Consider the following 70,900-nt stretch of genomic DNA (forward strand, 5'->3'; position numbering starts at 1 on the left):
TAAGGCTCGGGGAACATTGCAGAAGGGGGACTGTAAGAGCGAGAGGAACTGGGAGCTTGCTGTAAGGTTGAGTTTCCTAGAAACTATACCCCTGAAACCTCACTAATGTGCCTGCCTCGACATGACCTGAGCAAGGATGACAGCCGTAGACACATTCACATGAATGGTGGGAAGTCCACAGGCCTCAACCCTACACCAAAAACTACCGTTAACTCTGGATGTTGAGACCAGGAGAAAAGACTTCTCCAGGAAAGAGCACACCAATCAGTTATACAATACCAAATGGTCGGCCTTAAATACATTCATAGAAGTAACGTTGCCTGGCAGTGGTGGTGCACACCTTTAATCCCAGTACTTGGAAGGCAGAGGCAGGTGGACCTCTATGAGTTCTTGGTAGCCTGGTCTTCAGAGGGATTTCCAGGATAGCCAGGGCTACACAGAAAAACCTTGTCTTGGGGGCGGTGGGGTGGTGAGTAACATTATAGAGAATGAGCATACACACACACACACACACACACACACACACACACGCACACAAATACATACCTTTAATCTCAGCACTTGGGAGGCAGAGACAGGTGAATCTCTGTGCCCAAGACCAGCCTGTTCTACGTAGTGAGTTCTAGGACATCCAGAACTGTGTAGAGACCCTGTCTCAAACAAACAAACAAACAAATAAACAAATATATGTACATGTCTTAGTTAGGGTTTTATTGCTGCGAAGAGACACTATGACCAAGGAAACTTTTATCTAAACAAACAAACAAAAAAAAATGGTCAGGCCTATCACAGTAATACCCCAGTCCCTGGGGTTGAGGATTTAGCTCAGTGGTAGAGCGCTTGCCTAGCAAGCGCAAGGCCCTGGGTTCCTTCCCCAGATCCGGAAAAAAAAAAAAAAAGAAGAAAAGAAAAAAAAATACCCCAGTCCCTGGTACCAACTTCTGTCTTAGGGTTTCCATTGCTATGAAGTGACACCATGACCAAGGAAACACTTATAAAGGACACTTAATTGGGGCTGGCTTACAAGTTCAGAGGTCCAGTCCATTATCATCAAGGCAGGAGCATGGCAGCATCCCAGCAGGCATGGCGCTGGAGAAGATATAAGGAGACTGCCTTCAGGAAGCTAGGAGGAGGGTCTCTCAGCCCAGCCTCAGAATAGCACACTTCCTCCAACAAGTCCACACCTCCTAGTAGTGCCACTTCCTAGGCCAAGTATATTCAAATACCATAATACATATGAACTGGAGAGAGTAAGAGCTCTTCCAAAGGTCCTCAGTTCAATTCCCAGCATTCACATGTTAGCTCATAGACATATATAATGAGATCTGGTGCCCTCTTCTGGTCTGCAGGCATACATGCAAGCAGAATACTGTTTACATAATAAATAAATCTTTAAATATGTATATGTTTTTTAAATAAAAAATAATAATAATTCAAGTGCCAGTGCATAATATACACTCCTCTAACCCCAACAATTTGGAGGCAGAAGCAGGAGAGTTGCAACTGTGCGTTTGGTAATTATTCTAGAGAATAAAAACATGTATGCAAGCATAAACTATGTAGTAATGTTAATTCAAAAAGCCTTATTTGGACTTAGAAATGAGCCTTCCTCCCTGAGGAGGCAAGTTGTTAGAGGAGCATCGGTGCGTCCCTGTCAGAGAATACTACTCTGCAGTGAGAAGGAAGGGATTGTTGACAGCCTGGAAGACTCTCCAGAGAATTACACTAAGTGGAAAAATAATCAGGAGTTAGAGAGATAACTCGGTGGTTAAGAGCTCATGGTGATTTATCACAACAATAGAAACGCTACCTAAGACAGAAATCGGTACCAGGAGTGGGGCATTGCTGTGACGGACTTGACCATATTGTTTGGGGGAGTATTGTGGAAGAACTTTGGGCTAGAAAAGTCATCGAATACTCAAAGCTTGGTGAGTTATTCTGTGGAAGCTTGGAAGAGAAGGATATTGAGAGCAATTCAGACGATGGAGGCCTGGCTTGGGAAGTTTCTAAGGAAATTTAAGAGTCCCTTTAAGACTCTACTAAGGGAAGCCAGGTTTCCAACTGCCCAGCAACATTTTCTTTCTCTCTATCTTTCTCTCTTTCTATCTCTCTTTCTTTCTTTCTTTCTTTTTTAAAGATTTATTCATTTATTATAAGTACACTGTAGCTGTCTTCAGACACCAGAAGAGGGCATCGGAGCTCTTTTCAGATGGTTGTGAGCCACCATGTGATTGCTAAGAATTGAACTCGGGACCTCTGGAACACCATCCAGTCCTCTTAACTACTGAGCCATCTCTCCAGCTCAACATTTTCTTTTTTTTTTTTTTTTTTGGTTCTTTTTTTCGGAGCTGGGGATCGAACCCAGGGCCTTGCGCTTCCTAGGTAAGCGCTCTACCACTGAGCTAAATCCCCAGCCCCAACATTTTCTTTAAAAAGGAAAAGAAAGTGCTACCACCACAAGGAGGAATACATAGGACCATTGTGTGTTGTTTCTCAGAACTATATGTAAGTCCAGTTTATTTATGTCAAAATAAAAATGTCAATTGAAAAACATAAAATGGAAGCATATGAAGCTAAAACAATATTTAAAAAAAAAAAGGAGAACTTCATGGGACTGGAGAGCTGGCTCAGTGAAGAAGCAATGTGCTGCTCTTGCAGAGGTCCTGGGTTTGTTTCTTAGCACCCACTTGGGGCAGCTCACAGCTGCCTGTAACTCCAGGCTGCACGAGGATCTGATGTCTCTGGCCTCCATCCATACAACACTTAACGTGCACACATAACTAAAAATAAAATAAGTCTGTTTTTTTAAGTTACTAGTAAAATTAATATTTTAAAGTAAAACTTCAGCCAAAACTGTCTTTAAACTGATCGGAAAGAAGATATAAGCAAGATCCAGCATTAACCTGGGTGTTCTGGCCTCCTAAGAGTTCTTTTTACATGTCAGTCTCACTGAGCTGTGAGCTGCCCAGACAGCTGCTGGCAAAACTTAACTCCTTGGTGTTTCTGTAAGTGATTAGCATTTACAAGTGGACTGGGCAAAGAGATCCTCTTCATCAATTCAGATAGAGGGAGAAGGGATAAAGTCACTGTCTATGTGTATCCATTGTCTGACCTTGGACACAAGACAGGGACACATGCCAGAAGAAATGAAGAGGGCAGTGGAGAATACTTGAGAATGTGGCAGAAACACAGTCATCTAACCCGATTGTCACCCAAATCTACAGATTTGAGGACAGCTCTGTCCTATTTCGAGACCCCAGGAAAAGTCCTTTAGCTTCTTTCTTTTTTTTTTTTTTTTTTTTTCCGGAGCTAGGGACCGAACCCAGGGCCTTGTGCTTGCTAGGCAAGTGCTCTACCACTGAGCTAAATCCCCAAGCCCGTCTTTTAGCTTCTTGACACCTCAGTTTCTCAGTTTGTAAAATGGGAGTCTGTGTCAGATGCCGTCAGTGCCTCCCCAGGATGCTGCAGACCCCTCCCAGCCCATGCACAACTTTGCCTTCATGCTCACGGTCAGGAGAGATCCAGCATGCTCCAGGGCGACACCAAGTAGGGACCAAGAGGAGCTTGGTTCCTACTCCTAGACTCCTAGACTCTCAAGGTCAGGCAGGGGTCAGGAAAGCGGTCTACATGGGCTCCCCCCGTTCGCCAGTGAGCCTGAGCTCCCATTGCTCATAGCGATGACGTATCTGATCACAGCTGTACCTCTGTTGTTTTAATTCCCCACGAGCCCCTCCGTACCCCTTCCACATAAGAGGGGAGAGCATAGAGTAAGCACAAAGTGTTTGCACCTGAATTCTTGTCACAGGGTTAACTTCTGGGACAAGGGACTTCCCTATGTTCTTGCAGTGTGGTTGAAATCTTGGCACTAGTCCGTGTGTGGGCAGAAGGAGCCACAGGTCTATTTGAGAGGTTATTCAGGGGCTTCCCATCAATGATGCTTCTGTACAGACCTTAAAGTAAGAAGGACTTATGCAATAAAACATGGAGATTAGGCATATAACTCAGAGGTGGAGCCCTGGCTCCTGCCGAACTTAAATGGCTCCCAACAGAGCCATAACTTCCGGCCTCTGACTTTCAAAGATGCCAGCCCCATACACCAAAGGGCTAACCGATGTGCTGAGCAGCTTTGAGGCTGGGTGACACATTCTCTGTCAAGTGAGTGAATATGACCCGTAACCTGGAGAGGATTAACTAAAAATGAACTCAGTCACATTTGTAGCAAATCCTGGGGCTTCAGGTGGAATCAGGAAAGGATGGAGTTTGTTTAAAGAAGGCAAAGGCCCAGGGGAGGCTCCCAGGAGTTGGGGCTAGAGAGATATGAGCTAGAAAATGAATGAACATCACACCATAACCCACAGACTAAAATACATAGCCATGAATTCATACGGAGATCCATTAATACTTGGTTAGCTAAATTGCTAGAGATGTGACAGCTCATCTTTGGGGTGGAATTTCAATCAGCCAATGTGGAAGGCTGGAAGGGAGGGGAAAATTGGCATTAGGCAAAGCACAGTGGCTGGAGGCAAGAAGATTTGAGGAGAAAAGTGATTTACAAAGCCCCAGGTTATCTCTCCCTGGTGATTGCTGACAGCAGTGGCCAGGGCAAAGGGCAGGTAGAAACAGAAGCCTCGAGGAGACCACCTGACCAGGAAGCGAGTGATCCTATCACCACAGAAGTGCAACACCAATGCCTCCCGACACACTGCACATCTGCAATGCATGGCAGGATGCAGGTACATAATGAAGGGGACCCAAGCAGAGGATGTGCAGAACAAATTTCTTCTGCTTAGAGATATCTGGGTCCTAAAGTTACCAAAATGACAAAGGAAAGACTGCAAGTGCAGGAGCCCAGACACAAAATTAACTATGTTGCAAAGGTAGACTCCTGCATGGACCCTGGTGTAAGAAAAGGATGGTAGTGGGAAAACTGGGCCAAGGTTTGACTAAGGGGACCACACCAAGAGTCCTTACCTGGACCTCACCATATTCCTGTTCTGTGTGACTAAGAGGCATAGGGTAAAATGCTATATTGTTCTTCCTCTTCCTCTTTCTCCCCCGCTCCTTCCCTTCTTCCTCCCCCTTCTCCTCCTCCTCCCCCTCCTCTCCCTCCTTCTCCCCTGTTCCCCATCCTCTTCCTCCTCCTCTTCCTCCTCCTCTCTTTTTTTTGTTATTGTTTGTTTTTAGTTTTTAGAGACAGGATTTCTCTATATAGCTCTGACTATCCTGGAACTTACTGTGCAGACCAGGCTAGCCTCGAACTCAGAGATCTATTTGCCTCTGCCTCCCAACAATGGGATTAAATGTGTGTACCACCACCCAGTTATTTTTATTTACTTTCTTTAAAATATTTATTTATTTATTTATTTATTTATTATTTGTGTGTGTGTGTATGTGTGTGTGTGTACAATCTGTGTGCAAGTGCCTGTGAAGGCCAAAAGAGGGCACCCAAAGCCCTGGGCCTTTGTGACCCCAGCACATGGGTGCTCAGAACAGACCCAGGTTCCTGCAGAACAGCAAGCTCTCTTAACCCCTGAGCCATCTCTCCAGCCCCAGGGATGAAATCCAGGCAAAGGTTATACAACTGACCACATCTCCAACCTTCACCTGACTTCTTATACTACTATGTCTTCAATAGAAATGAAAAGAGGGAGAAAAGCCAACAGCCTTGCCGCAGTTTTCCAGCAGTGCCTCTCTGTTTGTGTTGAGTGTGACACCAGGGCAACAGCGCTCAAAATATTTTGAATGTGGGAGAGAAGAGGTCAGAGCTGAAGCGTTTTCTCTTTAAGATCTCTCCCTGAGCTTTGGGAGAGGCAAACTCATAAAGTCCCAGCTGAATGGATAGAGCAGCAAAGATGCTGAGGACTGGCCCGGGGCCTGTCATTCACTTAATCAACACCACGGGTGACTCCACAGTCCTGGGTCAGGCCACGTCCCAGCGTCAGCCAACATCCCGAAGTCAAACAACGCCAGGCTCTGGTCTGCAGACGGTGATGTGCATATCTGTTGTAACTGCACGTCCATAGCCGCAGCCTCTTTGCAGCTTGTTCAAATTTGGATCCAGAGCCTGTCCTGCAGCCAGCAGTGTCTCTGGGGCTCTTAGGCGTATTCTGAGAACCTCTATTCTAGGCCACATGGCTGGAGCTGAGCTTCTCAGGCTTTTTCCACTTACAATTCCTTTAGCTTGGGAAAAAGCTTTTTTTTTTTTGTCCTGAGAATTTTTTTATATGACCCTTGGTATATAAAGTATATAAAACAGGTATAAGTGGTGGATAGAGAGATGGCTCAAGATTAAGAGGGAATTCTGCTTTTCCAGAAGACCCAGGTTTAGTTCCCAGAACTCACATCAAGGCTCACAATTACCTGAATTCCAGCTCCAGAGGATCTGACCTCCTCTTCTGGCTACACCCACACTGTATTCATGTACACAAATCCACATACCAACACATGCATATATATATATATATATATATACATATATATACATACATATATAATTATGTATATAATTATATATATAATTTTATATATTTATATATATATAATTTTAAAAATATAATCTTTAAAATAGGTATACAAATCAACCATTATTAAGTCACAAACAAATTTAATTTAGGTCTGGCATGGTGATATATACCTTTCATCTTAGCTCTGAAAGGACAGAGGCAAGTGGTTCTGGGAGTTCAAGGCCAGCATGATTTATATAGTAAAACACAAAAGTCAGGGGTTGGGTATGGGGTATGGGGCTGGATAGCTGCCTCAACAGTCAAGATGCTTTTCATGACCTCCAGGACTCCTGCATGCACATAGTATAGAGACATACACTCAGACACGCACACATGAAAGAAAATTAATATTCTTAAAATAACTTTACATCATTTAATAATTTTATTTTAAAAAATAGTCCAAGCCAGGCTTGGAGGCACTCAACTTGAATCTCAGCACTTGGGAGGCAGAAGCAAGTAGATATCTATGAGTTTAAGGCTAGCCTGGATCCAGCCAAGGCTAAAAGGTGAGACCTTGAATCAAGATAAATAAAAAAAGGGGCTGGAGAGATGGCTCAGCGGTTAGGAGCACTGACTGCTCTTCCAGAGGTCCTGAGTTCAAATCCCAGCAACCACATGGTGGCTCACAACCATCTGTAATGAGATCTGATGCCCTCTCCTGGTGTGTCTGAAGACAGCTACAGTGTACTTATAAATAAATAAATCTTAAAAAAAAAAAACTTAAAAAAAAAAGATAAATAAAAAAAGATAGACAGACAGATCAAAGCTCTCTCTCTCAAGGCATCCAGTCTAGAAAGATAGGCCCGATTTGAAGCCCCCATGCAGAGAGCAAAGAGCTCCCCAAAATACCCAGCAGGAAGCTGTTCCAAGACAAGAAGGGCGGCCATGTCTGACCTGCCCTTTACACAATCATTAAGCTGTTTGAGGCCAGAAGAGAAATAAATATTGACAAAAGGAGAAAGAGCCTGCTGGAAGGGACTGGGTCCTTTTAAAGGATGTCCCAGGAGAGCCCAGAAGAAACTTGATGTCTGACCAGCACGCCCCAGGGACCTCTCTCTTACTGATGTTTTCAGTGCCTTTGGACACTGAGCTGCTACTCTGGGCAAAGGTGTGTGGCACCCAGAATCTCTAGGGGTTGCTGTGGTGAGAAGGCCCTGGGATAAACCTGTCCTGCTAGAGAGCAACGAGTGTACCCCCCACCCACAGACCCTGCCTCAGGAGGACTCAGGGTTCTCATCAGAGGCCCCAGGCTGCTGAGTCAGAAGATATATTTCTGAACGTCCCCACCCAACTCAACATGCTTCAGGATGCACCCCAGAAGAAGCAGTTTCCCAAATGCCTTCTTGACTAGGAGGCTTCTAGGCCCATTAACAGAGGGCCTAGAAGAAGGGGCCAGAGTGCAGAGAGGCCAGAACTTTCTGTAGTTCCCCAAGCTGTGAGAGGCAGTGGACTGGCTCAGAGCTGGTGCCCCAGCTGCTCTCTGGCCTCATACACCTAAAAGCAATCAGAATTGCTTCACCCTGGGGAATGAACTCTCTCTGCTTGGGCACCCCATTCACTTCTGTGAGGCCTCTTTCCAGAGCTGGGACTGGGGTCTGCTCCCCTAAGTGTTACTCTTCCCCAAGTCTGTCCCATACCAGCACAGTGGCCAGCACAGGACACAGAAGACTGAGGGAGGCCCTCACGAATCTCTTCAGGATGTCAACCCTGCCTTTGCCACTCTGTCCTCTGCAGCACCACACCAAACCCAACCTTCTCTGCAGCTGTGACACAGCAGGAACACATCCTATGTCCACAGGCCCGGCACAGGCGCCTCTTCATGGCTTGATGGGTGACACACCTGGCACAGGGCCAGGCCGTGTTCTGACCTCACCTGTGTGCAGAGGGTGAAATCTGTACCACCAGGACAGGAACTAGGAATAAGGGAGAGGCACCCCGGGGGGTCCAGGGGGTTATCCTCTCAAGCAGGACAACTCCTGAGTCAGCTAGCCCAGCCTTGGCCCACTGCAGGCCTCACAGCTCTGCCCAAAACTCAAGTTAGCCACTCTCATAACCAGAAGGCTCTCAGAAACCGAGTCAAAACTCCCCCTCTATCCTGTCTACCACATCGTAATTCTGCCTCATTCTCCAGATAGCTCTGAAGGTTTGCTGGCTGCTCTCATGACTCCCATCAGCTAAGTTAAACCCCAACCACTTCCAGCTGTGCACAGCTGGCCCTGCACTCTCATTTCTTCATATATATTATATTTATATTATGGATTCCACAAAAATTCATCCCCCCATGCCAGCCACCTGAACTTCCCCGCACACCGAATGACCTCTACTCAATCCCTGAAATGCATCCCCATTATTCCATTCAAAACGATGGGCTGGGCATGTGGTGCACGCCTTTAATCCCTGCACTCAGGAGGCAGAGGTGGACCTTTGTGAGTCTGAAGCCAGCCTGGTCTACATAGCAAGATCCAAGACCAGGGCTACGAAAAGAGATTCTGTTAGCAAACAAAGCAAAACGATATAGAGCTGGGCTGTTAGCATTGCAGCAGTGTTATAATGCAGAGAAATGGGTTTCCTTCGGCTCACAAGTTGGGCTGCTCCAATGCATGGTTGACGCCAGTGCTCTTGGCCTATGGCAGGGTGACGGCGCCATTATGGTGAAGACCATAGCAGAGGAATTTTGATCACCTCATAGCAGGAAAGCAGAAAAGGAGAGTTGTACTCAGGGACCAAGTACTCCTCACCTGAAGCCTCTAATTTTAGTGTTATTTCTATTTATTTTATGCGTGTGAGTGTTTTGCCTACATGTACGTCTGGTACACATGTGCCTGGTGCCTGATGAAGTCAAAAGAGGTCATCTAATCCCCAGGACTGGCGTTTAGACTACCTCAAACCCTTCCCACCTCAGCTGTAGCAGTGAACCACGGTAGTGCTGGGAATCCACCCTGGCCCCTCTGGAAGAACAGTCAGTGCTCTTAACTGCTGAGCCATCTCTGAGCCCCTCCTTTTTATTGTATGTATGTTTGTATGTATGTATATATGTATGTATGTATGTATGTATGCATGCATGTATGTGTGTATGTATGCATGCATGCATGTATTTTCAAATAAGTCTCTCTCTATAGCCTTCCCTGTCCTGAAACTCCCTATGCAGACCAGGCTGGCCTCAAAGTCAAAGAGACCACCTGCCTCTGCCTTGAATGCTGGGATTGAAGGTGTGGCCACCAGATCAGCCCCAGCCTCTTTTTTTTATTATAATTTTACTTAATTCATATGAGTATTTTGCCTGCTTGTATATTTGCATATCACATGCTTGCCTGGTGCTTGTGGAGGCTACAAGGAGGGTTTGGAGGCTCTGTAACTGAAGTTAAAGTTGTGAGTTGCCATGTGGGTGCTGGGAATCAAACTCAGGTCTTCTGTAAGAGCAGCAAATGCTCTTAACCACTGAGTAACTTTCCAGCCCCTCAACTCTTTCATTTTTTTTTTTTAGATTTATTTATTTATTTTATGTACAGCATTCTGCCTGCATATGTGACTGCAGGCCAGAAGAGGGCATCAGATTCCCATTACAGATGGTTGTGAGCCACCATGTGGTTGCTGGGAATTGAACTCATGACCTCTGGAAGAGCAGTCAGTGCTCTTAACCACTGAGCCATCTCTCCAGCCCAACTCTTTTATTTTATTGCTGCATAGAATAAAGAATATAACACTTGAAAGAGTAGTGTGCATGCGTGCGTGCGTGCACATGTGCGTGCACACCTATTTGGGCTGGGAAGTGCAGATCCATGTGCCATGTATATAGGATAAGAGGCTAGAAGATATTTGTCATTTTTGCCACACAGTCCTGATAGAGTGGTAACCTTATGGCTTTCCATATTTTCTACCTTAAATTATAAATTTAGAGAAACCAGAACAATTTAAGAAAACTAAGCTGGGAGCTAAAGAGATGATTCACTGGTTAAGAACATGTGGGCTGACAGAAGACCAGAAGACACAGGTTCAATTCCCAGCACCCACGCAGCATCTCACAATTGTCTCTAAGTCCAGGTTCAAGAGATTCAATGCCCACTTCTGGCCTCAGTGGGCCCTCCATGTATATTTGTACACAGACTTACAGGCCAGCAAAATGTTTTAAAATTTTTTAAAGTGAATTAAGCCGGACTCAGTGGCACAATCCTCAAATCTTACTTTCTTGGGAGTTTAGGCAGGAGAATTACTTGAGCCAATCAAAGCAACACAGTTCAAAAAAAAAAGAAAGAAAGAAAGGAAGAAAGAAAGAAAGAAAGGAAGAAAGAAAGAAAGAAAGAAAGAAAGAAAGGAAGGAAGAAAGAAAGAAAAAGAAAAAGAGAAGAAAAGAAAAGAAAGGCAAACAGTTCATGATGGTGCGCTCCTTTAACACCAGCACTCAGGAAGCAGAGGCAGGGATCTCTTTAAGTTTGAAAGCAGCCTTGTCTACAGGTGAGTTCCAGGACAGGAGTGAGACTGTCTCAAAAGGTCAAACCAAACGACAATACCTGGACAGCAGGCAGACCATATTGGAAGAGGCGCACACAGTCAAACAGGAAAGGTTTGAAGCAAAGTGGTCATGGGTTGGCTTCCACCTTTAATGCTATCTATCCAGACTGTGGGAGATGACATCACTTGCAGTGGCAGTTTAATCTTTTCCTTGCTGTTACTCCCATTAAAATATGGAGTTTGTTTTTCTTCTCCTTGACCAACTTTCAAAGCTGTTTTGTTAGCAGAATGCAGTAAAAGGATTATGTGCCTGCTTAGAACCCACTAGAAGGCTCCTGCCGCTTGCCTTCCTTGCTCTCAAAATCTGACCCATCTTCTTTGAGTAGAAGCACCACCCTATTATAGCCTGCTCGAATTTGAGTGTTCACATGGAACGGCTGTTGCCAGCTCAGAGACGTCACTCTCCACAAGCAAAGCTCAGCAGACCTCAAGTTGTAATGGCATGAGTTTAGCTACCAGGACTTTCCAGTACAACACAACAGATGAAAGAAACTGTAATGTGCCTCCCAGAATATAAAAGACCTGAAGGCGAGATGCAGGCGAGGTCTCTGCCTTTCTTATTACTTACAAAGGAGGAAAGGTTTATTTCAGCTCATGCTCTTGGAGGGTTCAACCCTACCTCCTATTACCTTCCCTCCCCAATCTATAGACAAGTATTTTATAGAGCATCTTACAGTGCCCTTCCACCTCCCCAGGGAGGAGAGTGCAGTCTGAGACTTTTCAACTCAAGATCTGCATGGAGGTCTGACATGTCCCTAATATAGGAGACACAGAGCCCTCCCCCAGAATCGGGAACCTCAGACACCCCCAAACTCTGAGCACACTAACTTTGATGCTGTTTTATGTAGAGAAGCTAGAAGGAAAAGGGCAGGGGCCTGGGGCCTTAGCCTCTGTGCCTCCACTCAGACACAATGAGACCAAGGATAAGGGTCTGGATGTGAGGAAAGGCAGAATTAAGCTAACCTCACTCCCTTCTGGAGCTTCTCTCTTCTCCATGTCAGAGGCTTTACAGTATATGCCATCAGTTAATACGGATGATACCTCAGATGTAGTCACCCTGGAAACCACTGCTTACATGTCATTGAGAATTTGGAGGACTTGTAACAGCCATTTATCCTTGGGCATGTGTAGGATCCAGCAAGTGGGCATTTGTCCTCAGAGGTCCCAAACTCCACCCTGAAAGACCCCTTTAAGCCCTCATTTTCTGAACTCACACCCTGTGGAGACTGTCTTTGCAGACACCAACAGCCTCTATTTCCTTTCTCATCTTTGCCTGCTTTAGACCAAACTCTCCCTCTATCGACTTTCCTTGAGAGAAAGCACAGTATTTTCTGAGTCTGGTTTATTTTGCTTAATGCAATGATCTCCTTAATGCAATGAAGTCCTTACATTGACATGCTCATAAATGGCCCAATCTTACATGGCTACATTCAGGCTCCCTGAATGGAGCTTTCTTGTTTTGTTTTTCATTGGTCTAGCTCTCCTCACTGGCTGCAGGTGGATCTCTCTCCCCAGCTTCCCCATCTTGGCTGTTTGTGCTCTGCCTTCGTACTCAGCAGATGCAGTCCAGTGTATGCAGTGCCAGTGTAATGGCAACACTTCCCTCCCTAAGCATTGCTGGGGTGGCAGTCATAGCTGCAGCTTCTTCATGTATTAGTGTTTTATCTGCACATATGTCTGAGCTCCATGTGTGTGCTTTGGTCCACAGAGGCCAAAGCAGGGTGTCAGGTCCCCTGGATCTGTAGTTAGTTGTGAACTGTCCTGTAGGAGCTAGGAATCCAAGCCAGGTCCCCCGGAAGAACAGGCCCGTTAACCACTGAAGCTTCTCTGCAGCCACGGCTGGGGTTTTCTGTGGATTACCTCCTTCTAAGCTCACAGCTCCTTCAGTGAGACAGACATACCTATACTCTAGCCTGAAATAGGACAGTGTCAAGTAGGGATCACACCCCTCACACCCTGACACTCTTTCTGTACTTAGAATACAGAAAGGGACAAACTCCACATGGCTCACTGGCGTCAGGGAGAGAAGCAGTGATAGGAAGTCTAGATGATAGGAACACTGCACACTTCACTGAATCCTATTCTTCAGGAGCCACCTCGAAGGCACAGGAAACACCTTGCAGAAAATAAGTAAATGTTAAACCACAATGGGAAGGCAGCAGGACAAGAAAGGGCAAAATCCAGAGGCAGGATCCACACACAGCTCTGGACAACTCACCTTCTGCCCTCTAAGAAACCCCTTGACGACTCAGTGTAGCTCCTCAAGAAGTGTCTACAGACATACTCAGAGGGGCTGAGGACACGGCTCAGGGCTCAGGGACGCTTGCCTCACGTGTGAAGAAGGTACTTAGAACAGCATTTCTCGGTTAGCGACTCTGTAGTCTCCTGCTTTTACCATACTGTTCTTGTGGGCTCTGCAAGCAAGCCTCTCCCTTTGGGCAACTAGCAGCAGGAGAGCTGACCCCTCAAGCCAGAGAGCAGCTTCCTGGTAGGAAGAGACACTAAGGACGCAATGAAAGTAGAGACCAGCGCTGTGAATGAATTACAGAAGTGAAGTCACAGGCCTGAGAGCCTTTCATTAACTCAACCTGCTAGAAAGAGGCCCAGCTATGGGGAGGAAAGCCAAGGAAATGGTTGTTATATACCTGGGAAAGAGGGGAGGTGATTGGGAGTCCCTCTAAAGCCTAAGGGTCCATATTGTTCAGGTCCTGTCCCTCACTGATGGGACTCCAAGGGATAGTCCGAGATGCAACTGGGATCTTGAACCCCCGGCCTAGTCTCTCCACCTTGTCTTCTTCAGTTGCAAAATGAAGCTGACCAATCCCAACTCATAGATGAGCTCACAAGAACATACGTATTCAGAACAAAACTCTGGCTCAAAACCCATCAAATTATAAACAAAATATCAGCACCCAGGCTGTCTCTACTCCCACGGAAATTTAATCTTTAAGGCTGGGAAGTATTGGAGGCCCAGATGCATGAGGGATCTTAGGAACCTGAGACTATGGCAGACAAAAATGGGAGTGTGGGTGGGGCAGACAGAAGGGAGAGCTGAAGACTCCCAGTTCCACTTGCAGAGTATAGGCCATTGAGAACGAGATGCATGAAACCAGCAGTTTCATTAGTCAAGCACGAGGAGGCCAGACAGTGGAATCATCTATGTCACTCAGTGCTGGGGGGGCCTTTAGCTAGGAAAATACAAACATAGGATCTGAGTGTGCCTGGATCTGGGGCTGGGAATATAGCTCAATGGTTGTGCATATAATCAAATCAGCAAGCAGAAGGTCCTGATTTCTGATCCCTAGTGAACATATGTATGCATGCTTAAGCATGTGCACAAATGCTTCCAAAATTAGGATGTAAATTAAGTATTAGAAAATGAACTTTAGGGGGTTGGGGATTTAGCTCAGTGGTAGAGCACTTGCCTAGCAAGCTCAAGGTCCTGGGTTCGGTTCTCAGCTCCGGGGGGGGAAAAAAAAGAAAATGAACTTTAAACTTCCGACCCTCAATTGCACTAGCTACCTTCCAAGTCCTCATCACAGAACTGACAGACTCAATGGACTCTGCTATGGAGACCTCATCACTCATTCAAGATGACCTGAGGCCGGGACTTAACAGAGACAGGATATCTGTGCTTGGCTTCTCATTCAACTGGAGCTGGTTTCCAAGAGGAACCCCCAACACTTTCCTCTGCTCTGTACTTGGGAGTTGTCACTCAGCACCAGCCCTTCATGGCTTGCACTCAGGCTAGAGCAGACCCAGATTCTAGAGTGGCCAACAGTGAGGGCTAGAGATTGAATGGAGTCGTAGGCTAAGCTCAGACTCCAGTCAAGTTGTTGGTGATGAAGATCTATTCAGTCCCCTTTTAGCTCAGCCCAAGGGCCCTTCCAAGCAGCAAGTGCCCTCAGATCTCATTCCTTGCACTGCCTCCTGGTATGACACTTCAGACTATGTCAAAGGAGTCACAACGCCTTGCAGATAGCCAGCTGACTTCCAACAGACTTCCAAGAATCCCCAGACTTCTGGGATTCACTGCAAGCTGGCAGCAGTCCTTCCCCAGTACTCAACACCAGGCCCAAATCCACTTCACCGGACTCTCTACACGCAGACTAAATACATTCTCTCATTGGTTCCTTTCTTGTCTCTTCAGAATACCTTTCAGACATCTATTCTTGCCAGACTTTCTCCATGGTCTCTCACATCCCAAGTCAGGATCCTTATACAATCAACTGTGACTGCAACTGGATCCAGCTGGACTCAAAGAAGCTGGCTCTAGCTTGAAGTAACTACTCTCCAGTAAAGCTCTAAACTGCTTTGCAAGAACCTCCCTGAATAAGCAGGGCAAGGTGACTTAGAACAGCTTTGGGCCTGGGTTACTGACACCCAAGCTGACCAGATAGCAGTTTGCATTTGCTGCAGTAGACTTTGCCTTATTTTGGGGCTATCAGGAGTTCAAATTGTTCCCTCCTATATGATTTTGCAACATGAAGGAGCCGGGATAAGCAAACCACGAAGCCGCAGGCCACTTCTAATCCCATCCACATGATAGGAGACCAGTTGCAGTCAACAGTCCTAACAAGTGGCCATTCATACACATTATCACCAAACATGTCATGTGGAAGCTCGAACTCTATACAACCCGTGACCCTAGATATTAGAAACCTCTCAAAAAGATGCCCTTTCCATTCATCAGACCAATTACTGCACATGGGCAAGAACTGATAACCATCGAAACTAAAGAGTTTTTCACAAAAACAATTTAAAAAGTACAAGTAGGCAGAATATCAGCTGGTAAAAGTGCTTTCAGGAAAGCCCAGTGACCTCTGTTCAGCACACCAAAGCCCACAGCTGGAAGGACACCCAACATCCTACGTTTTCTGATTGTGTGTGACACACAGGGCTAAGTCTACTCAGTAACATTCAAATATAATCTCCTAAATCTCTGGAAACATTCTGGGGACTACTCCATGGGGAGGGTAGAAGCAGAGCTCAGTGGTAGGCACTGGCCTAGGGTGTGATCTCCAACCTTCTCCCAAAGCACTCTATTCCCCAAGAGAAATTGTAAACATCCAGAAATGCTCCAAAAGGAATATTTGACTGTTACCTTTTCCTGCAGTGAAACAGGTCTTTTACTTTTAGTTCAAATTTGCTCCAATCAAATATGTAATATAAATAGTTATTTCTCAGTTAACCAAATCTGCAGGAAATACTAGGCAACCCCGGGCAGACAAGAGCCATGTAAGTACTGAGGTAGATTGGGTGGAGGGGAGAATGTCCCTGGACCTCACTTTCAGCTATGCTCCAGACAGGCCGCAAGGCCTATCCTTGAATAATATTTCCTCACAGCTGCAATTACAGAACACAAGGGCCTCAACCAGGAAGGCTCTGGACAAGGAACTCAGTCTCACTACTCTGGTACTAGAGATGATTAGGCATTTTCCCTCCTGTTGATTGACCTTTTAGCTAAATGAGCTCAAGTTCTCAGGCCAAGACCACCCAGTTCTAGACTGGGCTTTGCCTGCTGTCTATAGGCAGAAAATTAAACACACAACACACAATTTTCCCTCTGAAATATACCTTTCAATGGATACACTACTTTACAGAAGACCCAGGGTTTTCTGTCTCCAATGCAGCAAAACAAGGACACAGAACTGTGTGACATCCTGGCACTGAGATCTCACCCAAAGGCAGCCTGAGTAGTATTCATGTCTCAGGTATACTTAAGGCCCCCTCTATGCCTACTGGACCAACCAGGAGACACTGCATAGTCAACCTACAGTTGTGTAAGGCTTCAACCAACTAAGCTTCAGCTGGTTGCCTACCAGGCAAGGAGGTCGAGCTAGGACTCTAACTTACATGCAACAACCAATCCTGTTGGAGGAACAAGGCCAATATTCACACAGGTACTCACATACTTGTGTGGCTGTGGTGCAGGAACCCGAACCACCCAAATGGAGTTGTGTGTGCAATTGTGAGCAGTCTAAGAGTGACAGGTAAGGAAGAGGGCTGAACACTGTTCAATGGTAAGGTTTTACACAAAGCCCTGGCTCAATCCAAGGATTAGTAAGTTACAAGATGGGGCAGATAATGAGCCCTTTTTACCTGTTGAAATGCTGTTCAGGCATCCTTGAGATGGTCTAGTTAGTTTTCTACAAAAACACTCCAAATGGTAACATGGATTATTTTTATTACATACTTTATAAAAACATCCAAAGCACAAACACACATGCCCCACCATCAGGGAATGTTAAGAACCCTAGATTCTCCTTTTCTCTCAAGTTATTTATATCCCAGTTACAAAAATGGAGCTGTAAGGATGTATAAAGACATGAGGTCTTCTCGCTTGTTACTGTACAAGCATCTGAAGTGATCTTGACAAGAGGGCGCAAAATCTACCTAATTAAAGAACAGAGTGTCTACCACCAGCCCACAAACAGTTCCCATGTGTTGTAATTCGAACCTGACATGTCTGTAGGGGCACAGGAAATATTGAGACAGACAAGGGCCAGGCTATTGCTTCTCAATCCCAGAAGGCACACATCTCTATACCAGTTATCAGTCATTCCTGACATCTATAGGAGAATCATTAGATTCTACCTACTCTGAGGTATTAAATGCATAAGAAAAGGATTAATTATGTCCAAGTAACATGCAATGAAAATATTTTTAAACCAACATGGTTAAGTGTTAAGATTTTTAGAAATCAAAATATTTATTCACATGATTTTAAACTAGTCAAAGCTATTTCTTTAGCAGTAATGATTTAAGTGCAAGTGATGCTGGCTTTCACATTGGCGTCCTCCAGAGTAAAGACAGGTCAGTTGTTCTTGAATAAATCAATGCAGCTCTGCAACAGGGAGACATTGTTCTAGGAAAAAGGGGGAGGGGGAAAGAAATGAGTGAAATAAATCCAGATACAGCTTTCCTCATGAACTCTGAATCTGAAAAGTAACCAAACCAGACCGACAAATTCTCCATGAAATTCCAAGGTACAACTACCTAGCACTGCGCACACCCTGCCAGGCAGAGGTTTCCAGGCCCAAACCCATTTCTACAAGACCCCAATTACGAATTTGCCTAAGCACTTGGTGCTGTATTGCACAATATTTAAAAAGGCCAGTAACTGTCAAAAACCTCCGTCCATGGATTGCTGATACTGGAAACCAAACCTATGTCCTGCACTGAGAACCTTCGCAGATATCACAATTTTTAACCCACAGTTCAACTAAGAACCAGGATCAAGCATGTGCTATTTCTTAGCTGAGCCACCAGTGAGTATGCCCCACAGGAAAATGAACAGCATTTTTAGTTTTTACTCTCAGTCCTAACACTTAACAGGCAGAAGTGGGCTTCAGTGAGTTCAGCATGCTAAGGTTTGCACTACCACACACGGTTAACTAGAGATCACTAACAATAACCAGAGCAGGGGCTGTCGGGCCTGTGGGTGTGGTGACAGCCAACTTACTCTGGCATGCTTTATTTCCAGTTCAGACATTTCAATTAGGTTCTTTCGAAATGCTGCCACTCTCTTCCGTTTGAAGTTTATCAGCTCTATGGGAACAAAGAGTTAAAGTTTACCAAACTACAAGAAATTTCAATTTTCCCACCCATTACAGCACCCAAATACCCCTTTCACAAATGACCTGATGCCAGGCAGGACACACTAGAACCACTGTAGCTCAAGACTGCCCAGAGCTGCAGTACTCATCACAGCTGCCAGGTTAGACGAATGACCATGCTTTCTTATACAACTTGAGGGTACGAGTCAAGTTCACTGTCCTATCATAATTACATCTATACATGAGGAAAATCTAGTATTTGTTCTAATTTTGTTTCATGTCCACCCAAGCAAGATACATGAGATCCTCCCAGGAAAAGACCATACCCTCACATTCTAGCCGTTCTTCAACATTGCTGGTGTCACATCTTCAGACCAGGATCTCATCTGGGAAGCATGTTAATCGAAGATCCCATTTCTGCCTCACTGATTCCTTTCAGATTACCCACTATTGTCTCTGATGTTGAAGCATGAATTCTCTCCCACCTCCCACATTGCTTTTCCTCAGTTCATAACTCTAATATACTAGTGTCCTTTATGATTACCCCATTATTGTGTGCATGCATTTATGCACTCACATTCCTGCCCATGCTCAGACCATGAAGGGGCGTCAACTGAAGCCTACTCTCCAGCCCCCACCCCCAACAGAAACAGTTGAGTTTTCTCTAGTGTTATAATCCATCTTTCCTGTGTTGCTGGGAACAAGCCTAGTCTCACAAATGCTAGGGAGGCTGCTTATTAGAGCTCTTACCCCAGCCTATGGGGTTTTACATTCATACTACTCGTTCCCAAATGAGAACTAACTACACAAGAAATGCTCAACCTTCTTTTGCAGATTCAGAAAGCTGTTCAAACTTCTGGCAGCATTCCTGCTGATGAGTCTCTGCCAACTTGACATCTTTGCTTTTTAACCGGGCCTTGTCCAAAGCTTTGTTTGAATTCTCATAGTCAATTAGGGCCTTTGTGCGTCTGTATAGGAGATCCTGGAAAGAAAATGATTGAAGTCATGATGTAAAAATCTCCAAAGAACAAAGAGAATCACACACTGAAAATGTCTAGACATATGTACACAATAGACACATGCACTTAAAGTCTAGAAAGCATCCATAGTGTCGACAGTTTTGAAATGGCAAATGGCAAGACTTTAGCCCATTTCTCTATCTTGCATAAAGATTTTATTTTTGTAACTATGTGGAAATAACTGTACACACGAGTCTGGAGGCACCAGATCCCTAGAGCTGGAGGCACAGGCAGTTGTTTCTAAGGCACCTGATATGGGTATAAAATATCAAACTCTTAACTGCTAAGCCATCTCTCTAGCCCTTTATCCAGGATAATCTTAAATTGTCACAAGAGACTGGTATCACTTATTAATACAGTACTTTCTTAGCATTCTCTGGGTCTGGTCCCCAGCAGCAGGGGCAGAGAGGGAAATAGTAAAACAAACTCGACCTCCAAAATGAGGTTACTGAATTCTTGACGTTTTAAAGATCATTCATAATCTTTATCTACACAAAAACTTCCTTCTAGTTGAATCAGTAACTGAAGATATTTCAGAAAATGAAACTCAGCATTTCAAACATGTTTATTTACTGCTGATGGTGTTCAGGAGAATGCCACTGAGCCATGACCTAGATAGAGGAACACAAGAGCCTGCCCCACAAATCCCATTTTTGGAAATCAGTACCAAGGAACCACCTAGCTGGAAATAAGGAAATATTTATTTCTAATATAACACAAAACCTAAAATTTCTGAAATGTAGGAAATGACCCGTTTTACTAGGGAGTAAAAATTGTGTGGCAATGAGGGAAAACCCACAAGGTTGTTTGTTTTCAGGTCTTCACATGCACACACGAAATACTGCAAAAAGTGTACCTCGAAATAAAGCGACATTCCTTTCTAACACAAAGGGATTATTTTAAGCATTAAATTTCTGGTCATGGCAAGATGAACTAGTGCTAAGGGCTGGATAATTCTACCTTACCTTTGCAGCCTCTATGTTGAGCATGTAGTATCGGAGGAGCTCTGTCAGTTTTAAATCTTCATCTGATGAGACTCGACCTTCCACTTTCTATTTTAAACAAACAAAGGTCACCAGTCACCACCCAGGCAGAAATCTATGTACCTTAACTAAATGCTACCAAGGCCAAAACAAAACTTCTTACCCTAAGTTTTTCAAATAGCTCTGCAACTTTCAACAGGTACCTGAAAGTATACAGAAGGTCACAGTTCAAGGTCTTAGCTCTCTATGATAAATAAACTTATCAAAACTCTTAAAACACGGATGACCACTACAGTCGAGAATTATAGGGCTTGCACTGGTAGTACATGCCTTTAATGCCAGCATCCAGGTGATAGAAGCAGCCTGGTCTACAGAATGAGTTCCAGGACAGTCAGGGCTACACAGAAACTGTCTCAAAAAAAACCTGAACAGGTGAATTTACCAGAGTAGCTACTTCAAACAGCAAAGAATGAGTATATTACAATAGTTTACTTATCAGCCTCAATCATCTTGTCTAGAGATGATCCAATCCAAAATGTCACTTTAACCAAAATCAGTGCAAAGATTTTGCAATGACAGGTGCCACAAAACAATAGATTGCACTTATTTCGCCTGTCATTCAATTGTCTCAAACTTCCAAGTCTAAGGTTACAAAAAGTGTAAGAAAAAATATTATCTCACACCCAAAAAGCCCAGGACAAACACAAATTTAAAAAGCACCAAACAAAGAGCCAAAGATAACCAAAGAACACCTTCATGAACAAGGGAAGGTCGCTTGAGCCTCGGATGCTAGAAACTAGATTTGGAAACCACATTTGCTAATCTTGTGTTCCAGGATAAATATTCAAACAAGCTACTGAGAGGTAGAAGCTGACAGATCTAAGTCTGAGGTCAGCCTGGGCTAAGAGAAACCCTGCCTCAAAAAACAAATGAAAAGGAAAAAGGGATAGGGTCTCATATAGCTCACTCAGACTTGCCACAACCAAGGATCACCTTGAGTATTTGATTCTCCTGCCTCCTGGGTAAGACGTGCAGGAACGTGCACCTTTAGTGAGTTCATTGGTTTGAACTGAGGGCCTTGCGTGAGCTAGGGAAGTGCTCTGCTTACACCTACACCTCAGCACACAAGACTCACTTTTTGATGACTGTGGGCTCTTCTAAGGCCAGGCTATGCAAGCAGGCTGCAGTGTGGATGTAATCATCAGCAACATCTGGAGAAATGAGCAGATACTGTATCTGAGCACAGTAGGCACACATCACAGCTGTGTAAGTAACCAAGTGAGTAAAGGCATTACTTACTTTTGTGAGATCTGGTCATCTTGTCCGCTTTAGCACAGGAGTCCTTGATCCTGTTGTAATAGTTAATAAGGAAGTTCTTCTCTTGCTCAAAGAAGTCATCCACCTCCTAAAAGAAGGAAAAAGGGCGTGAACCAAAATGTCAAAAATAGGGATATGAAGGGGTTGGGGATTAGCTCAGTGGTAGAGTGCTTGCCTAGCAAGCACAAAGCCCTGGGTTCGATCCCCAGCTTCGGAAAAAAAAAAAGGGGGATATGTATATTAGAGAAAACACAGGTATCTGGCACATTCATGGCTGAGGAGGTGACTAAAGAATCTAGTCTGCCTTGGATGGAACAATGAGAACCTACCCCCAAACCAAACAAAATGGTCACCTAAGTTTAACCTGTACAGACTAGATTATCCTAACACAACTGACAAAAACAATCAGGGGCTAACAGATTAAATTGGCACAGAAGTCATTTAAGTTTACGAATGGCAAGTAAATACGGACATCCTCCACAAGCCAATAATTACTCTAGTGCATGTCAGGTGAGACGTTGCCTCCTTGACCTAGCTTTGATACCATGTGTGTCCAATGGGCTTGCTTTTCTTTTTAATTTGGCTGATTTGAGACTAACAATTAGGCATTCCTGGTAAGTCTTTGCCAACAGCAACAAACCAACAATGCACACACACAAAACCCATAAAATATTGCCTAAGAAACACCATTTCCAACCTTCCCTTTTGACTTAGCACCTGTGTTCTGGGCTCCACTAATCAAGTCCAGATACCAGATAATTGTCAAAATCATTTTACATTCCTCAACAAAAGGCCAAGCACACAATATTAACTTCAATCTTAACACAATCTAAAAACCACTACTTTAATATACCATTAGTAAACACTTCTTCTTTATACCAAGTTCATAGCATGTAAATAAGACTTATCCCACAAGGTCTGGTGGCACACACCTTTAATCTTGGTACTTGTGAGGAAAAAGCAGGTAGATCCAGGCCAGCCAAGGCTGCCTAGTTGAGTCCTCATCTCAGAAAGATCAGTTCTAATACTTGTCAGCTAAGCCATACATTTCCACATCACCCATGGCTGGCAGCCCACTCTGGCTTGCAGGCATGAGGCAGAGCTACCCCCAACCCTTACTGTTTTCATTAGAAACAGGCCACCTTCACCTAATACTAAGGTTCACAGACCTGAGTCCATGCTTATTCTTTTTCATAAATGAGCACCCTACATCCTAAAAAAACAAGACTCAAGGACCCCCTCACCCCCAAATTCCATGTTGGAGAAAGTATTCTGAGGAAAGAAATCAAAGTTGCCATGCATGGAGGTGAACACCTCTGATCCCAGCACCCCCTAGGCAGAGGTAGGTGGAGCTGAGTTCAAGGCCACTCTGATCTTTAAAAGAAAAGAGTTCCAGGAGCTACAGAGAAATTCGGACTGGAAAAAGCAAAAGTAGATAAAAGCAACCATTTCCTAAGAGTTAACACCTGTTATATAACACTCCCCTCCAAATAAAAGCTACCTATTTCTATGAAAGCAAGAATTCCTGAAACTGCCCATGCCTTACCTTAACTCCAGAAAAAAGGACCTCATCAGCGCTCTTCACAACACTTTTAAAAAAGCCTCCAAACATCTCCTTGGTATTTTTCCGCCTAACACTTAGCTAAGGAAGGAAATTCCAAAACATTTTATGACATGGCATCTGTTTCTGTTAGCATCTTTTAATCAAGTAATCACAAGTAACATCTAAAATATTAAGTAGCTAAGAACAAATACAGATCATATTTCAAGCATCTAGCCCAACATTCTGAATCATGGTGGCACCAAGACCCAGAGGTCTCTGAAGAGCTACTGCTTGATTCCACTACTACTGGGCACAAGAATTTAAAGATATTCTTTTCTAGAAAGTGTCTCACCTTGTAGCCCTAGTTGCCTTAGAACTCACTATGTAAACTGGCCTCCAACCCACAGATCTTCTGGGGTTAAAGTCATGTGGAAGTTGGGGCTTGCTTCATATGTGAAAAGGCATGTTAGGAAGAAGCCAAGGGCTGGAGAGATGGCTCAGCAGTTAAGAACACTGACTGCTCTTTCAGAGGTCCTGAGTTCAAATCCCAACAACCACTTGGTGGCCCACAACCATCTGTAATGAGATCTGATGCCCTCTTCTGGTGTGTCTAAAGACACCTATAGGGTACTTATTATATATTATTTAACTATACATTTACTTATAAATACAGCGTATTTATTATATAACAAATAAATCTTTTTTAAAAAAGCCAATAACCTGAAGTAAAGATACATATATTTCAATTTCTTCCAACAAATTAAACAGAAGGAAGAAAATCAGTTTGCGGGGTAGTGGGTGGTGGGTCAATGTTCTTTCAGTAGTTTTTAGAAAGTGAACTTTAATGTATCTAAAAAGGAAGAAAAGGTGTTTTTCCCACTTTTTCTGTAACAATAAATGCAAACACAAGAAGCTCATTATTTTCAAGCATGAAAACAGAAAAATTGCCTTACATCCTGATCATATTCCAAGAAAACATGGAAGTTTCGGTCTTTACTGAGAACAGGGTGAGAAGAAAGCCGCTGAAGAAAGACTTCATGTGAGGACACAGTCTTCTTAAAGACAGCGAGATACTCACTGAAAAGACATGTGCAAAGAACTCAGCTTGCATTGCTCAATTCCTGTCCAATACAGCTCACTTCCTTATTTAATCCCACTCTTCTGCTCATGGTCACTGGAAAAACAATGCAACTAGACTGGACTTAAACAACCTGGTAATTGTGGAATGAACCAAAGAAGAAAAAAAAAAAAAGCCACTGTAATCCAATTTGCTTTAAGTCTGAGAAACTAAACCTACATGCAATTACTGCTATGATCCACAAGGGCAAGATGGCTCAGCAGTTAAGAGTACTGATTGCTCCTCCAGAGGTCCTGAGTTCAATTCCCAGCAACCACACGGTTGGTGGGCTCAACCATTTTTTTTTTCGGAGCTGGGGACCGAACGCAGGGCCTTGCGCTTCCTAGGCAAGCGCTCTACCACTGAGCTAAATCCCCAACCCCTCAACCATTGTTAATGGTATCCGATGCCCTCTTCTGGTGTGTCTGAAAACAGCCACAGTGTACTACCATATAAAACTTTTTTTAAAAAGTTAAATAAAAAAGAAACCTTTCATTCTCAAGGACATGAACATACTGTTAGCGCAGGCCTGACGAAAAGGCACTGATTATAGCAGGCTAATAGTTGAAAGAGTACTTCTGAGCCAGGTGCTCGGACATATACACACTTAAAAAAAAAAAAAGGGCTGGAGAGATGGCTCAGCGGTTAAGAGCACCAACTGCTCTTCCAGATGTCCTGAGTTCAATTCCCAACAACCACATGGTGGCTCACAACCATCTGTAAAGAGACCTGATGCCCTCTTCTGGTGTGTCTGAAGACAGCTACAGTGTACTTATATATAATAAATGAATAAATCTTTTAAAAAATGTATATATATAAAGTTTAAGGAGAAAATGTGTACAGTATTTTTCTCTTAACCTTTCAGACAGTTAAACAGCATTATACTATGTTTTGTTTCATAACTACCTGAATGCTTTTTTGTGCAAAGTTTAAGATCTGTTGTAATTTGTCAACATGCCCCCTCTCTTATGTGGTCATTGAGAACACTTTGTAAACAGCATCTGCTACAATCCATCAGCAAAGTTCCAAAAGCACATCATGTAACAGGTCAAACTATAAAATGTAGTTTTAGGAACCAGCATGAGGCAACCAATGGTTACATTTTTAATATCAGGTTTTTCAACTGTTTCTTCTGAATATGTATTTTTCACAAGGCAAAGCTCAAGAAAATTTACTCACGCTTCCAGTTCTTGCTTCATCTTGGCAAATTCTTCTTTTGTCATAGATCCTTCACCTTCTCCCAGTTTCTGCATCTTCTCTCGAGGGCCATCAAAGTCTGGCTTTGTAGGAGCAGGAGGGATCTGTAGCAGAGGCAAGGAATCTGAGTGCCCTATCCCAGCCAGTGCCGATGGTGGCTGCACCTCACCTGCCAGTTCATATGGCCACCCCACTGGAGCTAAGTCAGCTCTTTTCATGCAAACCTTATTCTTCCTGACTTTCTAAAAAGGAACTATCCCATGCTGGGCATGGTGGCATATTCCTTTAATCCCAGCAGAAGTAGGCATTTCTTTGAGTTCAAAGCCAGCCCAGCCTGGTTACAAGAGTAAATTCCAAGACAGCCACAAATACAGAGAAACCCTGTCTTAAAAAACAATCTCCCATGTTTGAGCACAAATTGCTATCTCTTCAGTTTTAGACAACTGGCAAAACTTCATAGTGCACATACATTTCTTTGCTGTCAGCTTAAAACAGGTACAATTAATGCTAACAATGAATAACTAAATCAGAACAAGCCTTCACATCCACAGGAATTTCCCCCTACTTCCAAAGATTTGAGTATTGGTGCTGGAGATCCAAATTAGAGGCAGCTCCTATCTAATGTTTAAGGCCCTAGGTTTGATCCTCCATATCACAAAAACAAATTTATTTTAGAATTAACACCATTCTGAGGAAACTCAAATTCAGGTCATCTTGGGGCATGAAATCTCATGCCAAAGAATCAGAAATCACTACTGGGCAGATTCTTAATTCTGCCCAGCAGGACATTTGTTTATTTGAATTCATTTAAAAACTAGCCAAAAAGTTCTGCCAACTGTCTCCTTCACCCTAAGTACTATTGAGGCATTTTACTGCATGTTCCAATTCTGACATTTGCTAGAAATCACTGTCTCCAGGAGATCTGACTTGTAGGCACCCACTCACCTGGACAGACACATACACTTAATTCAAACCACGGTAAAATATGTGGCCTCTTTACTCAAAAAGGCACAAGAAAATAGCTTATTTCTTTTCTAAAATGAACTCACGATAAGCCCGGCATAATCTGTTGTTTCAGTAAGAGTGTCATGCAGCCACACAAAGTCTTCATGTTGCCTTGTAACAGAAAACTCTGGGCTCTGAAATGTGGGCAGTGTGGTCTGTAAAGAGATATAAAATGGCTTTAGACACAGCAAAACCCAAGGAGTACAACAATATATGATCTAAAGTTAATAACCCTAGGTAAGCTTAGACATTCTCACCTCTAGGAAATTCTTTCCACAAGGCGTTTTAAAGCTTGCTGTATATGAAGATTATACTAGTAAGAGACAACTTTGAGCCTGAACCTCCCCCAGGTTATAAAAAACAGAACAGCAAGTACCATATTTCCCAGTGTCTTAGTACAGTTTACTATGGTTCTGGAAATTGTCCTTGGTTTCCTTTTCACGCCAGTGATTTGCCTCATGTGCAAATGCAAACTGGCTGCACATTTGCCTGTTGAGGGCTCCATTCCAGAAGGGACTGAAGCACAGCACACATGGAGGTCCCAAGCAAGATAGAAGTTCAAGTTCTCAGCAGTATGCCACACTGTGCCTAGGAAGTGGCCACTTCAGCTCAAGAAATCTCCTGGCTGCAGATGGCTCAGCAGTTAACAGCACTGACTGCTCTTCCAGGGATCTGGAGTTCAAATCCCAGCAACCACATGGTGGCTCACAAGCACCTGTAAAGAGATCTGATGCCCTCTTCTGGTGTGTCCGAACAGCTAGTGTATTTATATATAATAAATAAATCTTTAAAAAAAAAAAAAGGAGAAAAAAATTTCTCCCACCCTGCTAAAAATGGGCCCAGCACCAGTAGTCATTTTCATCACTCACCTTGGTGTGAACTGTAAACTTGACCTTATCTCTCTCACTGAGTGCATCAGGTATGTCAATCTGAAGCGATGGGTCAACATTCAGGTCCACAGACACAGACCTCAACTGAAATACATTTTAATATTAGTTTCATGTTCAGAAATCATTTCCCACTGGAGAAGGTGAACCAGCAAGTATTCTTCAATGATGTGACCCATGGCAGGCTAACTACAGGTCAAATCCTCTAAAGATCAAAACGCTGGTACAAGCCTTTAACCCAGCACTCAAAAGATCTCTGAGTTCAAGGTTAGCCAGAGCTAGAGAAAACCTGTCTCCCAAACACATAAAATTCCTGTAGACAACCTGTGGCTAAGTAACATGCACATCAAAACAGCTCTACATATATATATATATATATATACATACATACATACACATATACATATATGAACCAACACAGAACCATAAGCTTACCTATAAAACATGAATTTCCTGATAACTAGATAATAATGTTAAGAGGCTGGCCATATTTGGAAGTCAGAAGGCCAAGGGATCACAATTTTGCTTAGTTCTGGCACTTATGGTAAGCAACCTTCCTTTTGTAAGTGTTAAGTAGATACAGCCTCTAAAAAGTAATATACAAATTGCAAAGGCAAACTGGCCACTCCATCTTTCCAAATTGTTATAGTCAGATGGAGAGGAATAAAGCCAAATGTCAGGCTTTAGAAATGTTAGCACTGGTAGATAGACAGGGCAGTCAGGCTACAGTGTATTTTCTAGAATTCAGCAATAATGTCCATACTTCTGAATATCCATTTTCTTATTTTCTTGTTTTTAGAGGCAGGACTTATCTGTGTAGCAGTCCTAGCTGTCCTTAAACTCAGATCCACCTGCCTCTGACAGGATTAAAGGCATGGGATTAAAGGTATGTACCTCCCAGCCTAACTTTTTATTTCCTCACCCTTAAATAAGTTAGAAAACCTAGTTTCTAGCCTTTTTAGTTAATATGCTATATGGGTGGTTTTCAACCATCCTATAATTGCAATCCTTTAATACAGTTCCTCCTGCTGTGGTGACCCCCCAACCATAAAATTATTCCATCATTATTTCATAACTAACATTGCTATTATGAATTGTAATATAACTCTCTGATGAGACCACAAAGGCTGAGAATCACAGTGCTATATGCTGATAATTCATTCACTTTTGCTCATATTAGCCAAGCAAATTCAGTTGTCTATAGAAACTCACGGGCTACTTTTGGAATTATATAGTAGGTCAAAGGGGACAGGGAGCAGGTTTCTCTTAAGTACTACAGGCAAAGTGACAATGAAGTGCCCGCCACTGAATAACTACCATCTGGTTTTAATCTTCTCACAGACAACCACAAAAGGGTGTATTATATAGCTCCTACCACTTATAGCTGCAACCAGCAGTAAAGTTGTGCAGTGTTAGATCTTCTATGTCAGCACTTGTATCCTCATTCTGGAATCACCAAGTAGGATGAAAACTTCAGCATTCCTGTTTATGCTTAGTCAGCAAAGCCAACACCCAGCAGTCCAAAGCCTTTTTGCTAAATAAACCAGGCCAAAGGATAAAAGGGTGGTAGGCTTCCTGTCACCCTTCTCTCACACATCTTTAAAGTTATAATTATACCCCTCCCCCCTTCCTCCAAACACTCCTATAATACGCCTTATTATTCATATTAATGGCCACCCTTTTCATTATTGTTACATTACATACACTCCTAAATACAAGCACAACTTGCTCAGTCTATCCACGCATGTTACTTTTATGTTTTCAGGGCTGGCCATTTGGTGTTTTCCTCCACAGGGCGGAATATTTATTTATTCCACTCTCGGCATTCCTTAGTTGTCTGAACTTCTTTGTGTAGGGTTGAGGGCTCCTGAAATTCCCTCCTGTTGTTAGCATGCCTATTGTTCAGATCATATTTAAGCAGATATACTAGCGAGACTTCACAGGTGTAGTTTTTCACATACAGCATACATACCCCCCATCCCACTGGCTCTTATAATCTTGTTGCCCCCCTTTCTGCAATAATCCAAGAGCCTTAGTTATATTGCAGATGTAGCAGTTGTGATTGGCCTCCATAACTCTGCATTTTCATTAGTTATGATTTTTCTGTAAGTCTTTCTACTGCATAGGGGTGAGAGCTACACATACCTGTGGTTAGTAGGAAAAAATATTTCGAATGTAGTTAAGTATCATTTATGGGTTTTTCTTCCCAAGATTTATGATTTCACTAGGTCTGGGTATGTTGCTAGGTTTCCAATCTCAAGCACTGTTTCCTTCTCCAGGGAATCCTAAGTTTAACTAAAGAACCATTAGTAAATTATGCAAGCCAATATATTGCACTCAGGGTTATCATGCCATGCTGGTCAAAGCTGTTCACAGGCATCATGACTGTAGGAATGCTGACTGCTTTCCTCCTTTTGGAAATCTGTATGGTACCAGGAAAGCTAGTCCTCTAAGAGGTTCCTTCCATTCCAGTCATTTCAAGCTAAGAGGACCTCTGGGCCCTGTGTCTCAACTACATGGTGTTTTCAGAAGTAGTACAGACTTACCTTCCACCTCTAGAACAACCAAGGGCACTAACAACAATCTATATGTTTTTAGGAGTCTCAGACCACCCCCAATTAACCCCTCAAAGGGGTTAAGCATACTTTAGAACCAGGTTTCTGGTGTTGAAGTTTTTTGTTTTTAGATTGTTAGTGACTCTGGAGTATTGTCAGCTCAGATAGCCAAAAATCCTGTAAAGAAAAAGTAATTTTATTATGTATGTCCTTTTGTTGCTGAGGCCAGATCAGATTCCCCGGAGCTGGTGTCAAGGGCATGAGCTATGGACGTGGGTGCTGGAAACTTAACTGCTACGTTCTGAAAGAACAGCAAGCACTGTTCCAGGCTGAGCCAGTCCCTCTCCTTCAATCTTGGAGCACACTAAGTTACTGGCTATTACCTCACAGTGAGGGGTTTTACCATTGCTAATTATGGTTTGAGGAAGGTCTCATACTTCCTACACAGATCAGGCTGGCTTTTAATTATTGCTTCTTGAAAAAGTAAGTTTTTGTGTGCATGTCTATAATCTCAACACTTAGAAGGATGTCGCAAAAGACCAGGGATGAGGCCAGCCAACATCAAGTAGATAAAATGTTTTGGGTTTTTTTTGGTTCTTTTTTTTTCAGAGCTGGGGACCGAACCCAGGGCCTTGCGCTTCCTAGGTAAGCGCTCTACCACTGAGCTAAATCCCCAGCCCCGATAAAATGTTTTAAAGCCATTACTTCAAAACCTCAAAACAGAAGGAAAAAAAAAAAAAAAGACCCGGAAACTGCTTCCATCACCACAGTGCTTTCTAGTTCTGCTTTAGACTAGTGCCGTATAAACAGAAGTGCGCTGGTTATCTAGTCCCATTTTACAGTGTTAAGAAGCCATACAGAGCCGGGCAGTGGTGGCATTCCTTTAATCCCAGCACCAAGGAAGACAGAAGGCAGCCAGATTTCGAGTTCAGAAGCCAGCCTGGTCTAGGACAAGTGGCACAGAGAAACCTTGGTGGGGGTGGGGGACATGTATAAAATATCAATCATTATTTCTATTTGGTCACTACAAAGAAATTTACCTTAAAAGAAAAAGTAGTTGTTTCTATTTCAATGATTTTCCCCATTTCTTATTACTAATGTAGAAAAATGTGCTTACCCAGCACATATTAACAATGAACCCTCCCTTCAGTTATTCTGTTCACTCCAAGGAGTCCTTTACTGCCCAAGAAAAATCTTTGCCAAGGAGCATGAAGAAGCCAAGTCGTCTATGAATGGTCTTTCTTCTTAGAAAGGAGCAGATATCTCATGAGTCAAATTTTTCTCCAAAGGAAGTACTTATTAGTAAAGAAGTAAAATCTAAATAAAAGCACCTTGTCACAGATATTCAGATATGAAAGACCTACATGACAGTTATGAAATACATAATACTTAGGAATAGTCTTATGAAAAATTCTACTACCTAACCTTCCCTGTCCTTTAACTCTCCCTTTAAATGGCTCAGCAAGTCAGGCCATTATGCTTGCACCTCAACAAGTGGGAAGTGCAAACTCACACAATAGATAAGTGTGAAAAATAACTTCTGAACAAGGAACTAGAAGGGCTGCAGGAAGTGATCAGATTTGCACCACTCATCTTGGTGAGATGGAACCCAGAGAGGGAGCCATCCCTGCCGACACTAGCCATTCTTACCAGTAGTAGTCTGCCAACACACAAGCAATCCACAGTAGAACACTGCAGATTGCAGGGTTGGAGGCTACTCAGCCCCAAGCTCCCAGAACAGGAACTGGGACTGGGAAGAAGGTCAGTGCAGCGTACTCAGCGAATGGATAAACAGAATCATCATTTCACAAGGCTGCAAGCCCGGGTACTATGCTGAATTGCTGACTTAAGTAATCAAGAGATCTTAGCTATCTGGACTATTTTCAAATAATCATAAAATATCCCAATTCCAGAATGGGGTCCCCAAGGGAAGAGTTAAGAGAAGGGACTAAAAGTTCTAAGTTCAACCATCAATAACGAGTTTTAATGCCCTCTTCTGGCATGCAGGTGTACATGCAGTTAGAGCACTCATTCATAATCTTTTAAAAAAGAAAATAGGTGTTTGGGCCAGCAAGAAGGCACTTGTGGCCAAGCCTGCTTAGATCCCCAGGACTCACATGGAAGACAAACTCCCTTAAGTGTCAACACAAACTTAAAAATGAAAACAAACAGAAACCAAGGGGGGGTAATATGTTAACAACAAAGTCACTTTTGGAAAGTCAGATCAAACAGAAAATGTTTCCATTAGATAACACTTAAGCTTACAACTGTCCTATAGTTCCCTTCTGATCCCAAAGAATGAAAACTGTCTTCTCAAACACTTGAAATAGTCACAAGATTGTAACCACACTACATCTTTGAACACTTACTATTTCAAGATACCCACAAAACCGTTCTAACTTAATTACTCAAGCAACAGGTTTGATAACACAGCACAATGTTCAGACAGCTTAATTTTAAAAGGGAGTGGGGTGGGGTGGTGCAGTGCTACTATTCTAGGAGGCTGATATATATATATATATATATATATATATATATATATATATATATATATATCCTGAGTAGTATACTAGGCATTTCAGGCAGCCACACTCACCAACTTTAACTCACCAGACTTTAAACCCAATCATTACTCTATTTTTAGGTGAATAGCAATTCTCACAATGCTTTGTGAATGTTATAACAAAAAGAACCTCAGGTTCCCAAAGTCCAAACTTACCACCCACATCACCCAAAGACAGTAAGTAAACACAGCTGTACTGTTTTAACAGCTACACTAAGTGGACAGAACTTGAAGAAACCCTCCTTTGATAAAGTTCCTCATAATATCTGGATAAAGACAAAGATGCTCAACAGTTGAAACTTCATGTAGCACACTACCTCCCCTTTCACAAACTATCAGACTTAAACCCTTGCAAGCAAATGTCACCCCATTTTAGAAAGCCCGTTAAGGGCAAATCTGTTTAGTGCAAACATTTGACAATGTTTACAGAGGAGAGGTGGCTACTGCCACCTCCAGTAAAACTGTTAGAGGTCTAGTATGGAAAGAACAGGCTTCCAAAACACCAGTGCTTGGGTTTGCCAGAAAGCCTGAGTTTGTCACTTACAAAATCTCAACAATTAAACTTAGATCACAGTAAATCAAACCCAGAAAATCCTCTAAGTGGGTAGGCTAGTTTCAGCAGCCAAAAACTGAACACATCATAACCTGCTAGAGTATTCACAAATGGGACAGACACTAAGACACAATGTGCAAGTTGCTGATCCAGAACTAAGGCGTGGGCAGCTTTGAGAAGCCACACTTCCTGAGTCATATGACTACAGTGAAAAACTTCACTGCACACACAAAAAAGATAAACTTAGACTTTCTACAGTACTGATCAAAGTCCAAGGCTGTTGTCTAAACTCTTAAAGGCAGCATCTATGGCAAAAACAGCAGCAGTTACATTTATAATTGTCTGTCACTAAATCTGAGCAAATATCCTTCACTAAGTCCATGTAACCACCTAGTGAAAGTTAAAAGTCAAATGACCATAGTTACTGAGGACTGAGTTCAAGGTCTGGCTCAAGTTGGACAAACCAGCTACCACTCCTACATCCACCAACCCTCTAACAAGAATCCCTAGTTTAAAAAGAAATGGCTAGAGTAGGATTATGTAGACCTAGACAAGAGCTATAAAATGGGCTCAACTTTCAGAAAATTTATTTTCAGAGGATTTTTTTTAATAGGGTCTCTCACTGGCTGTCCTGGGAACATACAACCACGATGGTCTCCAGAAATCCACCCTCCAAATGCTGGATTCCATCTAGTCAAAAAAAAAAAAAAAAAAAAATTCAAGCTTTTCAAACTTAAAAAAAAGAAAGAAAATCCAGAACAATCAGAATACCAACACAAAACAATGCTGTTACACTTGATTTACCCTAAATTAGAGTCATTAGACTAATTGATCTCAAAAAACCCCAAGATGGGGCTGGGGATTTAGCTCAGTGGTTAGAGTGCTTACCTAGGAAGCGCAAGGCCCTGGGTTCGGTCCCCAGCTGGGGGTGGGGGGGAGAAAAAAAAAAAACAACAACCCAAGACACACACTGTCAGAGAATGCTCAACCTAGTCTATGGAAACCCTACCTACACACATACCTCATCACAGCTAGACTTGGTAAATCTCTACTTCTGTATACCACACTAAAGGAAAACTAAGAACCAAATTAAAGAGCTGACAGTGCACAGGCTTTCTATGTTAAGACACATATGCCAGCACCGTATAAAGAGAGGACACCTTGGGGTAAAAGATTTTACAGTAATTCAAATGTCTAGATCAGACTCAACTCTCTACTCCTAGGCCTTCCTACTTTGCCAAAGCACATTACTAGCATTCAAAATCCTCAGTGCTAGCTCAGAGATAAAGGGAGTTTTATTCTCACCACCACTACCACCCCAAAGTCTTTAGAATCACTTAACTCCAGGGACTAGATCCTGGTCACTAGAGCAACCTCAAGAATCCAATCTTCATAAAACTTCCAAGCTAAATAATCTATCTGAGCATTTAAATAAAATTGCAAAATATATTAGTTGACAAATTTGTCCAAGTTGGACTCCAGTTCCCTTTTGACACATACCAAATTTCCTTCAAATAACTTCTGCCATCTAGACATGATCTGCCAGTCTAGTAGAGACCAGATAACAAAATTGAAACCATGTGCTAAAACCAGTAATTTATCTCAATATTTAACTCAAAAGGAAAAAGCGAAAGTTGTAATTTTCTCCCCTGTAATAATGTCCATTTTTGCTGATCGGTGATGAACTTAAAAAAAAAAAATTCTACTGGCAGTTAATGTAGAGATCAAGTGATTTTACATAGCTAAATGATTCTGCTCCAACCTACACAAACAGGGGTACCAGAAAAGGAGGAGGAAAAAACAGCCATCAGGGCCTCTCCCTCCCCAGTACCTATTATACACGCCAGGGGAAAGAAAATTCTAGTGTAAAGAAATAAAACATCTCGCACAAAGCTCTATTTCAATACAATACCCTTGTTGGAACAATCCAACCGGTGCTCCAGACCCGAATTTGCTTACTAGATAAAAAGTTTGCTCATTCAAAGATACTTTTTAAAAATCTAAATTCAGTCCTTATGAAAAACCTAAGAACTCCTGCATTATCCTGCATTACTGACAATTTTGCCCACAAACTGACCCATAACCTACCTGTACGGATGGGAAAATTCAAATTTAAAGGCCAATAAAAGTAGAATCCTTTATTACCTATATAGCAATCTCCGTTTATTGCATTAGTCCTCAAGATATCTGCAGCCTGAGGATTACATCAACAGACAGGATTTACTAAAAATTACAACTTCCACGAAGACACATTTAGGTTTTCTAAGTTGCAAAAAAACATGCTACAGATTGTCGATTGAAATTTCCCCACTATTTTAAACGGAAAAACCATTTTCTTAAAAGGAGACAGGAACCGCAAACAAAACTCCGATCCACTTTGCAATTACCAAGTCGATTTAAGTTTTAGGAGCCTTTAAAAAACACGCTCCTAAGGATTTCAGAGCATTAGCCTCAGTCGAATGACTGGCAGAGCGTCTGTCAAGCGCTCAAGAAGTGGGGTCCCACTCGTCTAGTTCTCCTTGGTCAGAGAATGAGGGTGAACTGAGACACCACTGGAAAGCATTTATAAAGGGGTGGGGGAAAACCTCCGGGTCTTGCAAACCCTTCCCTTGCTGTGGACCGCCAACAGCCCGAACCCCAGAAAAGGGACAACCAGCCCTGGGAGGCCAGCAGGACCTCCAGCCCAGTTAACCAGGAAGGGAGGATCTCACCTTGCTGCGATCCTCCTCCTGCTGCTCCAGTAACTCGGGAACCGCGGCCATGGCGACGCGGGCCTCGAGCAGGGGCCGTCTGGCTGTGCGAGGAAAGAAGAGGCTGGGCCGCCGCCGGGGCGCCTTTCAGGGGCGGCCGCGGCCCCGCCTCCGCCGGCCTCCCTGCCGGACGGCGGCTGGAGGCCGCTGGACTCCGCCACCATCCCAGCAGCCCCGGGCGCAGGCCAGTAGCACGCCACGTGCTCCCCCAGAGCGGCCTCCCCCGTCCCCGCTCCGTCCATCTTGGAGCCGGGCAAAGAAGCAACGCGGGGCCTACCCTCGCTCCGTGCCACGCGGACACCAGCACTGTAGGGCCGGGACGGGGACGCAGGGTCCGAACCCTCTCCCAGCGAGGCACGCCTCGAGAAAGAGCGCGCACAGCGGCAAGGGGAATTTATTGCTCAGCCAGAGTCCAAGATGGCGACCGGCGGTGACGTACGCAAGATCTCGTGAGAGCGAAAACGCGCGGCTTGACGGTGCCCACGCTTCTGCTTCAGAGGAAGAGCGCCTCTCGGGTGAGACGTGAACGCCGCGGTGCATGCTGGGGCCGCCTCGCTTTGGGAAAGCGCGGGACTGATAAAAGTACGGGTCCCGAGAGGTTGTTTGCGGTGTGGGTGTAAAAGCATGGTGGCATCTCAGGTACAAATAGAACCCTGCAGCAGGCCGAGCTTGTATTTAAATAGTCTCTTTTCTGTCCAAATTCCCGCACGAAGAGCCACGGTTGTTCTGTCCCAGCCATGGGAGAAACCTGCAGAGAGATCAACTTTCCGGAATCAATGGTGATGGGCCTTACAGACACCTGCGACACGGGGTCACAGAAGCACCCATTTTAAAGAGTGTGAGGAATAGATGAGAGATGCCCATTCAGAATATTTAGTAAAGAGTTTGGTATATAGATATTGGTAAACTGTTAATTGAGACTTGTGAGTTTTGTTTGGGGGGGTTTTGTAGTTGCTTTGTTTCTACAGACAAAGCCAAGCTAACCTTAAGACTCAAATTCATACTGCCTCAGCCTCCCAAGTACTAAATTTCCTGGCCTATGCCTCCAGGTCTTGTCACGTATATTTAGATGAAAGATTTAGGGTATCACGTCCAAAACAGCCAACACATTAACGTTTAACAAATGCTGCTGGGGTTGGGGATTTAGCTCAGTGGTAGAGCGCTTGCCTAGCAAACGCAAGGCCCTGGGTTCGATCCCCAGCTCCGAAAAAAAAAAAAAAAAGAAAGAAAGAAACAAATGCTGCTGCTTCTGATTTTGATGAATCTTTCTTGGGAATGAATTTTTTGTATTTTGAAATGTCAAAAGTTTAGTGTCTGCACTTTAAATGTTTGTTTTTGTGTGGTTTTCAATTTGATGGTTCTGATATATCAAACGTCTTAAACCTAACTCCACCTCTTTTTTTTTTTTTTTTTTTTTAGATAAGAACAGCACACTTTTAAACAGTACAGACTAGAGAAAAGTAAGAGGGGCGAAGTCTAAAAATGAAACCGCTTCTGCCCATCTGCAGGCTGCTTAGACTTTTAAACAGATTTCCTGTAAAACCAAGCCCTCCTGTGAGTTTCTCCACTTCCTCTTATTTGTGTAGCCAAAAGAAAAAAAGCTCTTACGAAGCAGTAGACCAAGCAAAGTACTGTCGTTTAGTACGTTCTGTCTTGTCCAGAGGCCCAGTCCAGACTCCAGAGTCATTGTTCAAGGAAGATGATGTACTCTATGGTCCTGTGAGTAAGTGTAAAGTTCCAGAGCAAGAGCAGCAGGCAAGAGTTCCACAACACTGGTTTCCTATCTTCAATGAAGAGAAAAACGGGAAACCACACACAAATGGTTCTTCAAGTCCTTTGAAGATCCCTTTGCAAAGAAACATGATACCCAGTGTGACCCGCATCCTTCAGCATACCATGCCATCTGAACAGAGTTTCTTTTTGGAGAGGTGGAAACAGCGGATGGTTCTGGAGCTGGGAGAAGATGGATTTGCAGAATATACTTCAAGTAATTCTCTTACTTCTGGTTATATGTGGTCATGGGTTTTTAGGAGATGAGTGCGCCTGCCAAAAGAATGGGGCTTTAAAAAAAAAAAAACTCACTGAGGAAGTACTTTCAAATAGCATTAAACAGCATTTCATGTCTGCCAACTTGCTCAGTCCTCCTCATGGATACCGTTGACTGTAGTGTACATTTAAAGAAATGGAAATACAGAGATCAATTTATTTGACAAACTCACATAATTTATAAACAACCTATCAACTCTTTTCCATCTCTTGACAAAAGTCTAGTTTTTAAAGTTTTTTTGCTCAGAATTTAATAATTACCCATTGTTCTACTAATCAATATCAATTGCTAGCCACAATCCATAACACTCCCTGCTTATATTTTGGTAAATTAAACTGATCAAATGTTCTTGACTAGAAACTGGTTAAATAACCTTCAACTTTCAACTCTCTTATTTTTAAAAGTTTTACCAGTTCTTACTGGTACAGTGTGTTTTGATCATATTGGCAGTCCAACAGCCCTTTCACAGGGTCCCCTAAGACCATTGGAGAATTTGCATTACGATTCATAACAGTGGCAAAGTTAGAGTTATAAAGTAGCAATGAAAATAATTTCATGGTTGGGGTCACTACAACATGAGGTGTATTAAATTAGTCTCTGCTTTCCTTTTTAGTTTTTTGAGATAGGGTTTCTCTTTGTTGCCCTGGCTGTCCTAGAACTCTATAAACGAGGATGGACTCTGAGAGATCTGCCTGCCTCTGTTCCTGAGTACATGGGGTCCTCAAATCTAGATGTTCATAGTTACATACATGTGAAGAATCTAGCCAGGATGGCTCTGTAGCTGGGAATTAAGTTGCATGGCAGCAGGTGAAGTAATTTTTTATTACTTGATAGCGCTCAGCCTTGTGTATGCTAGGCACATACGTACTCTGCTACTTAACTACCCCTTCCTATTTTTAACAAGTTTTTGTCTTCTGATTCATTAAGTAGTCTGTAGGCTAACATGCATCTCTAAATTTTCATTCCAGCAGGGTTAAATTTCTGTTAAGCCTTTCACATGCAGATAATTTCAACAGGGCTAAGAATATAGGAAGTAGAACAATTTTCCTCCTAACTTGAATCCCATTTAATTCCCAAGTAACTTTCCAGAAGCAGTTTTAATTTTTGCTAATGTAGAACTGACCTTTCAAGTGTTTGTAAATTTGGCAAACATAATATGGTTTTATATTACCCCATTCGGATGAGATTGGTTTCCTCTTTCCTATGGGTTTGTCTGCAAGCCTGTGCTTGTATGTGTGTCTAAATAATGCTCCCGCAGCTTAACTCCTTGAGCTGCTAGGCGACCTGAGCCAGAGTGCCTGTGCTTTGGGTAAACTAACAGGACAGCCAAGGCTGCTGGAGGAGCCACATTCATCACCTTGCTGAGCTGTTTGACAACTGAGTAATGTTTGACAGTACCAAGGCCACTACCTAGCCTAACACTGCCCTCGTCCTCTCTGCTATACAGCATTTCTTGTGTTTATTGAGTGTGTTTAGGTTTCCTTAAAGAATGTAAGGAGGCCTAAGGAGATGGCTTAGTTGGTTAAGTGAGTACCTCACCAACATTGTCATTGCAGTCTTGGTCAGGGCTCCATTAAGGCCTACTAAGTGAAACTTACTTGCTTCTGCTCAAGAGAATGACCTCTTCCCTCCAGCTTGAGTGGAGATCTAATATTACAGCCAAAACACTAAGAGTTGGTCCAGTTGAGCTGCCTGAGACTGCTCCTCGGGAAGGTATAGTCACCTAACTACTTAAGAGATGAGAGAAATAAGTATCCCTTTAATGAAATGATCTGCTTTTCCTTCCCAGAAGCCCAAGGGCTCCTCAGAATTAGGATTGAAGCAGCATAAGGCTTTGTTAGGTCTGACACCCTTCAGAGTCCTGACTAAAGGCATAAATTTCCCTTTTTTTTTTTTTTTAAACTTGTTTTTTGGTCTGTTTTGGACTCTATGACTATAGCCTATGTAAGTTTTTTTCTGGTACTTTTGGCCTTTTCACTCTTTCCACATGTCTGCTTGCCAAACCTCCATGGCTGTCTCAGAAAGAAATGTCTGTCCCTCCCTCTTCCTCTCCATCTTCTCCTCTGGCCAGCGGCCAAGATTTAGAACTTGGGTACAGGAGAGATAGATGTTCAGTGTTTTAGAGCGTGTGTTGCTCTTCCAGAGGACCCAGGTTGGATTCCCAGCACCCATGTGGCTCACAACCATCAGTAACCCGTCCCAGGGGTTCTGATGTCCTCTTCTGGTCTACTTGGGCAACAGTACACACAAGTGGTACACGGATATAAATTTAGACAAAATACTCTTACACACTTAAAAAAAAATACAGCCTTCCTGTCCTATGCTTTTTCTTCTAAACTCAAAAAAAAATTTTTTTTTCTTTTCTTTTTTTCGGAGCTGGGGACCGAACCCAGGGCCTTGTGCTTGCTAGGCAAGCGCTCTACCACTGAGCTAAATCCCCAACCCCAAAAAAAGTTTTTTTAAAAGATTAGCCAGGGCATAGTGGTGCAGACCTTTGATCCCGGCACTCAGGAAGCAGAGTTCTCTGTGAGTTCAAAACCAACCCAGTCTACATAGTGAGTTTTAGGAAAGCCAGAACTACATAATGAGAGAGGCCTCAAAAAAAAAAAAAAAAAAAATTTACATTCTTGGGTTTCACAGGAAACTGAATGTTGCTGGGCATAGTTGTCCATACCAGCACATAAGGCTTAATTTAAGTAAGAGGATCTCATGTTCAAGGCTAACCTATAATCCAAACAAAACCCTGCCTACAAAATAAAAAAAAAGATGAAATTTTATGTCTAAGGGGTTTCCAATTAAAGATAATTTTGTATAATTTAAGTTATATTCTATATAATATTTAGTACTCAGTTTTAAATTTTGGTTTGGTTTTGGTTGGTTCAGTTTTTATTTTTCCTTGATTTTCTTCTTAGATGTGTTTTTACAAGGCAAACAGTTCCATGAAGCCTTGGAAAGCATACTTTCACCCCAGGAGAACTTAAAAGGGGGAGAGGAGCACCCCCAGTGTGGCTACATCAAAAGCGTCCAGCATATTCTGAAAGAAATCGGTAGTGTTCAAGCTCTGGAAAGTGCTGTCCAACATGAAGCCTTGCAGTACGTGGGGCTACTGGACTGTGTGGCTGAGTACCAGTAAGTACAGGCACTTCCTCCACCGTGGGGGGTGCAGGGATATCTGTGGGGTGGTTTCTCCTAACTCCTGCTTCAAGGCATGCCTAAGGAATTGTGGCCTCCATCTTTTTAAGGCAAAAATGTGAGAACAGAGCAGGAGGTAGGAGAGACATATGGAGGAAAGCCGCCTACTCTGTGCCAATACGGAAATCAAAGGGACCAGAGGTGCAGCTTATCTGCCAGCCTGTCCTTTTCTTGTCTAAGACCTGATGTGATTCCTGAATGCTGTTCTCTAGTTCCTCTTTGTTCACTGTTGTGTTTTGGCTTTCTTCTCCCCACCTCCCTGCCTTTTTCCTGTTTTCCCAAAGATTGTACAGTAATCTGTTGGCCCTGAGCATCAGCTCTCTTCCTGGCTTCCAGGCAGTGGCTGATATGATAAGGACTCTGAACCAAAGCCTCCTGTGGCTTCTAAGATGCAGCTACTATTGTTCGTCCTAGTCACCCCAGATCCCGAGAGTTGCTATCGTCTGCAGATACTCCATTCCAGACAAAGCATGTGAGCAATAACAGGATGTGGGGGAAGACTGCGGAATCTGTGACATTTGAACCTCTGGTTGGTAGTAAGATTTTCGAGACCACAGTCTCACTATGTAACTCTGACTGTCCTGGAACTCACTACATAGACCAGGCTGGCCTCAAATTCCCAGAGATCCACCTGCCACTGCCACCCAAGTGCTGGGATTAAAGGCATGTGCCACATGCCTAGTTCTGAACTTAACTTTTGTGGATGCCCATGTACTGAGGTCATTTCTGAGGTCAGTGGTTGGCTGAACCTCCCAAGGAGCAGCCACACCAGGGGTTCCTGTCAGCCAGCACCTCTTGGCAACAGCAACAGTGTTGGGGTTTGGTGTCTGCAGACAGAATGGACCCCCAGGTGGGATGGTCCCTGGATGGCCCCTTCTCAGTCCCCACTTCATTTTGTCCCTGTTCTTCCCTTGGTTAAAAACCAAAGAGATTGGTGTATGGCCCCATCCCTTGAACAGGGACCGTGCCTATCTACTGGGGGTGGTCTCTACAGGTTCTATCTCCCCTTCTCTGCTAAAAGCGTCCCAGTTGGGTCCTGGGAGCCTCTTGTTTCCCTGGTGTTTGGGACCTTCCAGTGGCTATCCCCATTTCCTCATCCCCCTGATACATGTTTTTATTTGATTTCCTGACTCTCTGTACCCCTCTCTTGTCCCCTCCAGTACCTGATCCTGCCCCCCTTATCTCCTCTCCCTCCCCCCTCCTCTCCCCCGCCTCAGCCTCCCCCTCCCTCTTCCTCCTGCCAACACTTTTTAGTTTTTTTAAAGACAGGGTCACACTGCATAGCCTTGGCTGGCCTAGAACTCACTGTGCATATCAGACTGACCTCAAAATCATGGAGATATGCCAGCTTCTGCCTCCCGAGTGCCTGGATTAAAGGCTTACACCACCAAGCCTGGCTATACACTCTGATCTTCTAAATATATAAAGTTAGTGGGTGGGGTTGGGGATTTAGCTCAGTGGTAGAGCGCTTGCTAGGCCTAGCAAGCGCAAGGCCCTGGGTTCGGTCCCCAGCTCCGAAAAAAAGAAAAGAAAAATAAATAAATAAATAAAGTTAGTGTATATAGCGTCATGAGAATGGGTAGAGTCTGAGTACATATAAACCTTTAGTCAAGGGTCCAGATTTCCTTACTTATATGTCTGCATATCATAGGTTCCTGCTGATGGAACTCAGCTTCTGTGTTGAAGCCATAACATGCATCAGTCCATAAGGAGTTCTTGACTACTGAGATATTCTGCTTCCAAAAAATTACCCAAAACCATGAGCAGTGTAATCTCTCTCAGTTACTGTTAGCTTCAAAGGAGTCACAAGGAATAAAGAGAATTGTTTGAACCAACAATGTGCTTCCTGCCCCTCCTGAGTACCTTGTGTGTAGTGGATTCTCTGTTGCTCAGCCACACTCAGTCCCATCTGTCCTGGCTTTTCTCCTAAGGCAAGAGCCCACTCTAGCCCAGGCTGGCTTTGAGCTCATGGTTATTGTCCTGCCTCCACATCCTAGCTGCTAGATTATAGGCATGAAGACTGCGCCTGCCATGCTTTCTAACCGTGAGAGGTAAAGCCTATTTTGGAAAGTGGGAGGAACCAGAACTAAAATACATAAGACAAGAGTTAACTTATGAGTTTTTCTGTTTCAGAGGATTTTTAAATTACATACATGCATACATCTATCTATTCATTTATTGGGTGTCTACGTGTGTACATATGTGTAGATTCTCACACCATGGTTTGCAAGTAGAGATTGGAGAACAACCTTGGGAGTTTGCATGTGAGTCCCAGGCACTGTGCTTGGGTTGTCAGGCTTGGCAGCATGGTGCCTTTACCTGTGGAGCCATCTTGCTGACCCGAGTTTTTCAATTTGAACTCTTACAAAGAAGTCCTCTGGATTCTCCTTAGGGGCAAGCTGTGTGTGATCGATTGGAAGACATCAGAAAAACCAAAACCTTTCATTCAAAATACATATGACAACCCACTACAAGTTGTGGCATACATGGGTGCTGTGAACCATGATGCCAACTACAGTTTTCAGGTCAGAACACTGAGCTCCTGCATGCTAAGCTTGTTTTGGTGCTTTGGGTTTTACTCTGATTTAAAGCACGGCTTACTGCTCTTTAGCCTTCTCTCACTACAGAGCACTGTCCTCCCTGAGCTGTGCTGCTGTTAGGTTTTTGTTTCTGCCTTGTTTTGTTGCTTAATGACACAGCCCATTCTTCAGTGTTTATCTGCCATCTTTGTGCTCTCTCTCCTGTGTCCTGGTGCAGTCTTTAACCAGCTCATCTTAGAAATGGATTTGCAAATACTGCTATAGCATGCTTAACACTGGCTAATTTGCCCTGGAACGAGAGGAAATACTGGAACTGTACTGTGTTTCTTTCTAGGTTCAATGTGGATTAATTGTGGTGGCCTATAAGGACGGGTCCCCTGCCCACCCTCATTTCATGGATGAAGAGCTCTGTTCCAAGTATTGGGCCAAGTGGCTTCTTCGACTAGAAGAATACACAGAAAAGCAGAAGAACCAGAGCATTCCAAAGCCAGAGTAGAGCCAGGATGACTTGGAAATGATGAGCATGCCCCTCTGTTTGGGAGATGCACTGCTGCCCACCGAGTTTTTAGAGAGGAGCACCAAGAATCTGAGGTTTACACTAACACAAGCTGAAGGTGTAGTGAGTTGGGACGTACCTACTAAGAAGCCAGAAAGTCTGGAGGTCAGCCCTTGACTCACCAGCTGCACGACCTCTGGCTGTTTCTTACCTGAGAGGAGGGCACTCAGATTGGCAGCTGCCCAGGGACTCCTGGACTCCCTTGCAGAACTTTCGTGTCCCTGGAAGGATGCCCAGTCTTTGAACTGAGATCAGAAGGCCAATGAAGCATCATGTGCCACTAGTGTTCCTGGGTTCTCAGGGATGGGAGGGTCCTGCACCCCCAGGGTGTACAGAGGGAAAGCAAGCACATCAGGGATCACCACTGCAGTTTCCTATGTGTTTTATATACTGGGACTCTGTGTCTAAGGGGAAATGTCTTAAATTCATTGGTATTGTTATTTGGCCTGAGGAAAGCTGGCTGCCAAGAGAGCTGGGGCACTCACCACATCACTGGCTGGGTCCCTTTCCTTACCAGAGAAGCCCCAGCAGTAGGAAGCCTGAGTGTGGAAGTCACCACCATTAAAGTTTGGGTATCTGTTTCTGGTGTCAGCAGGCCATGCACTACAAAAAATACTGTTGTGGAACTTTTTCACCGAGGAACACTGATATAACCCATTGGTTTTTTCTGTGTTTGATAGGTAATAAAAACCATTGGCTGTTCTTGGGTTTGGGAGAGGGTTTTCTATTGTATAAAGTAAATCTAGTAGCATTTAAGTTACAGCTACTGACTTAAGATTGTAAGTCTACAATCACATTCAGTTTTCATTAGTTATTAAAAATATCAAAGCTGTTTAACTGACTCAGCAGTTCATGCTTCCTCGTCTTTCAGCGGACTAGAGTTTTGTCCCAGTGCGTGTGTCTGACAGCTCATAACTGTCTATAATGCCAGGTCCAGGGGATCCAGCACCCTCTTCTGGACTCTGAAGACACCTGTACTCATATGGACAGACAGACAGACTCATGAATAACAAGCTTTTTCCCTGACTTCTCTCATCTTCAATTATTTTCTCACATATTACACTCCAACCACAGTTTCCCATCCCTCCTTTCCTCCCAGTCCCCCCTCCCACCTCCTTTCTCCCTCAGGTCCACTCCTCAGTTTCCCTTCAGAAAGGGCTGGCCTCCCAGAGACATCAACCAAACATGTCATATCAAGTTCCAATAAGACTAGGCACCTCCCCTCATAATAAGGCTGGAGGAGGCGACCCAATAGGAGGAAAGGGCCCCAAAAGCAGGCAAGAGAGTCAGAGACACCCCTGCTACCACTGTTAGGGGGTCTTACAAGAAGACTGAGTTACACAACCATAAACATGCAGGAGACCTAGTAGGGGTACAGGCTCCCTGATTGTCCATTCTGTCTCTGTGAGCCTCTATGAGTCCTGGTTAGTTGATTCTCTGGGCTGTTTTGTGGTGTTCATGGCCCCTCTGGCTCCTACCATAGTCTCTCCCCCTCTTCTACAGTATGCTTCGAGCAATAATGAGCTTATTTAAAAGAAAAAGTAATAAAGTGTTGTATTTGTTTTTTTTTTTTTTACTATTTTTTTTTTCTTTTTTTCGGAGCTGGGGACCGAACCCAGGGCCTTGCGGTTGCTAGGCAAGCGCTCTACCACTGAGCCAAATCCCCAATCCTTGTCTTTTTTTTTTTTTTTTTTTTGGTTCTTTTTTTTTGGAGCTGGGGACCGAACCCAGGGCTTGCGCTTCCCAGGCAAGCGCTCTACCACTGAGCTAAATCCCCAACCCCTGCAATCCTTGTTTTTATTTAAATGCTTATAGGATAATTTCATGGACCTGAAAATTGTTTGGACTTTATTTTTTTAATTTTGTAATTATATTTATGTACAGAAAACTTAGTGTACATTTAACCCAGTTTAGTGGAGAGTTCTGTAGACTTTCCCTTCTCCAGCTTGGTAATTTGAGCCACAGACCTAGGACCCAGAATGTTGCCTCCCCAGTGGCAGGGGATCTCATCTTATTTGTCATAATTGGTCCTAATAGCTTCCACCAGCTTAGCCCGAGCACCCTTGTCTTCCCAGTTAACCTGTGTGAAGGCAACAGTGGTGCATGTCTTCCTGTGGACCAGGCAACTTGGACCTGTTTCTTGAAGACAGCAGGGGCAGGGCCATCTTCTCCCTTTGGCCTTCTTTCCTTGGGGGCATCTTGCTCGGCTGGAGGAGAGAGCTGGACTTGATTTTCACTTGCTTAAATATTTCCTGTGGTGCTGGGGATCAAACCCTTGGCACATGCTTTGTGTCTGATCATTGCACTTTTTTTTTTCTTTTTTTTTTTTTCGGAACTGGGGACTGAACCCAGGGCCTTGTGCTTGTGAGGCAAGCCCTCTACCACTGAGCTAAATCCCCAACCCCTTGATCATTGCACTTTGATTTTAAATCCAAAATCTTATCGCAGACCCAGTAGTTTGCTGAGTTTTATGCATCGAAGAAGGCGTCCTAAGTGAATTCAACCATAGTTAACCTGACAGTCAGCAGGATGTAGATAGAGAGATCTATCTACAGGGTTCTCTAGAGGAAGTGAGACAAGAAAATGTATTAGAAGATTTCCTGGGGGGTTGGGGATTTAGCTCAGTGGTAGAGCGCTTACCTAGGAAGCGCAAGGCCCTGGGTTCGGTCCCCAGCTCCGAAAAAAAGAACCAAAAAAAAAAAAAAGAAGAAGATTTCCTGGATTGACTTAAATCCAGGGCTCGGTAGCCCAACAGAGATCCATGCGAGAGGGCCAGAGGGCACAGTAGCTGCTCACTCAAAAGCTGACGCCTCCACGGTTCCTGTCAGAGCTGACAGTCTCAGTGCTCCCTGGAAAGTTCTGGTGTTGAGTCCCGGTTTGAAGGCCAGCTAGGAAAATGGTAGTGCTGGTAATTAGTACTGTGAGAGCACAACTCCAGGCAGGCTTCCTTCCGTACAGGCCGCAGCTTATCCACAGTACTGATAACTTGTACCACACCAGTCACCATCTCAATCTCACAGGAGGGAAATAGACCTTTTAAAGACTTTTTTCTTTAATTTTTATTTATCTGATGGACGTATGTCTCTGAGAGTATATGCCGTAGGTTTGCAGAGGCCAGAAGAGGACATCAGATCCCCTGGACCTGCAATTACAGGCAGCAGGAGTTACCAGACATGTGTGCTGGAAGCCAAACTCTGGTCCTCTGAAAGCAGGAAGCATTTAACCACTGAATCATCTCTCTAGCCCCAAAATACACATTTTTAGGAGACAAGGAGAGGGGCTGGAGAGTGCTTGTTGGTTAAGAGCAGTGGCTGCCCTTCAGGAGGACCCAGGGTTGCTTCCCAGCACACGCTTGGCACCTAACCTTAATCTAACTCCAGTTTTAGGGAGTCTGAGGCACTTTTCTGGCCTCTCAGGGCACCTGCACGCACATGTATATACCCACGCACAAAAGCATAACTTTTTTTTTAATTTTTTAATCTGCTGGGTGGTGGTGGTGGTGCAAGTCTTTAAGCCCAGCGCTCAGAGAAAGCAGGCAGATCTCCGTGTCTTCAAGGCCAGCCTGGTCTACAGAGGGAGTTCCAGGACAGCCAGGGCTCTAGCATATAGGGAAATCCCATCTTGAAAAACAGACACCATGGCACATAGTACCACCTGATAGAGTCCCTGCTGCTCTGAAGACTGAGGCTCTTGAACCCAAAAGGTGGGGGCCAGCCTGGGAAACAGTGAGATGCTCAAGAAGAAACGATCACTATTAAAGGCGTAGAACAATAAAGCCAAACTTGAATAACTAATATTACAAATTTTTTGATGCCTCCTTTCCCTCTAAATCAGTGGTTCTCAAGCCTCCTAGTGCTGCATCTCTTAACACAGCTCCTCATATGTGGTGAGCCCCAAACATAAAATTATTATTATTTTTTTTTGGTTCTTTTTTTCGGAGCTGGGGACCGAACCCAGGGCCTTGCGCTTCCTAGGCAAGCGCTCTACCACTGAGCTAAATCCCCAACCCCATAAAATTATTTTGTTGCTACTTCATGACTAATTTTGCTACTATTATGAATTGTAATGTAAATGTCTGAGATGTAGGATATCAAATAGGTGGCCCCAAAGAGGTCACAACCCACCAGTTGAGAACTACTAATCTAAAAATAGCATATATTAAAATCCAGTAAAATAGGTTTTAATTTTTAATGATTCATTTATTTTTATTTTATGTACATTGGTGTTCTGCCTGCTTGTATGTATGTGTGAAGGTGTCAGATCCCCTGGAACGGAGTTGCAGACAGTTGTAAGCTGTCATTTAGATACTGTCAGCTTACGACAATTTTCAAAAGGAAAACAAGTCCCAGGACCCACATGGAGAGCCAATGCTACAAAGTTGTCCTTCTGTGTGTGCCATTTCGTCTGTGCATCCACACATATACAACACAGTTGTTGTTGTAAAAATATAAAAAATAAAAGGCTGTCTTTTATCTCCCACTAGGTCCGGCACCGCGGTGCCCCAAGATATCTGCTGGATATCTTAAGTCTCAGTCAGCAAAGCCTCTCACCTACTTTGCTCCATCCCATATCACACTGCCAAAGGCCTCTCTCTGAGCCTGCCAGCACTCTCTCTACCTATCTTGTTCCCAAGGCAGGTTTCCATGCCAGAAACACACATCCCAACTCCATTGTGGCCCAGTGTTTCTAGCTGCCCCACACTTTCTTTCACTTAAATTGTGACATGAAAGACCATACAGGGGTTGGGGATTTAGCTCAGTGGTAGAGCGCTTGCCTAGGAAGCGCAAGGCCCTCGGTTCAGTCCCCAGCTCCGAAAAAAAAAAAAAAAAAAAAAACCATACAACACAATAACTTCTAATCCAATTGGTAAGATATAATTGCCCACCTAAACATACAAAGGCCGGTACACATCCATCCCTTTTTTCTTTTTTCTTTTTTTCAGAGCTGGGGACCGAACCCAGGGCCTTGTGCTCGCTAGGCAAGCGCTCTACCGCTGAGCTAAATCCCCAACCCCCACATCCATCCTTTAAGAACATTCATAACAACCTGTAAAGGTACAGCGTGGAATCTTAACATCAGCCTCCATGTTGCCCTGCAGCTACTCTCTCTCTCCTCCTCTAATCCTCCTTTTTGTTCCAGTCTCCTCATCTTCCCTCAAACTTTTCTCCCTCCCATCCTTCCTTCTCGTCCAATGACAGGCCTCCTTCTATCTTGTACCTGCCTCACCTGTGACACCATCCCACACACAGTGTTTTAAAAGATAGCACGTTTTTCTTTAAAACTTTCACAAGTGTGGAATGGTAATACACACCTGCAATTGTAATCCTCAGGAAACTGAAACAGGAGGATTGCCATGACTCAACTCGTTATGGCTATATAGAATATTCAAAGTAAGGCTGGGCTGGCTGTACAGGGAGACCAGACCCTGTCTCAAAATAACATAAAACTGGAGAGAAGGCCAGCTCCAAGCAATGGCGGCTACGATGTCTGAACCTCGGCGTGTGGGCTTTGTGGGTGTAGTTTGCATGATGGAGGCCATTGCCCAAGACCTCAGCCGCGCAGGCAAAGTAGAAGCTAATCAAGTGCTGGCCAGTGCACAAGAACCTCTGCCACTTAAGGGCTCTGGGTTGTCACTCCAACCACGAGGTGCTGCAAAACTGCCCACTTGTCATCTTTGCCACCAAACCCCAAGTCCTGCCAGCCGTTCTGGCAGAAGTGGCCCCTGTAGTCACCACTGAGCACATCATCGTACCTGTGGATGCTGGGATCTCTCTGAGCTCTATGGAGGAGCTATTTCCCCCACCCCCAAACACAAGTATTGCGAGTCTCTCTCAATCTACCCTGCGTAGTTCAGGAGGGGGCTATAGTGATAACACGGGGCCACCATGTTGGGAATGATGACGCTAGGCTCCTATAGAACTTGATGGAAACCTGTGGGCAATTCGTATCTGTTCCTGAGTCTTACCTAGATAAGACTACTTCAGAGGCAGTGGTGTGGCCCTCACTGAAGGTGCCGTCAATGGGCATGCCCAGTGGCCTGGCCCACCGCATTGCTGCTCGGATCCTGCTGGGGGCAGCCAAAATGCTGCAGCAGGAAGGGAAGCACCCAGCCCAGCTGCGGACAGATGTGCTGGATACACCATCCACCGGCTTCACACCCTAGATCAAGGCGGTTTTCAAGCAGCTACCTTGAGTGCTGTGGAAGCAGCTACCTGCCTGGCAAAGTAGCTCAGCAAGAAGTCAGGCAGGCCTCAGACTACAGGCTCCTCCCCTAGCTGCAGGCTCTGCGGTGAGAATAGCCCTTGGGTGTTGTGGTGGGTGGAACAGCCAACAACTTCAGTCAAGGAAGGAAAGGGGAGAGTCACTTGACTCTTTTTTTCTTTTTTTTTTTCTTTTTTTTCTTTTTTTCGGAGCTGAGGACCGAACCCAGGGCCTTGCGCTTGCTAGGCAAGTGCTCTACCGCTGAGCTAAATCCCCAACCCCGAGTCACTTGACTCTTATCTGAGATTCCAGATCCTCCCTTCTGCACCTCCTAGCCAGTTACAATTGTGTCCTCCTTGCCTGTAGCCTCATGGTCTCACAGATATCATCCCCCATGCTGGCATGAGACATTTCGATGGTTGTGGCTGCTTTGGGATCACCCACACTCCTGTAAGCAACACCCCATCCATATTCTTTAAGCCCAATAAACTCATTGGTTCCCTTAAAAAAATAATAACTTAAAACTTTAGTATCTACAACATTTTAGGGGCTGAAGGGATGGCACAGTGGTTAGGGCACTTTGCTCCTCTTCCAGAGACCTAAGTTTGGTTTCCTGGACCCCACATGGTGTTTCACAATCACCTGTAACACCAGTTCTGGGGGATCTGATGCCCTCTTCTGAGCTCCACGGGCATCAAGCACACATGTGGTGTACATACAAATGTGCAGGCCAAACACATAGAAAAATATAATAAAAATATAAAGATTTTTTATTTAATCGTGTGTGCGCGCGCGCGCGCACACACACACACACACACACACACACACACACACACACACACACGTGCACTCAAGTCACGCACTTGCACCCACAGGAGTGTACTGAGACTAGAAAAGGATGCCTTGAATCTGAAGTTGTAGGCGGTTGTAAACCCAGTGTGGGTTCTGAACCTGGGTCCTCTACAAGAGCAGAAAGTGACTTTAACCACTGAGCCATCTCGCCAGCCCCACTTCTGGGACTCTTATTTAACTTGGGTTGTCTGGTTGAAAGCAAGTGTCTTTGCTCATTGAGCTATCTCGGCTTCCTTACAGGAATACAAGAATGCTGCTTTTGGAGTCCTCAGCTTTCGAGACAAAGTTCACTGTATTCCCTTTTCCAATGTAATTCAGGGTTGGTGACACAGCTCAATAGTAGAGCATTTACCCAGCCTCTAAAGACTTGGTCCCCAGCACGATGAAAACAACCTGATGTAACTCTACTCATTCTTAGTCATTTCGTTAGGGGAGGCACTGAATAAAAAACAAGCTTAATTAAGCACAAAATCACTTCTCCCCCACTGCAGACCTGACCCCTCCATGGCAGCCATTAGCCCGTGATGGTCTGAGAACATTAACCTCTATGAAGCTATTTTAAATTGTAGGGAAACTTGTCAGCACATGACCCTGTGGTTTTATGTGTTGACCTTGGCAGATACAGGAAGAGGGTTGGTTAGTGAGACTGTTTCTAGGTAACCAATTTGCCTACCCGCTGTAAGAGGCACTAGAAGGGGGTAATTTGTTCTAACCGCTGCTGTTTTCCACCTGGGCAATTAACATTTGATTACAGCTTACCCTGCCCTCCCCAAGACACAGTAAGGTGAAGCAAGGAACACCTAAATGTCTACTTAAAAAAGAAAAAAAAAGGGGGGGGGGGATTTAGCTCAATGGTAGAGCACTTGTCTAGGAAGCGCAAGGCCCTGGATTCAGTCCCCAGCTCCGAAAAAAAGAAAAGAAAAAAAAAAAAAAACAAACAACAACAAAAAAACCCTTAAGGTGCTAAGAGCTGGTACCTACAGGAAACCATTCTAAAGCAGTCGACCCTAAGTATAGGGCAGAACTGACTTCTTTCTGCCCTGCTCCCGACGCATCCGATAAATATTAAACGACATTCTGAGTTGGTTCTCCCATTTGCTTAAGAGCTGTCTTTATATAATAGGTGAGAAGTGTCAAGAACAGTAACAGCGAGTCCAGTGTGCTCCCTCCTCAAGGACACAGACGCCAGCCAGCATGCTTGGATCTTTCTAGCATATACTTTTATAGATTTATGACATGTCCTGGTCCCTGTGAATAAGAAAGTTTTGCTGTGTTTTTATTTCAATTTTAGATTTTTTTAAAAATCTTTTCTCAGTGTTGGGAATTAAACTGGGGGCCTTGTGCGTTCTGCATAAGTGCCTACCCCTTAGCAATTTGAGATCTATCCAGAATTACTACATCTGTATATAATGCATATTTTTTTGTTTTGTTTTGTTTGTTTGTTTTTGAAACACAGTCTCTGTACACAACTCTGACTATCCTGGAACTCACCGCATAAACCAGGCTGGCCTTGAACTCGGAGATTTGTTTGCCTCTGTCTCCCGAGTGCTGGGATTAAAGGTGCATGTCACATCTTTAGTGCCACTCGTGATTTACTGCCATACTAATGAAGTATTGGTTATCTCTGACCGGGTCGACAGTGCTTCGGCGAGCACACTGTACTTGCTTTCCAGTACATGCAAAGCGCATGCAGAACGGTGGAAAGTGGAGTTTAGTCATGGCTCTGTCCAATCCTAGCTCTGTAACCTTGGACGAGTTTCCCAGCCTAGACCAGTCAGTGTTCTCATTTGTGAGCTGAAGGAAACTACTACTACTGAACCGTTGTGAGGATGAGGTGAGGTAAGCCCTTAGGGCAGAGTGCCACACAGTGGGAACAAATGTCATCAGCCTCCAGTGGTCAAACCTGTTTTTGCTCAAGCGAACTGAACATTACTGTCACATTTCTTCCCAAGGGAGAAAAGATCACAAGGCCTCAACCCTCCACAAAGAACTACAGGCAACTAAGGAACGCTGAGAGTAGGAGAAACAGTCTTCCCCAGGGAAGATAACCAGCCAGATATCCAAAACAGTCCTGAAAACATTCCCGTAACATTAGATATACTGAGGTTATTTACAAATCAATATCGTGTGTGTGTGTGTGTGTGTGTGTGTGTGTAACAATAATTAATGAAGAGAGAGGCCATGAATTTGAAAGGGAGCAAGGAGGGGCATATGAAAATATTTGGGGGGTTGGGGATTTAGCTCAGTGGTAGAGCACTTGCCTAGAAAGCGCAAGGCCCTGGGTTTGGTCCTCAGCTCCAAAAAAAAAAAGAAAGAAAGAAAGAAAGAAAGAAAGAAAGAAAGAAAGAAAGAAAGAAAGAAAGAAAGAAAGAAAGAAAGAAAGAAAGGAAGAAAGGAAGAAAGGAAGAAAGAAAGAAAATATTTGGAGGGAAAAGGGGAGAAATGTTATAAATATATTATAATCTCAAAAATAAAAGAAATAATTAAAATATTTCTTTTCAACTAGCATTATCAACCTAAACACCCACAAGCAGAGTCTAGTGCTTTCTGACTTTCCACATTCTCATTAACAGAAAAGTTGCTAACCTTATGGGTTGAGAACAATCCATTTGAAATACTAACTGCTTGGAAGAATACAGAATTGCTTGGATGAAATCCGCTTTAGATGGTGGTGCCATCTAGTGGTGCCAAATTGCACTGCAATTATGGTGCAGGAGCCAGACATGGGCAGATCTTGGATATTTCTGGGTAACTGGGTGGATAATGTAGGTCTGGTTTGGTTTTATTTACCTTTTTGTTTTGTTTCATAGAGTATTTCAGGTTAGTCTCAAACTACTAATCTTTCTGTGTCAAACATCTGAATCCACCACAAGGACCAGCTCTCTGATTGGCATAAGAGGAACTAAATGAGTTTTCTGTCATCTCTTTTCTGTTTTTAAAAAAGCTGTACTTCTCATTTTTCTACCATGGTGACGTGAAGCCTTTCCTCTAAGTCTCAGATGAGGGAAGTTTTGTCTGAAAATCTGGTGAGACCTCCTTCAATGAATGCATCTGGGTCACAGCTCAGACCAGGAACCAATTAGGTATGAGGCTGTTTACCTAACCAGCAGGAGTCTGCCGCTCCCACCAGGGTGGACTGTCACTGAGCACCACTAACCTGCAAATGGGAGACTACCAGTAGGGCACAGCCAAGAGTGCTGTGGAGAGGCAGGAGCTGTGTTCTCAGGGAAGCTCGGCTCACACCCTTCCAAATTGGCCCAAGCCTATCTGCTGCAAAGACTTCCATATCGTATAGTCTGAACGTATCCAAGAGTGCTTAAATGGTAGGTGCCAATCAGAGGCACAGACACACTTGACATGTATGTGTTCAGTGTCTGTATGAACCTGCGTGACATAGTATACATGGAGGAGTCAGTTCTCTCCTTCCACTATGTGAGTTCGCCCACAGTCACTTTTCCCCACTGAGATGTCCTGCTGGCCCATAGATACATGTTTAAAGATTTGTACAAAAATATTGATGGAAAGTAAGACGTCAAAAGTGATGTGGCCAAAATTCATGTAACAAAGCTTTAAGTCCTGCGACTAAATGAATGGGATACTAAAAGGCTGAGTAAAGGAAAGAAAAATAAGCAGCAGTTTGGGGCCATTGGTAACTGGGTTGTTAACTGCCACGTGGGTTCTGGGAACCAGGGTCCCATGCAAAAGCAGCGAGCTCTCTTAACCACCGAGCTGGCCTTCCAACCCACATGCTGGTGCCTTTGCCTAGAATACCTTCCCTCCTCCTTTTGTTCATTAACCTCTTGACCATGTAAGATGTGAGTGAGCCTAAAGCCCAGTCTTACCTGCTATGTCTGCCCCAAATCTGGAAACAAGATGGTGGAGGACAGAAAGCAGGAGCTGCAGAAGCAGGGGCTCAAACCCCAGCCCCGTGATGCCGGGTTACTTCATCTCTCAGTACCTGTTTTCCCACTGCTGAGTTAGGAAGACTCTGACCTCAGCGCTGCTGAGATCTATTTAACACGGGAAGATGAATGGCACTGGGAAAAGATGTGTTCCTTTCTTCTTGGAACTGGCTGGATCTTCACTGAACTCTACTGATGCCAGTGCTTTTACACTGTTTCTGTGTTCTACCCTCTGCCCCTTCACCGTTGCAGGTGTGTACGAGGCCTCCCAAGCATGGGAAATGTCTACAGGGCTAGGTAAATGCACCGCTTCATCAGCACATGCACTGTTTGCTGCATGCACTACCCAACGTGCAAGCTTCGTTTTCTATTGTATAATCAGCATGTGTGTGTGTGTGCATGTGTCGTTTTTTATTCTATAATCAGTGTGTGTGTGTGCACGTGTGTCGTTTTCTATTCTATAATCAGTGTGTGTGTGTGCCTGTATGTCGTTTTTATTCTATAATCAGTGTGTGTGTGCCTGTGTGTCGTTTTTTTATTCTATAATCAGTGTGTGTGTGCCTGTGTGTCGTTTTCTATTCTATAATCAGTGTGTGTGTGTGTGCACATGTGTCGTTTTTTAGTCTATAATCAGTGTATGTGTGTGCATGTGTGTCGTTTTCTATTCTATAATCAGTGTGTGTGTGTGTGTGTGCGTGTGTCATTTTCTATTCTATAATCAGCGTGCGTATGTGTGTGTGTCTCTGTGTCTGTGTGCATGTGTGTGTCTGTGTCTGTCTGTGTGTGTGTGTCTGTCTGTCTGTGTATGTGTGTCTGTGTGTGTATGTGTGTCTGTGTCCGTGTGCTCATGATCTAAAACTTGAATAATGGGCAACTGAGAGGGCTCAGTGTGTGAAGGGTTCAACCTCCAGAACCATTCACAAGATAAGAGAATACTGACTCCACAAAATCACCCTCTGATCTCCACGAATGAACTGCGGCAGGGTGCACCTGCTACCCTAAATAAATAAGTAAACAAGTGTAAACAATAAAATGAAACTAAAAATAAAATATAGTTGAATAACTACAGAATGTGTCACAGGAAACAGGTGGTCATAAACGAAAGACTTGGGGGCTGAAGAGATGGCTCAGTAGTTAAGAGCACTGACTGCTCTTCCAGAGGTCCTGAGTTCAAATCCCAGCAACCACATGGTGGCTCACAACTATCTGTAATGGGATCCGATGCCCTCTTCTGGTGTGGCTGAAGGCAGCTACAGTGTACTTATATATAATAAATAAATCTTTTTTTAAAAGACAAAAATAAATGAATGAATGAAAGACCTGGGTGCATTCTGAGTTCAGAGTCAAGCAAAGGATTGGCATGGCCAAAAGCTACATAGAACAGGATCTTAAGAGAAAAATGAAAGTGGCTGGAGGAGGCTCAGGAGTTTCAAGCACTGGCTTCTCTTCCAGAGGACTCAGCTTCAATTCCCTTCATCCCTGTGGCAGCTCACAACCATCTGTAACTCCAGTCACAGATGATCAGATGCCCCCTTCTGGCCTTTGAGGGCACCGGGAATGTGTGTGGTGCACAGGCATAAATGCAGATGAGAAGGAAGGAAGGAAGGAAGGAAGGAAGGAAGGAAGGAAGGAAGGAAGGAAGGAAGGAAGGAAGGAAGGGGAAAGGAAGGGGAGCAAGGGAGGGAGCAAGGGAGGGAGCAAACAAACCAGGGGTCATGTGATTGGTGCTGGTCAGTGCGTAGGAGAGGCTGCGGATGAATCACTTGTGAACACAATGATTTAGAAGGTACGTGCCGGACTAGAGATATCAGAGGGACACGATGCTGGACGTCACAGTCTTGTGAGTTACATAGGAAATTAGTCACGATTGGCTCGAGTGACAGAGCAACGGGACACATAGACACATATGAGAGGATCGGTTAGGGGAACTGGCTCACATGATGTGGGAGGTTAAGAAAGCTCACAGTATGCCATCCGTGAGCCAGAGAACCAAGGCAGAACTGTGGCTCAGTCTTAAGTTCAAAGTCCTCAGAGCCAGGGAAACTCAGTCTGAGGCTGAGGGTCTGAAACCCAGGGCCATGGAAACTCATCCTACAGTCCCAAGGCCAGAGAGCCTAGAGCGATGGTGCAGGACAGAGCTCCCAGCTCCAGGATAGACAGAGAGCTTGCTTTCCTCAGCCTTTGACTCTGTGCTGGCCATCCAGACAACTGGACAGTGCTTCCCTACATCCACCAGCCCCACCCCACCCCACATTTTATACCTCTCTCTCTCTCTCTCTCTCTCTCTCTCTCTCTCTCTCTCTCTCCCTCTGTCTCTGTCTCTGTCTCTCTCTATATATATATATACACACACACATACACACATACACACACACACACACACACACACACACACACACACACACAGTAAAGGTGGATCATCCTTAGTCCACTGATTCAAATGCTGCACCCCACACACATCCCTACATAAAACAATGCTTTACCAACAATCACCAATCCAAATGTCAGCCTCTTACCATGCACCCAAGAATTTCCACTGAAGGGCTTCTGTTGGGTACAGATAAGGCCACAGTTCCACGGAATCAGTACCCCCAGACATATGGTTATGTTGTCTGTTATGTTCTCTACACCATCCTGGCTGTCCTAAAGCCTGTTAGGTAAACAGGGCTGGTCTTGAAGTCACGGAGATCTGCCTGCCTCAGCCTCTGAAGTGCCAGGTGTGCAACAACACCCAGATCTTTATTTTCTTTTTAATCTTTTCTATTTCATTGATACAGGAGTTCTGCCTGCTTACATGTCTATATACCACATATGTGCCTAGTGTCCTCGAAGGCTAGAAGAGGATACTGGATCCTCTGGCACTAGACAGCTGTGAACTGTCATGTGGGTGCTGGGAATTGAACCTGGGTCCTCTGGAAGAGCAGTAAGTTCTCTGAACCACTGAGCCATCTCTCCAGGCCCATTTCCCCCATCTTTTTATTTTTATTTCATTATTTTACGAGTATGAGTGTTTTGCCCGTACGTATGTATGCATGTAATGTCCAAAGAGACCAGAAGGAGTTGGATCCTCTGGAACTGTAGTTACAAACAGTTATGAGCCACTGTAGGGAACTGGGAATCAAACCCAGGTCCCCTGGAAGATCAATCAATGGTTTTTTTGGTCTGTCCTGCAACTCACTTTGCAGACCAGGTTGATCTCAGACACACAGAGATCCATCTGCTTCCCGAGATTAAAGGCATGTACCACCACACCCGGCTCAGTCAGTGTTCTTAACCGCTGAGCTATCTCTCCTGCCCACATAGACAAAGTTCAACCAATAAAAACTAAAAGCCAGTGACCCAGACCAGACCAGCTTTGGGCCATGCTCTTTCCGTAGTCACCCAAGGGTGCCAACAGCAATGACCCACTCATTGGCCACCTGTTGTGGCTTAATCTTCCCTTAATAGTGCCTGGGACCAAACAAATGACTATACTCAGTCAGCTTTGGGGAAGCCTGAAACTAATACAATGGGTTGCCTATTGCCTCAACACGTCGATGAGTATGCCTCACAGTAAAGAACAAGCCAACCCACCGGCTGTCCCCTGCCACACACGGCTGCTCCCACAGCGTGTCTAGACTACGTAGGAGCACGTGCACAGCCAACAGTCCTAGCACAGGAAAAAGCATTTCTCAGCTGTCCCCACCATCCTGCTATTTGTCATTCCATCCATCTGCTGTCCCTGAGGAACACTCACCCACGTCAGCTAAAATGGTACGCTGGGCTTGGAACTGGCTGAGGAAATGTCAGGCCGGCAGAAGAGAGAAGAAAACCAAAATAGCAATTGTGTGGACAGTGGTGGTAACACAAATCTACCCTTCTGGAGAGGGTGGAGGGAGCACAGGAGGCCTCTCCTGGGCCTGTGTGGAGAGGACTTGGAGGGAGCTTTGGGAATCTAGCTGCTGGCTCAGGGCCTTCCCAGCATCTCCTCCGGGGCACCTGGGAACTTAGTCCTTCCCCAGTACTAACTGTTTACCTCAGGTACTGCTTCCTGCCCCTCTGCAAGAGCAGTGCTTTGCTTTGATATTGACAGGCCTACAATCCCCTGCACCCAGGAGGCAGAGGCAGGAGGATGGTGAATTCAAAACTAAATTGTATTACATATCAAGACCTTATTGCCCCAAAATTAAATAACCAGTTGCTATTTGTTCCCCTGTCGGTGTTCTGGCCAGCCTTTCTTGTAGTAGTTGAGTAAAAATGTGTGAATTCTCAACTTGAGGCCAGTTGTAGGAGGTGCCCCCTAGGTCAATGTATGTCCACTCTGAGGACTAGAAATCTGGTGTTTTCTCTCCCAGGGAAAGGTCATTCTAAACACACGGCTGTCTGGATCTTAGACTAGATAGTTACACATTTTTTTTCATCCACCAAATATTTGAACTACATATTGTCCAGGGCTCCAGCAAGGTTAAGCAGGGCTAAGCTCCCCGTCCCCAGGGAGCATCCAGTCCAGCAAGGAGACGGGAGTTAACAAATACAGCTATAGATGTAAGGGTATTGAACATGCTGTGAAGAAAAGCCAAACAGGCTGGGCACGTGACTCAGTTGGGAGAACACTTGACTAGTCTGCGTACAGCCCTGGGTTCAACCCCCAGCATGACCTAAAATCAAGTATCTTCACCTACCCAGCAAGTTTGAGACCAAGACGTGAGACTGTGTCTTGCTTTAGAAGAAAAGGAAGAAAGGGAAGGTAGAGGGGGAAGGATGGAAAAAAGGAGGGTAAGGAAGGAAGTGGAGAGGAAGCCTAGATCTGGAGACGTGGTCAGAGAGGGCCGACTCCCTGGTGTGCTCTCTGATAAACCGTCTGAGAACCTGCTGTCTCCTCATCTCGGGATGCCACAGAATAACTGGGCTCACCTGAGGGCTGGTGTCACCTGGATCTTTTTTTTTTTTTTTTCTATTTTTTTTCTTTTTTTTTTTTTTAAGATTTTGTTTATTTCATGTATATGAATACACTGTAGCTGTCTTCAGACACACCAGAAGAGGGCATCGGATCCCTGTTACAGATGGTTGTGAGCCACCATGTGGTTGCTGGGATTTGAACTCAGGACCTCTGGAAGAGCAGTCAGTGCTCTTAACCGCTGAGCCATCTCTCCAGCCCGTCACCTGGATCTTAATTGGTGGTTCACTCACCTCTGAGGTATTGGCAGAGATGTTTGGTAAGTAGCTCAGCTGGGACTGGGGACCCTTGTGCTGCCTGCTGCCTTCCGTGTTTGCAGGGCCAGTCCATGGGGACTTTCTAGGACGGTAGGCAGACTTCCATGTGAGTGCGTGTGTGTGTGCGCGTGTGTGCGTGTGTGTGTGTGTGTGTGTGTACAAGCAGAATCTCACTAGACCAGGCTGGCCTCACACTCACAATCTTCCTGCCTCTCCTCCCAAGTGCTGGGATTGTACGCACGCGTAGCCACATCTGGCAGTGGCTAGACTTCTTACCTAGCAGTTCCCAAGTCAGAGCTCCCGAGACATCTGGAGACCACGCCTGGAATTGCCTTCTGCAGTATTCCGTTGGCTGAATTGAGTTACAGGGCTACCTTACAGTTTGTATGGGGACAGCCATACAGGGCAGGGAGCACTAGAAGCCATGACTTACTCTGGATCACCATCCAGCAAGCTTTGCTGTGTATCCAGAGGTCAGAATAAAGAGAAAAGCCAGTAAGACGGTATGAAGAGGGCCTGAGATTAGGATGTACTTAGGATGCGTGAGGAAAGAGTGGTGTTCCAGCTGAGTGAGCAAAGGCTAGAGAGAAGCTGGTGATGAGCTCAGCAGGCAGCCAGGAGCTGGACCACTTTGGCCCTGCAAGCCATGGAAAAGGATGCTGGAGTTACTGTCAGTGTGGCAGGAAGCGGGTGAGCCTTAATCCACTATTCGATCCTATAAGCCATGGAAGGAGATGCTACTGTTAGTGTGGCAGGAAGCAGTAGGGAGCTTAACCCGCTGTCCTCACCCTCGATGCTGTCATGTAGACCTCCCGAGACCCCCCTGCAGCCTACTCTTGTGATTTTCCATATACCTCTGCTTGAAGCGTTCTCTACTGCACAGGGTACGTGCTACATAGTCTAAGGGTCTATCTTGTTGACTATCTGCCTATCCCCTCTAGAGTGTAAATGCTAAGAGGGCAAGGACCTTTGTCTGCTTCGTCTGTGGGCCCACAACAAATGACGAACTGCTGAGCTGACCAGTCCACCTCCGTCAGCCTGGCTGAGCCTGTCACAATGTTTGGTGTGCGCAAGGGCCTCAGCCAATACTGAATCAGTCTGAATTAGCTCAGAGGCAACAGGGTGACTTTTATAGTTCTGCTCAGCTTGTACAGAAGGCACTGTCCAGTAAGCAATTATGCAGGGCAAAAGAAAGAGAAAAAGAGAGAGAAGGCCTTGGAAGCCATTCAAACAGTGTCTAAAGGTCACAGGACAAACCCTCATTCACATGATTCGGGTACACTTGATAAGCTGGCAAGGAATAGCTAACATCCAGCATAACCTGGAAAGCCCTGGCTGGAGAAGGAGGGGCCAGGGCGAGGAGCACAGCCTGCAAGTGAAAAACAGAAACCAAAAATGGGAACAGGAGACTCTGTATCCAAGCCAACTGATCTAGAGCCACAAGGTGAGGCGAGCCAGCTGGGGACCTCAGGGGTCGGACCTGAAAACTTTGCATCTGTGTCCATCATCACACGGTTTGTTTGTTTGTTTGTTTGTTGTTTGTTTTTTAGACTGGATCTTATCAGGTAACCCAGTCTGGCCTCAAATCTTCCTGCCTCCGCCTCTATCAAGCTTGAAGTATGTGCTATCACCTGGGTTCGTTACCTTACTCACAATCACACATAAGATAGTGCATCTGAAATTTTTCATGTGTATGTGGAGTGCCTGCACCTAGGCAGGAGCACCATCTGTGTGCCTGATGCTTCTGGAGGCCGGAAGAGGGTGTCAGATCCTGTGAAATTGGAGTTCCAGGTGGCTTTGCGAGCCACCCAGTGGGAATGCTGGGAACTGAGCCCCGGTCTTCTTCAAGAGCAGCGAGTCTTTCAACAGCTGAGCCATCTCTATACCCTCCGTTACACATTTAAAAGAGCAAACTATGTTCCGGGTTCTCACACGTTTAAGAAAAAAATATTCAAAAGGAAGAGATAGTAGCTCTGTGCACAGGTGCACGCTCTGTTGCAGCAGACATCGTTGGACAAAGCATGTTCTTGTCCAGGTTGGGTTTTTTTGGTCAACTTGACACAAACTGGAGTTACCTAGAAACAGGAGAGCTAAGAAAATGACTTTATGTAAGTTAAGGGATTTTTCGTCCTTGTTTTTGTTTTTGTTTTTGTTTTTGTTTTGAGACAGGGTCTCTCCGTGTAGGCCTCTCTGTCAACAGACCAGGCTGGCCTGGAACTCAGAAATCCTCCTGACCTCAGCTAACCTGCCTCCTCATCATTCTCTCTCAATTCATGTTGCCTTGGTTCCTAGGATAGCTTCCAGTGGAAGGCCAAAGCTCTGGAGTTCTTGTTCTCATAACCAGGGTAACCGCACAGTTACATAAACCAGAACTACCCCCAGACAATGTATGGTCTATCCATTAACCCATATTCAACCCATCAGCAAACCCAGTGGGTCCTATTTTTAGAACACAGCCAGCATCCGGCCATTTCTCACCTCCTCCAGCATCCGTCCAGTCCAAGCACCCATTGTTCCCGCTTTATTTTTTGCAAAGGCTCTTTAATTGGTCTCCCCACTTCCACCCTTGCCTCCTACCCCCAAATCTGTTCTCTCAGCATCCAGAGCAAGTCCCCTAAAACATAAACAAGAACACGTTAGCCCTCTGCTCAGAGCATTCCATGGTTTGGGCTCTGGTTTGAATCAGTGTTCCCTCACAAAGGAAAAAGACTTGGTCCCCAACATGGTGAGATGAAACATTTATGGATGTTTCATATGAGATGAAACATTGTGGGAGATCCTTAGGTCCTTGAAGCTGTGCCCTGAGGGGACTTGTAGGACCCTGCCGGTCTTCTTTCTCTCTTAGCTTCTGGCTGTGAGGTGAACTATTTGCTCTGCTGTGTTGGTCATACTTCCCAAACAACACTCCACCCAAGGCCCAGCTAAATGGGCCCACCTTATCTTGGAGCACGACCTAAATCACTATACCCTGCCTACCTGCGCCATCACCTGCTCCCAACCCTGAAATTGACTATATGGCCCAGGCAAGCCTGTATGACTGCCTCAGCCTCCCAAGAGCTAAGGTTGCAGCAATGAACCACCAGGCTTGGCAAAGCCTCTCTACTTGGTAAATTAAGTGTCTCGGGAATTTCCTTATGGTAATGTGAAGGCTGTTAGTAGTTTGATTCATCCAGAAGGAAGACTGAAGTCTGTCCATGGCAGTAATCTGCTTCCATCTGTCTACATGGCTCCCCTTTCTTCTCATCCCACACACTATAGCTCAGCCTTCCTGGCCTGTGTCTTTGCTGTCCCCTCTGACAGAAATAGGAGTTCCTAAGGTAGCCCCAGGGCTTCTTCATTTCCTTCAGGTCAAATGTACCCAGTCCCCATCACTATTTCCACTTTATGTCAGACCCTCTTCTCCTTAAGGAGAACAAATTATGTTTTATAAAAATGGCTACTACAACACACACAGTCTCATAAGCTCACCAAGAACCATTCCCCCATTCAGAAGGGGCGAGCTTCCTTTCCTAGAGTATGGGCTGTACATGGTATCGTAGCTCTTACAGAAGATCTCAGAATGTACCTTTACTCCCAGTGCTTAGCACTCAAAGCCAGTGGCAGGCAGATCTCTGTGAGTTCCAGGCCAGCCAGAGAGAGCAACAGAGCAAGACCCTGACTCAAAAAAGGCATCGGCAGTGGCACCTGGACTGGTGCACTACAGTAATCTGTAAGCTGGGTGTGGTGGCACACATTTGTGATCCCAGCACTAGGCTAAGGCAGGAATATGAACTCAAGGCCAACCTGGGCTGACTAGTAAGACCTTGTCTCAAGAGACAGAAAGGTTTACCATTTCACTGATGCCCTCACGGATCACACAAAGCACCAGGGGGCGCTAGAGTGTGTGTGTGTGTGTGTGTGTGTGTGTGTGTGTGTGTGTGTGTGTGTGTGTGTGTGTGTTCAAGTCCCAGCAACCACATGGTGGCTCACCTATAAAGGATATATTTTTTAAAAGATTTATTCATTTATTATATAGAAGTACACCAGAAGAGGGCATCAGATCTCTTTACAGATGGTTGCGAGCCACCATGTGGTTGCTGGGAATTGAACTCAGGACCTCTGGAAAAGCAGTCGGGGCTCTTAACCACTGAGCCATCTCTCCAGTCCGGTGGCTCACCTATAATGAGATCTGGCACTACCTTCTGGTGTGCAGACATATATGCAGACAGAACACACAATAAATAATTAAATAAACAAAATTTTTAAAAAAATGGGAGATGCCATCCCCATCCCCATCTGGCATTGACCGACCACCAGATGGGTGACTGATAGAGTCTTCAGACAGCTCCAGGGTTCAGCCTTAGAGTCTTCCAGCTGAGACCCCAGACTTCTGAAGAATAGAGAAAACCATGCCCTGTGCACATGTACGATGTCTTGTCCAAACGAAGACCCACAGAGTCTATGTCTGGCTCAGCTAGCTACCCAGTTATAGGAACTGACCATCTTGTTCAGCTTCCTCTATAGCTTCCGGTGTGAGCTATATGGATTCACTTGTTTATCTGTTGTCTGTCTCCACCCTACAGAAGCAGGGATTAGCCCAGCATGGTGGCTTGTGTCTTCCATTCCAATGACTGGGAGGCTGAGACAGCAGGATTGGCACAAGTTCAGGCCACCTTAGCTATGTAGTGACTTCCAGGCTAGCAGGGGGTGGGGGTGGGGTGGAGAGGAACCGAGACTATACCTCCAACCAAGCATACAGCACAAAATAAAAGAAAGGACACTGATCTATTTTTTCTTAGCCTTAGTATCTAGAAAAGTCCCTAGCATACCATGGGCACTTGAAAAATATTTGTTGAACAAATGAATCCTTGCTAATTAAAGAAAACCGCTCCTTACTATAATTCGCACACCTTCTGCTAAGGCATGTGACCTTTTCCTGAAGAAAGTGTTCTCTGGTGTGTTTTGGACTAGCTCCCTGCTAAAAAATATCTCTTGTCAGCCATCTGGAAAATGATAAAGTTGGATCCATACCTCCCACTACAGCCCAGGAAATAGTCCAAACAGATCAAAGATTTAGATGCGATAAAATGAAGCCGTTAGAGCCCTAGAAAAATGCACGGCACAATCCCGATGTAACTTTGGAGTCCGAAGGCCTTTCTACCTGCGGCTTGACCTTCAGCAGCAGCCAGAGAAGAAAAAGATGGTCCTCTCACGCTACATAAAACTTCTGCGTGGTGGTGGGGGGGACACATTCAACGTGAATGAAAGTCAAAGCTGAATGACAGTCCAGGAGGAAAAACAGCAACTTAAATCACAAAGGGTTGAACTTCCGGGTACAGCAAGCATGTGAGTAAGGAAACACTCTCAGAAATCAGACAGAGAAAAGACCAAGAAATTAGGCGGTACCTGAATGTCAGACTGCTTCTTGAAGCAGCCACATACAAATGGCTCTTGATAAGACAAGACATCCAGCCTTCCTCACACACACAGTGAGACAAATGTCAAATCAAACGACACTGAAAAAACTATTTCTCTCCTATCAGATGGGCAGAGAGCCAAAACCACAGCAATACAATGTTGGCACAGTGGCAAGGACATAGGTGCACTCAAAGTACAAATTGGCACCATCTCCTTGTAGGGTAATTGAGCCCTATCCACCAACTTTACAACATCCAACAACTTACACGACTAGGGGCCAGCATTCACAGTGGTGTGTGTGTGTGTGTGTGTGTGTTTACAAGATCTGTACAATTCTTAGACGTTCAGCAGAGAGGCTAAGGGTGTAGCACAATGACAGTGTTTGCCTGTCTTGTGAAGGCCCTCGGTTCTATCCCCAGCACGGGAAATGGAGAAGGAGGAGGAGGGGGAGGAGGGGAAGGAGGGGGAGGGAAGGAAGATGAAGAGGAAGAGGAGGAGGCAGTGGTAATGCAGAAAAACAGACCAATAGCCTGTGGGAATATGGGCGTTTAGGCCAGTTCACAGAAAAGGGAACTACAAATTTGCCCTTGACATGTGAAACTGTCAACACTGACAATTGCATTTCTGGGAATTTATTCCGAAGACAGGATTGCATTTATGTGAAATGACACATAGGTAAAGATACTTACTCTAGCATTCTCTATAGTAGCAAAGCATTGGGAGCTACATAATGTCTATTACTGGAAGGCCGATAACCTAAAATACAATGCATCCACACAACACGACACTAGATACAGTTTTAAATTTTTATTATATCCATCCTCTCATTCGTGTGTGTGTGTGTGTGTGTGTGTGTGTGTGTGTGTGTGTGTGCACGCCTGTGTACGAGCGTGTGTTCGAGCACTCATGAGCTACACCATGTCTGTGGGGGGTCAGAGAACAAGTTGTAAGAGCCAGTTCTCTTCTACCACATGGCTTCCAGGAACTGAGCTCAGCTCGTCAGATTTGGTACGAAGTGATTCATGGACCACGCCATCTTGCTGGCCCAGATCTGTAATGTTAGAAGATAAATTCAGGTGGTTCAGCAGCTAAGAATGTGTTCTGCTCTTGTTCAGGACCCGAGGTTGATTCCCGGCACACATGGAAAATGGCTCACACCTATTACTCTGCTCCAGGGGATCCAAGACTCTCTTCTGGCCTCTCCAGGCACCTGCACACACACACATGTCACACACACACACACACAAACTTTTTTTAAAGAACACACACCTTAATGTTTACAAAAAAACCATAAAAGTTATACAAAAAGCCAATAACACTTGCATCCTATTGGACTTCCCTCTGTCTTGTGAAATAAATTCCTCTATCTTGTGAGGAAGAGACTAACAACGCTGACCAACTGTGGAGAAGAGCTGGGGAAGACGAGACACCAGTTCAGAGGCACCACCTTCCTCTACATATATTATTATAAATATTTGTAAAACTTCTTCTTGGAATACCACATAATTTGCAATAACTGGAGCACTCCTTTAGTTCTAAAAGCAGATCCTTTCTCAAAATGCATGCATTCCGAGGAGGGTCAGAGCCTGTGAACTTCTTCCTTTTTTTTAATAACCTCTGAGATCCATCAGTCTGGTCCTACCCCACCTTTGAGACCTCTGAGTGAACCAGTCCCTATGTGCTTTGTGCATTGGTTATAAGAGCTCCCAGCTGCTGTTACTGAAAATGTCCAGAAGTCATTCCTCCCGTGTCAGTCACGTGATAACTGGCCCCTTGCTCCAGGAAGCACTTCTAAGTGCCATTCATGCTGTAGAAAAGTAACTAAGACAGGGAACTGGGAGGATAGTCCAGTGAGTTAAAAGTCTGTTGAACAGGGCTGGAGAGATGGCTCAGTGGTTAAGAGCACCGACTGCTCTTCCAGAGGTCCTGAGTTCAAATCCCAGCAACCACATGGTGGTTCACAACCATCTGTAATGGGATCAGATGCCCTCTTTTGGTGCGTCTGAAGGCAGCTACAGTGTACTTATATATAATAAATGAATAAATCTTTAAAAAAAGGAAAAGAAAAGATCAGCATGCTTGGAGCTGGAAAGATGGCTTGACAGTTAAGCGCACTAGCTGCTCTCGCAAAGGCCCAGAGTTCAGCCCCGGACACCCACAATGCTAGCCAGCATCCACTCTCATGCTACTCTCACAAAGAGGCACGCACGCATTCGTGCGCCTTTTTTAAAAAATAAAAAAAAATTTTTTTTGGTTTTTTGAGAGACATGGTTTCTTTGTATAGCACTAGCTATCCTGGAACTCACTCTAGACCAGTCTGGCCTCGAACTCACAGAGTTCCCTCTGCCTCTGCGTCCCTAGCATTAGGATTAAAGGTAAGTGCTGCTACCACCCCTGGGCTCTTTTTTTCTTTCTTTCTTTTTTTTTTTTTTAATCAAACAACTCTGTAACAAAGATGCCCAGTTAATTTTGTGGCTTCTCAGGGACCCAGGTCCTTCTCCTGTCACTCAGCCGTCTTTGGATGTTGCTATACATTCCAGCTGAGGCCAGTCCAACAGTGGGAAGCCATCCTGGGTTTGGTTTTATCAGAAACCAAATCTGAAGCAAGTGTTCAAATTCTAGGAGATTAGGAGGGAGTTCCAGGACGAATCTACAGGGACTGGGCTAGGATGACAAGAAGAAAAGAGAATTGGTAAAGGGACCCGAAGCGGGAAAGTTCCTGCCTGGTTGTCTCTAGAGGGGTAGGGAGAGGAAACGCCATGAACTCCTCATCTGTTATTGGTTGAGGACTTCTGCCATGGGAAGGGTCTGTTTCTGGAGCCTTCCAACTTGTCCATGCTTACGCTGACCAGGAAGCCCCTTCTCTGCCACAGGCAGTAGCAGGGGTCAGTCAGTAACAGCCCTCAGGGCATAGGCCCGGAAGCTGATGAACTACAGGCAAGGGATAGCTGTGTCTGTTCATGTCTGGAAAAGGTCTCACTCACTGTGAAGACGTTGCCATATGGGGCATGTGACTCTTATACTCCGTGGGAGGGATCCTTAGGGAGCATGTAGCTACATCAGCTAGGAGTGAGGTGTGTAGCTCTCAACAAAGCTTGTATGTTACAAACGGAAAAATTGATCTGAATTATGGTAGACCACTTGCAGTCCTTACAAGATAGGTAAAATTGACTCTTGACCCTTTTTGGTTTGTTTGAACTAACAAGGAGCATGAGAACTTTCAGTTCTATTGCTTGGAAGACAGAGGCAGGCAGATCTCTGTGAGTCTGAGGGCAGCCTGGTCTACCTAACTAGTTCTAAGACAGTTAAGATTATACGGAGAGATGCTGTCTCAAAAAAAGTTGAGGGTAGGGGTGCTGGAGAGGTGACTCAGTGGTCAAGAGCATTGGCTGCTCTTCCAGAGGGTCTGGGTTCAAGTCCCAGAGCCCACACGGCAGCTCACAAGTGCCTGGAATTCAAGCACAGGGGAATTCAACACCCTCACACAGCTACATGCAGGCAAAGTACCAGTGCATAAAATAAAGATGAATGAATTGGGACTGGAGAGATGGCTCGGTGGTTAAGAACACTGCCCTTCCAGAGGTCCCAAGTTCAACTCCCAGCAACCATATAGTGGCTCACAACCATCTATAACGGGATCTGATACCCTCTTCTGGTGTGTCTGAAGAGAGCAACAGTGTACTTACATAAAGTAAATAAATCCTAAATAAATAAGTCATTTTAAAAATGATTTTTTAAATCAGAGTTGAGTGTTTTGGAGGTATGCATATCTAGGCCAGGTTGAACCTCAGGTATTGTTCTTTAAGTGTCTTGCTTTTAAAGATAAATTCTCTCATTGGGACTTGCAGCTCTCCAGTTAGGCTAGCTGGCTGACTGGCCAGGAAGCTGTGGTGCTCCACCTGACTTTGTGTCCCCAGTGATAGGATTTTTACTACATCACCATGCCCAGCATGCTACATAGAAGTGGTGATCTTAACCACTACACCTGCCTGACATCTATTTTTCCCCTGGGTCCTGTCACCCTGGTTTCCTTGCTGTAGCCACTTTCTTAGGAACGAAGCCAATTCATCATTACGCCTGATTTGGGGGCAGTGGGAGCATGTGCCTCAGTCCCAAAGAGCAACACACGGTCTAGGGCCAAATTTACCATGATCTCTGCTACTACACTGGCAGCACGAAGGTCTCAGGTTGTGGATGGCCATGAGAGCTCCACTCGAACTTGCTTACAAAGCCACAACAGGAGGAAAAGCAGCTCAGATGCTTAACAAGAGAGGACACTGTGTGGTGCTTCGTGTTTGTAAACATAACTGCTCGAGAGTCTCGGGCAGATGAATTACAAATTCACGAGCACAGAGCAAGATTCCATTCCAGTTTATAAAAACACAGTAAAGATGGAGGGAAAGATGAGACGATGCCGTTTCTTGTACATTGTATCTGACCATCTAGAAACTGAAGCTTTTTAAAATGTTGTGTGTATGGGGCTGGGGGTGTGTAGGTGTCACAGCGCACAGTACATATGGAGACTCAAGGACAGCTTGTTGCAGTCAGTTGTCTACTATGTGGGTCATTGAGGGTAAACTTCGGTGTCTGGTTCAGCAACAAGCACTTTCTGTCTCCCGAGCCATCTCAGAGGTCCAGACCCTTCAGTTTTCAGCCCTGATTCCAAGGGAGGCTTCCTGTCAGCTCCTGGTCATGAAGGAGTATGCAAATCACTAAGGCCTTTTAAAGCTGGGTTTCTGTCACCTGCAACTGTATAAGCTGTTTAATAAAAAACTAATCTAAGGAGAACATTACCTTAGTCACAGTACCTACGTGACACCAGACGCAGCTAGCTACACACTCCCAGCCGGGGCAGCTCACTTTTGTCTCCGCCAGAATAACAGGGCAGAAAGCAAGACTTAGAGACTCTGAGACAATGCAAGTCAGCAGTTTGTCTTTCGAAGTCAGGGTGGAGCCCTTA

The 70,900-nt window shown here is 44.6% G+C and overlaps 2 protein-coding genes, 1 long non-coding RNA gene, 1 other non-coding gene and 1 pseudogene across 10 annotated transcripts; 2 read left to right on the forward strand and 3 right to left on the reverse strand.

The window, feature by feature from the left end:
- Positions 1-17,179: 17,179 nt before the first annotated feature.
- On the reverse strand, positions 17,180-36,430 carry Snx5 (sorting nexin 5). Its single transcript, NM_001399298.1, has 14 exons — positions 36,338-36,430; positions 36,022-36,104; positions 27,622-27,726; positions 26,797-26,907; positions 25,730-25,851; positions 24,387-24,510; positions 23,437-23,532; positions 21,873-21,978; positions 21,709-21,784; positions 20,737-20,776; positions 20,556-20,642; positions 19,394-19,553; positions 18,478-18,563; positions 17,180-17,880 (listed from the first exon to the last, which is right to left on the reverse strand). The coding sequence occupies exons 2-14, from the start codon at positions 36,070-36,072 to the stop codon at positions 17,830-17,832; spliced, it is 1,215 nt and encodes a 404-aa protein (NP_001386227.1). The 5' UTR covers positions 36,073-36,104; positions 36,338-36,430; the 3' UTR covers positions 17,180-17,829.
- Positions 27,727-36,015, reverse strand: LOC134486457 (uncharacterized). Its single transcript, XR_010065415.1, has 2 exons — positions 35,456-36,015; positions 27,727-34,000 (listed from the first exon to the last, which is right to left on the reverse strand). It is a non-coding gene; the product is annotated as an uncharacterized LOC134486457 (long non-coding RNA).
- On the reverse strand, positions 31,765-32,003 carry Snord17 (small nucleolar RNA, C/D box 17). Its single transcript, XR_005503105.1, has one exon. It is a non-coding gene; the product is annotated as a small nucleolar RNA SNORD17 (small nucleolar RNA).
- Positions 36,431-36,435: 5 nt separating the features above from the next.
- On the forward strand, positions 36,436-45,236 carry Mgme1 (mitochondrial genome maintenance exonuclease 1). Of its 7 annotated transcripts, XM_063283344.1 has the most exons (6): positions 36,615-36,699; positions 37,480-37,614; positions 37,722-38,047; positions 41,020-41,236; positions 43,692-43,824; positions 44,174-45,236. In XM_063283344.1, the coding sequence occupies exons 3-6, from the start codon at positions 37,921-37,923 to the stop codon at positions 44,333-44,335; spliced, it is 639 nt and encodes a 212-aa protein (XP_063139414.1). In that variant the 5' UTR covers positions 36,615-36,699; positions 37,480-37,614; positions 37,722-37,920; the 3' UTR covers positions 44,336-45,236. The 7 variants fall into 7 exon arrangements, with proteins under 7 accessions (XP_006235183.1, XP_063139415.1, XP_006235182.1 ...); XM_006235121.4 differs by lacking the exon at positions 36,615-36,699 and adding an exon at positions 36,436-36,575 and having other exon boundaries at positions 37,480-38,047; XM_006235120.5 differs by having other exon boundaries at positions 36,556-36,699; positions 37,480-38,047.
- Positions 45,237-49,866: 4,630 nt separating this feature from the next.
- Positions 49,867-51,775, forward strand: Pycr3-ps1 (pyrroline-5-carboxylate reductase 3, pseudogene 1; annotated as a pseudogene).
- Positions 51,776-70,900: the final 19,125 nt, after the last annotated feature.

The sequence above is a fragment of the Rattus norvegicus genome, chromosome 3 (genome assembly GCF_036323735.1).
Source record: "Rattus norvegicus strain BN/NHsdMcwi chromosome 3, GRCr8, whole genome shotgun sequence".
Lineage (NCBI taxonomy): Eukaryota > Metazoa > Chordata > Mammalia > Rodentia > Muridae > Rattus > Rattus norvegicus.

Coding starts and splice junctions, on each gene's coding strand:
- Mgme1 (XM_006235121.4), top strand. CDS start 37,543: ATGAAACCGCTTCTGCCCATCTGCAGGCTGCTTAGACTTTTAAACAGA. Junction 38,048..41,019: donor ATTTGCAGAATATACTTCAA/GTAATTCTCTTA, acceptor TTTTCTTCTTAG/ATGTGTTTTTACAAGGCAAA. Junction 43,825..44,173: donor ATGCCAACTACAGTTTTCAG/GTCAGAACACTG, acceptor GTTTCTTTCTAG/GTTCAATGTGGATTAATTGT.
- Snx5 (NM_001399298.1), bottom strand. CDS start 36,072: ATGGCCGCGGTTCCCGAGTTACTGGAGCAGCAGGAGGAGGATCGCAGC. Junction 26,908..27,621: donor AGTTTACAGTTCACACCAAG/GTGAGTGATGAA, acceptor ATCTCTTTACAG/ACCACACTGCCCACATTTCA. Junction 25,852..26,796: donor CAGATTATGCCGGGCTTATC/GTGAGTTCATTT, acceptor CCTCTGCTACAG/ATCCCTCCTGCTCCTACAAA.